The sequence below is a fragment of the Sciurus vulgaris genome (assembly GCF_902686455.1).
Source record: "Sciurus vulgaris genome assembly, chromosome: 13".
NCBI classification, from domain to species: Eukaryota; Metazoa; Chordata; class Mammalia; order Rodentia; family Sciuridae; genus Sciurus; species Sciurus vulgaris.
The window spans coordinates 61,291,442-61,363,530 of record NC_136474.1 but is presented as its reverse complement, the minus strand read 5'-3'; the positions used below and the strand labels follow the sequence as shown (position 1 = coordinate 61,363,530).

Genomic DNA, 72,089 nt, shown 5'->3' with positions numbered 1-72,089 from the left:
ACACTGCTGGTGGGGCTGCAAATTAGTGCAAACGCTATGGAAAGCAGTGTGGAGATTCCTTAGAAAACTTGGAATGGAACCACCATTTGACCCAGCTATCCCACTCCTTGGCCTATACCCAAAGGACTTAAAATCTGCATACTACAGAAATACAGCCACATCAATGTTCATAGCTGCTCAATTCACAATAGCCAGACTGTGGAACCAACCTAGATGCCCTTCAATTGATGAGTGGATAAAGAAACTGTGGTATATATATACTATGGAATATTACTCAGCCATAAAGAATGATAAAATTATGACATTTGCAGGCAAATGGATGAAATTGGAGAATATCATGCTAAGTGAGATAAGCCAATCTCAAAAAGCCAAAGGACGAATGATATCGCTAATAAGTGGAGGTTGACACATAATGGGGGGGAGGGAAGGGTTAGAGTTAGGGTTAGGGAGGGGGGCAAGTATGGAGGAAGGAACTACTGTATAGAGGGTAAAGAGGGGTGGGAGGGGTGGGGGGAAGGGAAAAAAATAACAGAATGAATCAAACAACATTGCTCTATGTAAATTTATGATTACACAAATGGTATGCCTTTACGCCATGTACAAACAGAGAAACAACATGTATCCCATTTGTTTACAATAAAAAAAAATAAATAAATAAATAAATAAAAAAAAAAAATTAAAACCTTAAAGGACCTCAGGTTACAATGTAATCTAGTGAACAAGTTATATTCCATGAAGTATAAAATACAAGTTTAATTCTCATTCATGGGATTTATTAAGGAACATGTCCTATAGCTAATAGCCTAAAACTAGCCTCGTGTTGAACAGGTCACCCACCCAAGCAAGAAGGAAATTCAAAGTGATTCTCAGTTCGGTGGGGCCTGGGCTCCAATCACTTAGATTGGCAGGCATTGCAGAATGCTATGCCAGACAATAACCCTTTAATTGCTGGACTGTGGAAAGGACTGAAGACTTTATGGGACGATGAGGATCCAAAGTGGACAGAATAGCAGGGGGCACTTGAAGAGCTCAGGGAAAGGATCTTTCCCAACCAATGAGGAAGTGTTTTAATATTTTGACAGTCTGAATGTTCACACTGATGCATTTCACTTAAGCCCGGCAACCATCCATCCATTTGTCTCTCCATCCACTCTTCCATCTATCCATCCCTCCTTCCACACGCACAACCATTTTTCCATCCATTCACCCATCCAGTCAATATTCCACCTTGTATCGGTTCAACAAACATGTTCTGGATGCCTATCCTTGATGGGTATGTATCACAGTGGATACACAAATTAGCTAGAAATGGCTCTAATCCTCAAGGACCCTATTAGTTATTCTCGTTACTCATGGGAAGGATGTGTTTTAAGTTGCTGCCATTTATCCTACTGTGATAGAATTATGGTGAGATTTCAACAAGTAAAAAGCCAGATAAATTTATAAATTTTCACAAAGAAAGTTTTTAAATTTTATTCTTTTAAAGACAGTTTTGCATTTTCTCACTTGTTCCTCAAAGCAATCCTGTTGAGATGGGTACAAACACATTCTACTAACAAGAGAACTGAGGCATAAAACCTTTTTCATGACAGAGGGGGACAGAGCTAGGAATCTGGCTGATGGGCTTTTTTTTTTTATCAGGGATAGAAACATTTTGCTGAGTGACTCTGTGGCTTTGAAGTACAGCCCTCAATTCAATTTTAAGATTGACCTTGACCAATGAACTTTATAGCCAGGAGCAGATGATCCAGGTTATTGTGACTGTGTTGATACATCTGATTTAGCAAACAGTCAATGTTTAACTCTGCTGGCTTGACAGAACAAGAAGAAAGGGTCTGTTGAAATTCAAGAGTTTCCTGTGATTGGCAATACTACTGTTTTCATATGAAATATAATTCAACACCCTCAAAGAAAGCAAGTTCTTCTCAGTTTCTTTGAAGAAATTTTGAGCCAAGACAAATGTTCCCACTGGGATTTACTTTCTTTTCACAAAGTTAACGTAAGTGTTGGCTTTCCTGTCATCTGGATCTTTCGGTACCTGACTTTTGGCAGATTGGGATAATGACTGCCTTTGGCCTTGAGAGTAGAGAGACATTCCTGTGGTTGAGTAAGGTAGTACCTCCCCAAAGTTGGTCAGATTTGAGTCTATTTTTAAACCATCAATAGGGAACAGCCTACAGCATGTTCATAAGAAGAAAATAAGATTTACTGACTGCCCTTTTTTCTTCTCTGAGCTTCACTGAAAATTTTGGCTTGAGAAGAAGTAACTGCAAGAGCATGACCTATCAGGAGATTAAGACCTGGGGCTGAACGACAGGTGATTTAAACTAAAATCACCTGGTAGAAAGTAGAAGCACCCACTTTGGGGTTGTTGGCCATTCAAGGAGTGAAATGCTAACCAAGAGTTATAACTCCCTGATTCTGCCTCCTTGAAATGGGTCAGCACCCTCTGCATCCAGATCAATGGCAGGTATGTCCTTCTACCAAAACGAATAGACTTCAGCATGGTTTAGATGGTTGAACACACAGAAGGGTCTCTGAACTGAGTAGATTGTTCATGCACACATCATCATAGGATTTTCTGTGTGCCTGTCAGAGATATTAACCAAGAAGAGGCCTCAGGGTCTGCTCTGGGTCCTGCTGCCCCTCAAGCCAGGAGAGGAGCCTTGATAGGGAGGGGCTGGAAAGGGAGACAGAGCAGATTGAAGAAACAGTATCTGAGAGAGACAGAGCCAGGCTCAAACGGGAAGTGGTTAAACAGGTCCATCTGCTGCCAACTATGCAGCCACTTCATGTTTCCAAGACCCATTCCTGTCCTTTGTCTTTCATGGAGTTGAAACCTTCTCTCCATATAACCACTGAAGGAATTAAAAAGTTTGCACAGGCATTGCGAGGTACTTGTATCAGTTATCTATTACTGAATTACAAACCACTCCAAAACTAAGAGGCTATGGCAGCCATTTTATTTGTTTATGATTCTGTAAGAAAGTAAAAAGTGTCTTAAACAGCCAGCATCTCTAGGGTTCCTAAGTGTTATAAACAATTTTCACAGCATATGAACAATACTCAGACAAGGCTATGACCATAGACAAAGGCTATGACCTTTGACCATGGTGGAATAAAGATAAGACTATTTTGTGATCATGCCTATGTTAGTCAGTTTTCCATTACTGTAACAAAATACCTGAGATGGTGAAATTATAAAGAGAAAAATGTTTGTTTTGGTTCACAGTTTTGGAATTTTCAGTCCACAACTAAGTGAACATGCTGCTATAGGCCTGTGGTGAAGCAATACATCATGGTGGGAGCTCATGGCAGAGAAAGCCTGTTTACCTCATGACTGGAATGCAAAAGAGAAAGAAGATACCAGAATCCTATAATCCCCTTCAAAGGTATACCCCCGAGATCTACAAACTCCCATTAGATCCTACCTCTTCACACCCAAAATCCAAATCTGAACAATGACTGAAAGTATATGGATACTAAAGCATTTAACCACAGCCTTTTCTCAGCTCATAGTCCCACTTTACTCATCTTGCCTCATGGATAGAACTTCCAGAAGATCCATTCACCAAGTTTCCCCTACTTCCTGACAGCATTCAAGCAAAAATTGGCCTCTGCTCCCCATACACTTTCCAGAACCACCCAGAAGACACCAAGTCCTATAATAAGCCCCTCCTGACTCCTTCCTGCCTCCTGTGGTGTGACTCTCCCGTGCTGCAGCAAGTTGAATAAGGCTAACTTTGACTATGGGCACGTTCCTGTGACATGGGGGTTGGCAATTTGGGCTGAGCTTAGCTGGCTGGTTCTTTTGCACCCAGAGTCACTTATGTATCTGTAGTCTTCTGGCAGTTCAACTAGGAGAAAATGGTGTCCTCTAATTCAATTAAACTCTGGCACCATCTCTCTGAAGGTAGTGACAGATCCCACAGGTTGAAGCCTCAGTTACCAAGTCTGCCCGGGCCCACATTTCTGATGCCAGTGGCAAGTTCCAGCTTATTTGACCTGTGCTTCTGAACCACAGCCCCCTCCTTTGACTTGATTAATTTGCTAAACCAGCTCACAGAACTCACTTTTACTGGTTTATTATAAAAGATATTACAAAAGTAATATAAAGAGATAAAGAGATGCATAGGGCAAGGCTTGTGGGAAAAGGGCACAGGATTTCCATGTCGTCTCTGGGGTACCACCCTCCGGGATCCTCAGCACATTGAGTTATCTGAAGGACTCTGGACCCGATCTTTTGGGGCTTTTTATGGAGGCTTCATTGTGTAGACATGATTGATTAAATCAACCTTTAGTCCCTCTGATCCTGTCTTGGTCTTTCCAGTGACCAACCCGGTCCTGAAGCTTCCTAGGAACTGTCAACCCTCAGACAACTCATAGCACATAAAAAGATGCTACTTTGGAGATTCTAAGGATTTTAGCAATTGTATGTTCAGAAATAGGGAAGAAGACTATATATTTTACAACATCACAGACCCTTATGTCGAGAAATCGTTAAAAAGATACATCAATACATCCCTTTCTCTCATGTTGGCTCTCTTCCACCAACTACCCTGAATTGTAACTTTGTGACTTCTACACATGTATGCCTGCACCATCAGAGTGTGGGTTCCTAAAACGAGGAACATGGCCTATGTCATTTACCCAGGACTTCCAGTCTAGGATAATGTTCCCTGTGCAGATGTGCTCAATAAACAATTTTTTAAAAATTGATTTGATATTTGACCCATGATACTGGTATGTTGAGTTGCTTCCCCACTCTCAACCAAACTCTAGCAAAACAAGTTTACATCATTGTATAAGTTTGTTTTGAGAAATTTATATAAAATACCAAGTGAAATTATTGATATTTTATGATAAAGAAAGCACTAGAATGTAATGAGACTATAAAATAAAATTGTGGCAAATGACTAAAAAAGATGGGGCTCAAGTTAATAAACAATCTTTCTATATTTTTTTTTCCTGGTGAATTGCAATAGCAGCTGCTGATTTACAACAGGCAGCTTCTGACCAAATCTAGCTCTGCTTGTGATAAAAAAAATATAAATCAACATGAGATATAAAATACAGTTCATTTTTGTGCACCAAATGTCATCAAGGCATTTAGAAAAATGCTAAAATACCACTCAGGGATGATTTTTTTCCTCCAGTAAATTTTAATCACTCCAAATAGGTGATAAACCAAATGAAGTTATTTCCTCTATAATTAAATTGACTAAATCCGCAAGTTCACCACATTAATTAAAAAAGCACTCACCCAGTTGTAAAATTACAAATGCACGTCATTCTTCTGGCTTTGGAAGGTGGCTTTTATTAGTTCATACATTTAAACTTACACAGGCTATGGCTTGCTATGAACTCTCTCAGATGCTAATTTTGCAACAAATCATTTGTTAGAAAAAAACAAAAACTTAAGTGAAATCTGACCTTTAACTGAAGACTACACTTATACCTGGTTGAGTATTTTTTTTTTCAGTCAAATGACAGTTATAGCCCTATAAATAAAACTAGTTACCAACTTCAAAATAATAGATATACTTGAGCTTTCAGAGAAAAAAAAAAGTATACTTTCTTTAATCCATTTCCGTCTGGGTATAAATGATTTCAGAACATAATGACTTGAAAACCCAGTAATCCTAGAGACTGATTATATTTGACGCTGAAGACAACATCATTAAACATGGGTGCGTGCTGTGTCTTTGAAATATATTATCTGTAGGGTGGATAAAGAGAAAAGAAATGGGGTTTCTTTTGTTTTTTAATGGGATTTTTAAAATGTAAATCTAGATTTAAAATGTTTGACTACATCATTCCCTTATCTCTCTCTGAAATCCCACATGAAGTTAGTTTTCAGACTCAGATTTGGAAGCTCTGAGTCTAATTCCCAACTCGGCGCTAGAATCCCCTTTTCATTACTCTAAGCTCACGCAGCTTTTCAGAACGGCTCTTCCTCTGTTTGAAGGGCTGATTGTTAGAAGCAGCTTCCTTATGCTGCTAGAGGCTTAACCCCTGTCCCTGCAGTGTCCCTTAATCATTAGTCCTTGTTCTGGGCCTCTCATCCCTAATGACCCAAATCCTGCAACTATTGCTCATGTTGTTACAGAACCCAGGTTCAGAGGCTTGTCCCACAGAAAAACTGATGTGTGAGAGAGAAGTGTTGAGGAGAAAGGCTTTATTCAATGCCAAAGAATGGAGAAGAGGCAACTTTGCTCCCAAATCAGCTTCTCTGCTCTAGGGGAATTGGGGGGTTCTGGATATAGGACAGGAATAATGAGGGAGAGGGAGGGGCTAATAAAGGGGAGGAAGAGTCATGTCTTTTCTGGAAATAGGAACTCGGGTGCCACCTCTTCACTACTTTCATGGTCTGATGTTTCCAGTCATGGTGGCTGGTAGTGTCTTTAGCCTTAAATGAGGGTAAACAAAACGTACCTCAGGTGATCAACATGTGTACATACTGTGCTGAGTAGATCTGACCCAAAGGTTAAGACAACAAGGGAGACAGACCCAGTATGAAGGCAGAGGGGCCAAGCCTCTGCATCCCATTCCTGCCACCCATCAATCAATCATCTGCAGGTCCAAGGGCAGTAAGTGTTTTCAGCAAAAGCAGAGTGACATAGGTAACTATCGTCATAACACACACACTGTGTGTGTGTGTGTGTGTGTGTGTGTGTGTGTGCGTGGGCCGTTATCTAATGCAAAGCCAATGGGGGACTAACGATGTATTGCCTAACCTGTGACCTCCCAAATTAGTGATTTTTAGATACCACAAGTAGAGCACCAAGCTGATCATTATCGTTGATCAGTGATTGGAAAGCTGGAAAATAGGCAAATCACATCATGAATTTATACTGATACTTGCCATTCAAATTTAGGATCCAATGATCCTTTAGTCAGTTGTCTATGATATGCATATAATGGCTGGCTTATTTTATCGCATATTAAACAAATGAGAATTCCAGAATATATCCGTACTACCACCAATGATGTGATTATGAAAAAGTTTTGTAATTAAAAAAATGAAAATCAAAGCATTATCAGTTTTTGTTTTTGTTTTTTTAAAGAACAAGTGAAGTAGAGGGCTTATTTAGTTTTTCCTTGATAACAATATTATATGTTTTCAGGCTTCTCTATATTCTAGATAACATATCCCCAGCTGGCTCAAACTTATCAGTCAGTCTTAAATGTAAATCAAAAATTCAGCTGGGCTCGGTGGTGCATGCCTGTAATCCCAGGGGCTTGGGAACCTCAGGCAGGAGGATCATGAGTTCAAAACCAGCCTCAGCAAAAGCGAGGCACTAAGCAACTCAGCGAGACCCTGTCTCTAAATAAAATAAAAAATAGGGCTGGGGATGTGGCTCAGTGTTTGAGTGCCCCTGAGTTCAATCCCCAGTACCCACCCCACCCCACCCCACAAATTTAGTTCTGTAATCATAAGTACCATGTACTAGGTACATGCTAGAATTGGGCACTATAAATAGATAATTTATAAATGCATAAAATAATATCCCTGTCCTCTAGAGTTTCTAGATGGGAATAGAATATTTCTATGCCCTCTGTCCACACTTCTTTTTCTGCCTTGCACAGTCTCCCTAAGGGGGAAGTTTTGTTCCAGTGGTTGTACTGATCCCAGAACGGTAATCGAGTATTGTTTTATGAGTGGACCAGGTAGTCATGATTTAAAAGATCACCACTCATTTGTGGTCCTTTCTCCCATCCTCCTGTCTTAACATCAAGACAAGGCTTGGCCGCTGGTAGCAGGTCAGCCATCTGCCATTCTGCTTCAAGTGTCTACTCTGGTAAACGGACCCTTCATTTCTGTTCATCTGTTTCTCTCTACTGGAGGTGGAGTGGGAAGAGTAAGAGCCTTACTTTGACATCAGGCCAAAGCTGTCCTTTCCAATTTAATTTCCCTGGTGGGTTCTGCCTTGTGAATCAAGAGCATTGGTTCAAATTTAATGTTACTTTATTTTATTCTGCTATTGTTCTTTACAAATAGATTCCTGAGTTGGCATCCCCAGTGAGGAGGCAGGGGAGGAGAAGCATGATACAAGCATTCCTGGGACTCTAAGCCTAATTTCATCTCTGCACCAGAACTCCACCCATAAATTCCCACACTCACAAATTAGACATAATCAAAGAATCCAGAAGAGAAGAACAAAAACAGTTATGGAGCATCACAGGTAGAAAGTACAGGTTTGTAAGGTGCAGAAGGGAGGAGAGCCTTCAGGAGCAGCTGGAAGACTGAGGGGATAGATGGTTTCCTGCGAGGGGTTGGAGAACTTTAAAATATATTCAGGGAATTGTGAGTCTTCAAATTTAGCTATAATACAAAAAGGGTGAGGATAGAAGAATACTGAAAAGACGAGCTATCCAGACATGGAGGGATTTGACTATCAAACCAGGGTTTGACACTTGACTTGGTAAAGAAGGGGTCACCACTGAGGGTTGAGGCCTAAGGATGTGAAAGTGGTCCTGTTACTGAAAGCTCAGTCATTGTCCCCAGTGCCAATCTAAAAATGAGGAAGAGTTTTGAGAAAAAGGAAAAAGAAGTTTCATTGCTTTGCTAGCTAAGGAGAAACACAGGGGACTCCTGTCCCAGAGGCTGTAATTCCAACTGTCAGGGGGGAACAGAGGTTTTTGTTTTTATTTCTATTTTTTTTTTTTTTTTTTTATTGTACCAGAGATTGAACGCAGGGGTGCTTTACTACCGAGCCATGTCCCAAGCTCCTCTTTAAAAAATTTTAAATTTTGAGACAGGGTCTCATTAAGTTGCTTATAGCCTCACTAAGTTGCTGAGGTTGGCTTTGAACTTGGGATCTTCCTGCCTTGGCTTCCTGAGCTGCTGGGATTACAGGTGTGTGCCACCGTTCCCAGCAACAGAGGACTTTTAGAGGTGATTCGAAAGCTACATTCTAGTTTTGCCTTGTCAAGGGTTATAATTCACTTGTAACCTGGAGAGATAGCCATTTCTTAGGTCTTCTGGCACAAGTCCTGAAGTCTGAATTACTTCATCTCTGTGGTGACAGATAACTCAGCCTAGGATGGGAAGAAGGGTGATCTTGTTTCCCCCAGGGTTAGGGAGGGGGAGAGGGAGAAGAGAAAGAAAGGGGGAAAATATATCAGTTTAAAATGAACCATAGCCGGGCATGGTGGCACACGCCTGAAATTCCAGCAGCCCAGGAGGCTGAGGCAGGAAGGTCACAAGTTCAAAGCCAGCCTCGGCAATTCAGCAAGGCCCTAAGCAACTCAGCAAGACCCTGTATTTAAATTATATGTATATGGGCTGAGGGGATGTGGCTCAGTGGTTAAGTGCCCCTGGGTTCAATCATTGGTACCAAAATAAAATAAAATAAAATGAGCCACAGTGACAGAGTAGCAAGCATGAAGTGGAGCCCTGTTACCACTCCACCAAGTGAGATGATAGCGATGGCCATAAGATGAGGAAGACTGAACAGTGAGGAGGCTGTTGAGCACGACACAGACATGGCGGTCCATGGGAGGGTGGTGCCACCCAGCTTCCTGACTCTGGAAAGGACTTAAGCAGACACAGGCTGGACTCATCTATTTAGCTGACACATCATACCCTTGGTTAGCTCTGGGCCTGGCACTCTCTGAGATCACTGAATCTTTTATTTTTCACAAAAATATTTCAAGTCTCAACCACATCCACAATTGACAAGTGACTTGGGGGATGTCTGTATAAGTCCCAACCTTCATCCTGTGCATATTAATCTCTTTTTAGTGTAACTGGACATTCCTGACTCCCAAAATAATTCTAAGTCTTAACTCCGCTATCTCTTTATCTCTTCTTCCTAGCCGTGTATTGTCAGAAAACAGACAATCCATCAAAGGTATTGCTAAAAATGTTGACAAGATATGGTCAAAGTCAGGGCCCAGGGGCTCTAATTGAGAACCCTATTAATAACATTAAACCATCAACCAACAGATGACAGGAACATTGCTTCCCTGGAGGCAAATCTACCCACCAGCCTCATCATGCCCCTCAGCATTAATCATTTCATCCCTTAAGGACCTCTTAGTGACATCTGAGGCTCTGCGTCCTTTGATCCAGGCCCTTCAGCGCCCACATGATGATAAGGAGGTTCAGGTAACACTGTTGTTCTGCTACTTCTGCAAAGATTTCTTTCTTCTTTTTATTGTAACAATGTTTTTCACTTTTTTTTATACAAATAATCAGCTACCACAATTCTATCTTAAAGAGTGTTAATGAAAACTGACACCATAGAAATAGACATTGATTTAATTACTCTTATGACATCCTGGTGACGTTTTTATTTTTTGCAAGATTCAACAACCTAACTGGTTTAAAATGATTAGAACTGGGTATAAAGGGAGAACAGGAAGCTCCATCCCTAGGAACATATGCTGACAATGCCTTTCCATGGGTAAGGTGTTGAGCTGCTCTTAGGTGGCAAGGTGCATGGATAGAGCCTTTGGAATATCTGACTTATATAATAGTCAACCTGTTTGAGGTCACAATCTCCTTTGAAAATATGATAAAGCATGATCATGCATGATTCAAATTCCTCAAGCCTGGTGTCCCTCAGCAGACTCAGGTCAACCTTCAAGCCTTGATCCAGACCCTTCCTGAGCCAATTTGGTGCCTGCTTCTAATGGGGCAACTTGGCCTAAGGGCAAGAGTCAGTGGATGAGCCCCACAGGGCAGGCAAGACCAGTAATCTCAGAGGGGTCAAGGAAGTGACTAACAAAGCATATTTTAGTATATGAACATAGGACCCTGCTTAAATTAATTGAAAACAAGGTGAAAAGCCTCAGGCTCTAAAGTTACCAAGAACATAGCAAATTGGATATTATAGTAGATTGTTAGAAACCTTCCTGTGTAAAGATGGATGTTTGTGGCTCTTGAATTTGGAGATGACTGGTTTCAGATAGTCTCTGGCTCAGACATTTGCTCAGTCCTGAGATCCATTGAAGGTTTGAAGACTCATAAAAGTATAGAATTGAATCATGACTTACTTAAACATAAAAAATAAAAAATGGCAAAGGTAGCAGTAAAAATTCATCCAGAGCAGAACATCAAGCACTCTTTATTTCAGCAGCATCAAGCATAATTAGATCTTCATTAGTCTAATAATGAAATTTCCAGAAAATTATTCATTTTCAAAAGTCCTGCTTGCAACCTAAAAACCTCTGGGGTGATGGAAAGAGGTCATAGTGGCCATCATTTGGGCCTGCTGTGTGTTCACCCTCTCAGGATGTCAGAGTTGTGAAGTATGTATGATAGGTGATATGTTTAGCCCTGCTGGGCTGCTCTGGGCAAAGACAGCAATGAGTTACTGTCTCTTAGCCAGTGCTATCCCCTTTAGGGAAGCCTAGCAATGCTGGACTTCAGCTGCTGAGGATCTAGAACTTCAGCAGAACTAAACCAGAATAGTCCAGGTGACCACTCCATTATACACAATAACTCTCTGGGCCAAGGCTATGGAGGGTGGGGTAAGGGTCTTCCCTTCTCCCCAACTTTAAAAAAATTTTATGTGCAGGAATTTGTTATGATCTAAAATCCATTCTTAGTTTACATACTATGACCAAGTGGAATTCATCCCAGGAATGCAAGGTTGGTTGAACATCTGCTATGGACTGAATTGTATCCTTACAAAATTCATATGTTGAAGTTATAAACCCTAATGTGATGGTATTTGGAAATATGACTTTTAGGATGTAATGAAGTTTAAATGAAGCATAAAGGTCAGGTCCTAATCTGAGAGGATTGTGGTCTTATAAAAAGAGGAAGAGGGAAGGGCATAGAAGATGTTTGCCTACAAGCCAGGAGAAGAACTCACACCAGAACCCGCCCAACTTGGCACACTAATCTCAGGTTTCCAGCCTCCAGAAATGTGAGAAAATAAATTTCTGTTGTTTAAGACTCTCAGTCTACGGTAATTTAATATAGCAACCTGAGCTAATACAACATCTAAAACTTAACTCATATAACACACCATATCAGTAGAATAAAGGATGAAAACCACATATCTACAGATAGAAAAATGCACTTTACAAACTTCAACAAACTTTCATGAGAAAAACACTCAACAAACTAGTAATAGAAGGGAACTACTCAATGTTATAAAGAGAATCTATGAAAATGACCATAGCTAGCATCATACTCAATGGTGAGACTGAAGTTTCCCACCTGAGATCAGCAACAAGACAAGGGTGTGCACTTTCAACCCCCCTGCTCAGCTTCTAGCCAGGGTATTTAAGCAACAACATGAAATAAAAGCATCTGGATTAGAAAGAAATAAATAATACTCTATTTTCTCATCATATTGTCTTGTATACAGAAAATCCTGAGGAATCTGCTAAAAACTATTAGAACTAATGAATCAATTCAGAAAAGTTGGAGAATACAAGATGGATTAAAAAAAATCAATTGTATCTCTGTAAAATTTAAGTTTACCTCATGTGAATACCAGGTCTATGGCAGTGATGAAGTCTACCGTGTTCTCCGTAACCTCTCCAAGATGAGCAGCAGTGGCTTCAGGTCTTCTTCTCTTCCTCAGTACCACCCTTCTGAGCCCTAGGTTCTCATTTTGATGCTCTACACCAGCATCAGAATCAACTGGGGTGAAATTTTATGCAGATTCTTGGGATGTATTCCAGGTCTACAGGCTAGACCCTTCTCTAACAGGCCCTGGAGGCCTACATTGTGGCTCGTATCTGAAGGGGCCTGTGGTCATGCAGATTTTTGGTAGCTTATTAGCCCAACATCTCTAAGTCATGCAACTGGACACTGACAGAGTGACCATTCTGTCATCTATCTGCTTGCTTCCTCTGATTTCTGTTTTGCAAGAGGCTTCATTAGTGAAAGGGCCCCAGAAATGACATGGCCAGTGAAAGTCATTCATCACCGGAGACAGGATTCTGTCCCCCTTACATGCATAAGTGTTTGAGGAAGCTAAACCCTATCTTGGTTACTATTTAATGAACCCCTGGTCTCACTGACATGGTGCTGGATACTTTCTAGACATTATCTTGGCCATTTATTCTTTAAGTCCCATTTGATCTATGGGATTTCTATGAGTAGGCAATGTTTATACAACCAACAAAGATGAGCTCTGGACACTTATTTGTCCAATAAGAATGATCAGATCCCATACATGGTAGAAATCATATAGAGTGATGAGAATTTCTGGACCTCAGTGTTTGACCAAGTTTAACAAGGCCAGGTTCTCCTTCATCATCTGCTTACATATCTTGGGTTTTGCTTTCCTTCCTACTTGGAAACTAGTTGAACAAAGTCTCACCTTCTTGAGGTATCCACATAAAGTGATCATATCTTTGCAAGAACTGCTAGAATTTTTGCTCTTTCAAACTTCCCCCTTTTTCTCCTGCCTCCACCCAAGATGAGTGACTTCTTCCTCAATTCCTAAACTTTTCAGAAATGTGAACATTCTCTTTCCTTAACTAAGGGCTTCAGTTGCTGATTCTGGGGGAAACTGCTAATTCTGGAAGTCTCTGGGCTTTGTTCATACCTGTTTTTCAGGGTTTGGCCTCCTTCCTCTAAGTTTGAAACTTTTGGGGGGAGTACCAGGAATTGAACTGGTTGCACTTGACTACTGAGCCACATCCTCGGCCCTATTTATTTATTTATTTATTGAGTCAGGATCTCGTTGAGTTGCTTAGGACCTCACTATGTTACTGAACCTGGCTTTTAACTCATGATCCTCCTGTCTCAGCCTCCTGAGCCACTGGGGTTACAAGTATGTGCCACCATGCCTGGTTTTAAGTTTGAAATGTTGAGGAATATAAAAAATACCTGTGCTGCAACCTTAGGCTAGAGGATTGGCACTTTGCTGTGGCCTTTTATATTTTCATATATTTCAGAACTTGGTCCTCAGATTCTAGGACTTTGAAACTCTCTTCTAAGAATTCACCACCACACCTGCTCTCAGGTTTGACCCAGGTTTGGGAAACATGAGGGGTGTTGGTGTATTTACTATGGGCCAAATTTGCTTCCAGGTTAATTTCTAGTAAACTGCACAAATTTGAACAGACCAAGCAAAAAATATCAGATATTCAGTGAGTGAGGTACCAAATGTATACAATGGGGACTGTATCCAGCAAATTTTGGAAGTTTGGTGAGGCGCCTTTTGCTCCTTGAGGATGTTTCATGTAAATATCCTTGGCGGGTCCACTAGAATAAAAGCGTCTGCCCCAGAGGTCACTGCTAAAGTCCAGGTGAGCTCAAGTTCCACTTTCGTTCTGTTCCCTGCTCTGATTTTTCTTTCTCAGGACAGATCAGGATATTGGGCAAAAAATTCCACATATTCCTAGCCTCTTCCCACCCCTGCCTGAGTGAAGGTTCATTACTCAAATTCAGACTCTGCAGAGGGTGTGCAGGGCATAGGTTTTACCTAAGGGAATGAGGATGCGGCATTGTGGTGTGGTCTTTCTCCTTTATTCTGTCCACAGATTCGGGAAGCAGTTTTATAAGGGGTAGGCCACTCTCTCAGGGCAGGAAAGGCAAGGCCCTCGCTCTTTCTTCCCTTTGGAAGGCTTGCTCTGCCCTCACGGGGTATGCCTGTTGCTGAGGAGCCTGAATCACAGGCCTTTCTGGCCTGGTCACAGGATGGAATTCTTTCCTGTTCTTCTGGTGCTGGGCAGTGATGAGGTTGACTGGGACCTGGGTCTAAAAGAATGACAAAGAAGGTTGAGGCTACTTTGGCTCCACTCTTTTCAGGCCTAACTTACTTTTATTAGCTTCATTAAAAGTTACAAATCCCTCCAGGCACCATGGCCCACGCCTGGAATCCTAGCAACTGGGGAGGCTGAGGCAGGAGGATTGCAAGTTCAAAGCCAGACTCAAAGAGGGCAACTTATTGAGGCCCTCAACAATTTAGTGAGACCCTGTCTCAAAGTAAAAGAATAAAATGGGCTGGGGATGTGGCTCAGTGGTTAAGGGCCCCTGGGTTCAATCCCTGGTACCAACAAATAAAATAAAAAAAACAAGTTACAAACCCAAACTGTGATAGGCGACCTTCTAAGACAGTGGTACAATCTCCCCCACTTGATGTTATATTCATGTTTAGAAGCCATTACATGGCAAAGATGAAGGTATTTTTCAGATGTAGTTAAGGCTTCTAATCAATCAACTTTAAGTTAGTCAAAACAGTGACCTACCTGGTGGGCATGACCTAAGTGGTGAGCCCTTGAAAAGAGACTCCAGTGGCAGAGATTTTAGCTCTTCTACTGACCTGATGTTGCATATAGTTTAGGGAGAGCAGCTGCCAATAGGAGCTGGACCTCAGTCTTACAACTGCAAGGATCTGAATTTTCCAGCAAGCCGAGTGAGCTTGGAAGCACATACTTCTCAAGTGAGAAGTCACCTCAGCTGACACACTTTACGGTGGCCTTGTGAACCCCAGGGTAGAGGACCCAGCAAAGTTTGCCTGGACTCCCAACCCATGAGAACTGTGGGATAATAAATGTGTGGTGTTTTAAGCTGCTAATTTTGTGGTGACTTGTGATGCTGTAATAGGAAATTGATATACACAGAAAAGTAGAGAGAATGGTGTAATGCATTGCTACTCAAACTATAATCCCTGGACACATATTGTCTACAGTCTGTTTCTGATCCATGGGGAAATACATCCAGAAACTGAGAGTAAACACTGAGAAACTTTCACGGCAATTTGACATTGCCATAACATTCAAGGGCATGGTCATTGGGTTTATCTCAAGGAGCAGGATATAGGCCAGTTCAGATTTGTTGAACTCACATGATGGATTGTATTTGATGTAAGCTGTGTATGAGGTATGTGTTACAATGTGAATGGCTTTAAGTTTAATTTAATGACTGAAATCCAAAAGGATATAAAAATCTGAAAAATGTAAACATTTATTTGTTTTATGACATTTTACATTTTTATTAAATCTTGTTTTTTTAATTTAGCAAATTACTAGTTAAGGAGGTAATAGTCCAATTTATTTATATTTTTTCTCCTGTGCTATTTTTTTTTAGATTCAAGGTATTTTATTAACGGCTACTACAAACAGTAAGATAGCTCAATTAGATTACCAAGTACAAAATCAACATACAAAAATCAGTCGTTTACATATATTCAAACAATCTTTTTTTTAAATTTATTTTTATTGTAAACAAATGGGATACATGTTGTTTCTGTTTGTACATGGAATAATGGCATACCATTTGCATAATCATACATTTACATAGGGTAATGGTGTTTGATTCATTCTGTTATTTTTTCCTCCCCCCCACCCTTCCCACTCCTCTTTTCCCTCTATACAGTCCCTCCTTCCTCCGTTCTTGCCCCCTCCCACCCCCCATTATGTGTCATCATCCGCTTATCAGCGAAATCATTCGTCCTTTAGTTTTTTGAGATTGGCTTATCTCACTTAGCATGATATTCTCCAATTTCATCCATTTGCCTGAAAATGCCATAATTTTATTAGTCTTTATAGCTGAGTAATATTCCATTGTATATATATACCACAGTTTCTTTATCCATTCATCAATTGAAGGACATCTAGGTTGGTTCCACAATCTGGCTATTGTGAATTAAGCAGCTATGAACATTGATTGATGTGGCTGTATCTCTGTAGTATGCTGATTTTAAGTCCTTTGGGTATAGGCTGAGAAGTGGGATAGCTGGGTCAATGGTGTGTCCATTCCAAGTTTTCTAAGGAATCTCTACACTGCTTTCCAGAATGGCTGCACTAATTTTCAGCCCCACCAGCAATGTATGAGTGTACCTTTTTCCCCACATCCTCTCCAACACCTATTGTTGCTTTTTTCTTCATAATTGCCATTCTAATTGGGGTGAGATGGAATCTTAGTGTAGTTTTGATTTGCATTTCTCTTATTACTAAAGATGGTGAACATTTTTTCATATGTTTGTTGATTGCTTGTAGAACTTCTTCTGAGAAGTGTCTGTTCACATCCTTAGCCCATTTGTTGATTGGGTTATTTGTATTCTTGGTGTAGAGTTTTTTGAGTTCTTTATATATTCTGGAAATTAGTGCTCTATCTGAAGTATGAGTGGCAAAGATATTCTCCCACTCTGTAGGCTCTGTCTTTGCGATGCTGATAGTTTCCTTGCTGAGAGAAAGCTATTTAGTTTGAATCTGTCCCAGTTATTGATTCTTGCTTTTATTTCTTGTGCTATGGGAGTCCTGTTAAGGAAGTCTGATCCTATGCCAACATGGTGAAGATTTGGACCTACTTTTTCTTCTGTAAGATGCAAGGTCTCTGGTCTGATTTCGAGATCCTTGATCCATTGTGAGTTGAGTTTTGTGCAGGGTGAGAGATAGGGGTTTAGTTTCATTCTGTTGCATATGGATTTCCAGTTTTCCCCGCACCATTTGTTGAAGAGGCTATCTTTTCTCCATTGCATATTTTTGGCACCTTTGTCCAGTATGAGAAAATTGTATTTATTTGGGTTTGTGTCCATGTCCTCTATTCTGTACCATTGATCTACCTGTCTATTTTGTTGCCAATACCATGCCGTTTTTGTTACCATTGCTTTGTAGTATAGTTGAAGTTCTGGTATTGTGATGCCCCCTGTTTCATTCTTCCTGCTAAGGATTGCTTTAGCTCTTCTGGGTTTCTTATTCTTCTAGATGAATTTCATGATTGCTTGCTCTATTTCTGTAAGGTACATCATTGGGATTTTAAGTGGAATTGCATTGAATCTGTATAACACTTTTGGTAGTGTGGCCATTTTGACAATATTAATTCTGCCTATCCAAGAACATGGGAGATCTTTCCATCTTCTAAGCTCTTCCTCAATTTCTTTCTTCAATGTTTTGTAGTTTTCATTGTAGGCATCTTTTACCTCTTTGGTTAGATTGATTCAAAAGTATTTTATTTTTTTTGAGGCTATTGCAAATGGAGTTGTTTTCCTCATTTCCCTTTCAGATGTTTCATCACTTATGTATAAAAATGCTTTAGATTTATGCGTGTTGATTTTATAGCCTGCTATTTTGCTGAATTCATTGATGAGGTTGAGAAGTTTTCTGGAGGAGTTTTTTGGCTCCTCTAAATATAGAATCATGTCATCAGCAAATAGTGACAGCTTAAATTCCTCTTTTCCTATTCGTATCCCTTTAATTTCTTTAGTCTGTCTAATTGCTCTGGCTAGAGTTTCGAGGACAATGTTGAATAGAAGTGGTGAAAGAGGACATCCCTGTCTTGTTCCCGTTTTTAAAGGGAATGATTTCAGCTTTTCTCCATTAAGAATGATGTTGGCCATGGGCTTAGCATAAATAGCCTTTACAATGTTCAGGTATGTTCCTATTATCCTTTTTTTTCTAGTGTTTTGAGCAAGAAGGGGTGTTGTATTTTGTTGAATGCTTTTTCTGCGTCAATTGAAATAACCATATGATTCTTATCCTTAAGTCTATTGACATGATGGATTACATTTATTGATTTACGGATGTTAAACCATCCTTGCATTCCAGGGATGAACCTTACTTGATCGTGGTGCACAATTTTCTTAATATGTTTTTGGATATGGTTTGCCAATATTTTGTTAAGGATCTTTGCATCTATATTCATCAAGGATATTGGTCTAGAATTTTCTTTCCTTGATGTGTCTTTGCCTGGTTTGGGTATGAGGGTGATATTAGCTTCATAAAATGAGTTCGGTAGGGTACCCTCCTTTTCTATCCTGGAATACTTTAAGAAGTATTGGAATGAGTTCTTCTTTGAAGGTCTTGTAGAACTCGTCTGAGAATCCATCTGGTCCTGGGCTTTTCTTGGATGGTAGGTTTTTAATGGCTTCTTCTATTTCATTGCCTGATATTGGTCTGTTTAAATCGTGTATGTCCTCCTGGTTCAGTTTGGTAGGAGCATATGTCTCTAGAAATCTCTCAATGTCTTCAGTAGTTTCTATTTTGTTGGAATACAGATTTTCAAAGTAGCTTCTCATTATGTTATGTATCTCAGTGGTGTCTGTTGTGATATTTCCTTTTTCATCACGAATTTTAGTAATTTGACTTTTCTCTCTCCTTTTCTTTGTTAGTGTGGCTAAGGATTTGTCTATTTTGTTTACTCTTTCAAATAACCAACTTTTTGTTCTGTCAATTTTTTGAATTGTTTATTTGTTTCAATTTCATTGATTTCAGCTCTGATTTTAATTATTTTCTGTCTTCTACTACTTTTGCTGTTATTCTGTTCTTCTTTTTCTAGGGCTTTGAGCTATAATGTTAGGTCATTTAGTTGTTGACTTTTCATTCTTTTCTGGAATATGTTCCATGCAATGAATTTTCCTCTTAGTACCACTTTCATAGTGTCCCAGAGATTTTGATATGTTGTATCGTCGTTCTCATTGACCTCTAAGAATTTTTTAATCTCCTCCCTGATGTTTTCTGTTATCTATGTTTCATTCAATAGCATATTATTTAGTCTCCAAGTGTTGGAGTAATTTCTGTTTTTTATTTTGTCATTGATTTCTACTCTCAGCCCATTATGGTCTGATAGAACACAAGGCAGTATCTCTACTTTTTTGCATTTCCTAAGGCTGCTTTGTGGCATAACATATGGTCTATTTTAGAGAAGGTTCCATGTGCTGCTGAGAAGAAAGTGAATCCTCTTTTGATGGATGGAATATTCTATATATGTCTATTAAGTCTAAGTTATTGGTTGTGTTATTGAGTTCTATGGTTTCTTGTTTGGTTTTTGTTTGGAAGATCTATCTAGTGGTGACAGTGGTGTGTTAAAGTCACCCAGAATTATTGTGTTGTGGTCTATTTGATTCCTGAAATTGAGAAGGATCTGTTTGATGTACAGGGATGCACCATTGTTTGGGGCATATTTACTATTGTTATGTCTTCCTGATTTATGGTTCCCTTAAGCAGTATGAAATGTCTTTCTTTATCCCTTCTGACTAACTTTGTCTTGAAGTCCACTTTATCTGATATAAGGATGGAAACTCCCGTTTTTTTACTGAGTCCATGTGCATGGTAGGTTTTTTCCCATCCTTTCACCTTTACTCTGTGGATGTCTTTTTTCTATGAGATGAGTCTCTTGCAGCAGCATATTGTTGGGTCTTTCTTTTTAATCCATTCTGCCAGTCTATGTCTTTTGATTGAGGAGTTTAGGTCATTAACATTCAAGGTTATTATTGAGATATAATTTGTATTCCCAGTCATTTGGGCTTATTTTTGGTTTTTAACTTGGCTTGGTTTCTCCTTTGAGTGGGTTTTTCTCTAAGGTAGTTCCTCCCTTTGCTGACCTCCATTGTTGTTTTTCATTTCCTCCTCATGGAATATTTTGTTGAGAACATTCTGTAGCGCAGGCTTTCTATTTGTAAATTCTTTTATCTTTTGTTTATCATGGAAGGATTTTATTTCATCTTCAAAATATGAAGGTTAGTCTTGCTGGGTATAGGATTCTTGGTTGGCAACCATGTTCTTTCAGAGCTTGAAATATGTTGTTCTAGGCCCTTCTAACTTTTAGAGTCTGGGTTGAGACATCTGCTGCTATCTGTATTGGGTTCCCCCATATGTAATCTAATGCTTTTCTCTTATGGCCTTCAAAATCCTATCTTTATTTTGAAAGTTAGGCATTTTCATTATAATGTGCCTTGGTGTGGACCTGTTGTGATTTTGTGCATTTGGTGTTCTGTAAGCCTCTTGTATTTGATTTTCCATTTCATTCTTCAGGTTTGGGAAATTTTCTGATATTATTTCATTGAATAGGTTGGTCATTCCTTTGGTTTGCATCTCTGTGCCTTCCTCAATCCCAATAATTCTTAAATTTGGTCTTTTCATGATGTCCCATAGTTCTTGGAGATTCTGTTCATGATTTCTTACCATTTTCTCTGTTTGGGCAACTTTATTTTCAAGATTAAATATTTTGTATTCATTGTCTGAGGTTGTCTTCCAAGTGGTCTTGTCTTTTGGTGATGCTTTCCATTGAGTTTTTTATTTGGTTTATTGTTTCCTTCATTTCAAGGATTTCCATTTGTTTTTGTTTTTTTGTTTTGAGAATCTCTATCTCTTTGTTGAAATGATCTTTTGCTTCCTGCAGTTGCTCTTTCAACTGCTTATTGGTATTATCATTCATTGCCTGCATTTGCTCTCTTATCTCATCTTTGCTTTGCGAATCTTTTTTTTTTTTTTTTTTTTGGCGGTGCTGGGGGTTGAACCCAGGGCCTTGTGCTTGCAAGGCAAGCACTCTACCAACTGAGCTATATCCACAGCCCACAAAGAAGAAGGTTGAGAGGATAGGAGGTTTGCACTCTCCGGAGTGTTTTTTCTTAATTTCTTCCATTCCCTTGGTGCTAGGGATTTGAACCCTTGCCTTTCTGCTTCCAAAGCTAGCGCCCTATGGGATGGGCTATATCGTCAACATGTGAATCATCTAACCATATATAATCTGAAGTCCTTTTCTGACATTTCTTCTACCATACCGTCATTGGATTCTATTAATATAGAATCTAGATATGTTTGGATCATTTTCTTCCTTGTTTTTTCATGTTGTTCATGTATCTTCTCCTCTAGCAGTGCAGATCTGGGGTATTGCAGATTTCCCCCTATAGGCTTATAGTGGCCCTATAGGTTTCCAAAACCTTTTCTTTAAGGGGAGATCAATATTAGCAGTGCCCAATTCAGACACTATGCAATCCTAGACCAAATAGCCCCTATGAGGACAATAACAAAATTGTCATAATAAACAGAATGAGTTCAAATATTATCTTCAGTATAACAAACAGATTTGCAATAAGGTCTGCAGTTTCTAATGGGGGACAAAGAGGATGCAGAGGGATACAGGATGTAGCTGTTAATGGAATAAGAAAAGAATATACAGAAGTTCTAGATAATAGAAAGGGTGAGAGTGTAATCAAAAGAAATTGATTTCTTTTGTTAGCATGCAAAAAGGGGAAAGATACTCTGAAGGAACAAGTAAACAAAAGGAAAAGAGAGCCAAAAAAAGTAAAGAAATAAAAACTTAAAATTGTTCAATAAGGAGAAGAAAGAAAATCTACAGTATAACAGTCAAATAGTAATGAAACCTCCCAGTCTTCAGTAGCCTGATGCATGAGAGGTACCTGACAATGAGCTTCAAGCCTCCAGCAGGCATCTCAGAATGGGATTTGCCCCACCTAAAGATTGGAGTTACGGCTTCCAGGATTATCCAAGATGACCGCTCTGTCTTGGCAAATGGGGAGCTGCAGCTCGGGGTGTGGATGTGGTCAGCTGGGGGTCCTGGAGGTGGGGTGTGGTTGGTCAGGCAGGAGTCCTGGAGGTCGGGTGTGTTTGGTGTGGTTGCGGGATCCTGGAGGCCGGGTGCAATCAGTCGGTCTGGGGTCCTGGTGATAGGATGCAGTCAGTTGGTGCTCCACTGGCAGTCTGCGGTCAGTCTGCTGGCAGCTGTCGGACGATTGGGAGGTGAACATCGGGTGGTGGGCGATGGGTAGGTGAAAGGCAGGCGATGGACAGGCAAGAGGCAGGCAAATGGCAGATGATAGGCGCCTGACAGTGAGCAATCTGCACTCAAAAAAGGCACCGATATGCTGGCAGACTGCAGGTGATCACAGCAAACAAATGGGGTAAACAGCAGGGGATTGATAAGCAGCAAAAACTGCCTCACCAAGAAACAGATATCCTCTGCTTGAAACTGGAGTTACAGAGCGACAAGGAACGCAGCCTCCCTTTAGTCCGCCATCTTGTCAAACAATCTTTTGGAAGATTTAATGGAAGAAAAGTTTTCATATATAACAGTAACAAAAATATATTAATATGTTTGTCAATAAAAATGTGAGACCTATTAAAAATTAAAATTAAAATAACACTGAAATAAAAAAATAGCCTTTCTACAAATAGAAGGACCATATTATTGTGTAAATTAATTTGTAAATTTAACAAAATCTCAATGAAAACTAAATAGTTTTAAGCTAGATCTCCTGATGCTAAATTTAGTGAAAAAATAAACATAGCAGTAAAACACATTAAGGCATTTTTAAAAAGCCTAAATAATTTAAGAGTATCATACTGATCTATTAGCAAAACAGAATTCCCAGATGTAAGTATACTTAGGTACATATAGATATTGAATGTATAAAGAGGACATCATCTCAAATCACGGGGAAAAAGAAATAGTCAATAACTGTTATAGGGATAAGTAAAGTAATATCCCTGCCTTACTTCACATACCATGAGGTAAATTCCATATGTACCAAAGATAGTTTTTAAATAACATGACCATTAAATAATAAGAAGAAAACTTGACAATTTTTTCTCTACAAATCTGAAGTTAGCAAGAACTATCTAATCTTTCATGACTCAAAATCCCTAAGTCATAAATTATTTCACTGGTACTTTTCATTACATAAAAATCAAATTTTTATGGAAAGAAGCATCATAAACAAACTTTTAAACAAAGACAACTGAGGGAGATATTTACAGCTCATATCACAAAGAACTATCCTTCCTAACATGTAAACTGACAAAATCATAACCCTTTTGAAACATAGAAAAAGGAAATAAAATTTGTCATTAATAAACAAGTTAACTTCACTCATTAAAAAAGAGAAATATCAATTCAAACTGCAGATTTGAGATCATTTTCTCTCTCTCCATTGACAAAAATCCAAAGTTAGCTAACATACTCTATTGATAGGACTCTGGAGGGGAAAGCATTTTCTCATGCATTCTGACAGCGGTGTGTTAAAGTCACCGAGAACTGTTGTGTTGTGGTCTATTTGACTCCTGGAATTGAGAAGGATTTGTGTGATGTACACAAATGTGCTGTTGTTTGGGGCATAAATATTTATGATCATTATGTCTGCCTGATTTATGGTTCCCTTAAGCAGTATGAAATGTCCTTCTTTATCCCTTCTGACTAATTTTGGCTTGAAGTCCACTTTATCTGATATAAGGATGGTAACTCCTGCTTTTTTACTGAGTCCATGTGCATGGTATGTCTTTTTCTCATCCTTTCACTGTGGATGTCTTTTTCTATAAGATAAGTGTGTTGTTGGGTCTTTCTTCTTAAAACAATCTGCCAGTCTATGTCTTTTGGTTGATGAGTTTAGGCCATAAACATTCAGGATTATTATTGAGATATAATTTGTATTCCTCATTATTTTGGCTTATTTTTGGCTTTTAACTTGACTTGGTTTCTCCTTTGATTGGTTTTTCCTTTAGGGTAGTTCCTTCCTTTGCTGACCTACATTGTTGTTTTTCATTTCCTCCTCAAGGAATATTTTCCTGAGAATGTTCTGTAATGCAGACTTTCTATTTGTAAATTCTTTTATCTTTTGTTTATCATGGAAGGATTTTATTTCATCCTCAAATCTGAAGGTTAGTTTTGCTGGGTATAAGATTCTTGGTTGGCAACCATGTTCTTTCAGAGCTTGAAATATGTTGTTCCAGGCCCTCCTAGCATTTAGGGTCTGGGCTGAGAAAACTACTGATATCTGTATTGGTTTCCCCCTAATACGGAATCTGATGCTTTTCTCTCACAGCCTTTAAAATTCTATCTTTATTTTGAATATTAGGCATTTTTATTATAATGTGCCTCGGTGTGGATCTGTTGTAATTTTGTGCATTCGGTGTTCTGTAAGCCTCTTGTATTTGATTTTCCATTTCATTCTTCAGGTTTGGGAAATTTTCTGATATTATTTCATTGAATAAGCTGTTCATTCCTTTGGTTTGCATCTCTGTGCCTTCCTCAATCCCAATAATTCTTAAATTTGGTCTTTTCATGATATCACATAATTCTTGGAGATTCTGTTCATTATTACTTACCATCTTCTCTGTTTGGGCAACTTTATTTTCAAGATTAAATATTTTGTCTTCATTGTCTGTCTTCATTCTTCTGTCTTCCAAGTGATCTAGTCTGTTGGTCAGTTTTTTAATTTGGTTTATTGTTGCTTTCATTTCAAGGATTTCTGTTTGTTTGTTTCCAGAATCTCTATCTCTTTGCTATGATCATCTTTTGCTTCCTGCAGTTGCTCTTTTAAATTTTATTGGAGCAATCATTCATTGCCTGCATTTCCTCTCTTATCTCATCCTTTGTGAATACTTTTAATTAAGTATGTTCTGAACTCCTCCTTTTCTCACATTTCTTCTATCATGCTGTCATTGGATTCTATTAATATAGAATCTTGGTGTTTTTGGAACCCTTTCTTCCCTTGTTTTTTCATGTTGTTCACCTATGTTTCCCTCTAGCAGTGCTGATCTGGGGTATTGCAGTTTTCCCCCATAGGCTTATAGTGAACCTGCAAGTTTCCAAAACCTCTTGTTTAAGGGGGTTATCAATATTAGCAGCACACAGTACAATTTGCAGCCCTAAACCAAATAGCCCTTATGAAGACATTAACAATATTGTCACAATAAATGGAGAGGATGAGTTCAATTATTATCTACAGTATAACAAACAGATTTGCAATGAGGTCTACAGTTTCTAATGGTGGACAAAGAGGATGGGGAGGGGTGTAGGATGTAACTGTTAATGTGATAAGAAAAGAGTATATAGAAGTACTAGATCTTAGGAAGAGTGAAAGCAGAATCAAAAGAGGTTGGTTGTTAGCATGAGAAAAGGGAGAAAGAGATTCTTAGGAAACAGGTTAAAAAAAAAGGAAAATAGAGGGAGAAAAATAAAGAAATAAAAACTTAAAAAATGTTCAAAAAGGAGAAAAAAAATCTACACTATAATAGTCATATACTATTCAAACCTCCCAGTCATCAGTATCCTGATACATGAGAGGTATCTGACAATGAGCCTCCAGTCTCCAGCAGGTGTCTCAGAATGGGATCGTCCCTACCAAAAGATGGCAGCTTCCACTTCCAGGATAATCCAAGATGGCTGCACTGGCTTCCCAGTGTGTTGGCAAATGGGGAGCTGCAGTGCAGGGTGTGGTTGCCAAGTCTGTGTGGGGTGTGGTTGGTCGGGTAGGGGGTTCTGGAGGTGGGGTGAGGTCGGTCAGGCCAGGGGTCCTGCAGGTCCTGGCTGTTGTCCAAAATGGCAGCAGCCACATGTAACCAAACCTGTGGGTACTGTGACAGTAAACTTCCAGACAACAGCAAGCAGCTGGTGATCCACTGGTAGTCTGTGGGTGGTCTGTAGGCTACCAGCAGATGATCGGTAGGTGAACCTCAGGCGGTGGGGGATGGGTAGGTAAAAGGCAGGCGATGGGCAGGCAAGAGGCAGGCAAATGGGCAAATGGTTTATAATAGGTGGCAGTCAGTGAGCAATCTGCACTCAAAAAGTAGTCGCCGGCAGACTGTAGGTGATAAGGTGGACAAATGGGGTAACAAGCAGGAAATAGATGAGCAGCAAAGACTGCCTCACAGAGAAACAGTTTTTCCTCTGCTTGAAACTCGAGTAATGGAGCGACAAGGAATGTAGTCTCCCTCTAGTCTGCCATCTTGTATCCTCCCTCTAGTCTGCCATCTTGTATCAGGTCTCTTCTGTGCTATTTTAACCCCATTTTGTTTTTGTTCTTTTTAGATCTATGACAGTAGAGTATATTTTGACTTATTATACACACATAGAGTATAACTTACATAGAGTATAACTTTCCCATTCTTGTGGTTGTACATGATGTGGAGTTACACTGGTCATGTAACAGGAAAGTTATGTTCGATTCATTCTACTGTCTTTTCTATTTACATTCTCCCTCTGTCCTTTTCATTCTCCTTTGTCTAATTCAATGGACTTCTATTTCCCCTCCCACACATTATTGTATGTTAGCATCCACATATCAGAGAGAACATTCAGTCTTTGGTTTTTTGGGATTGTCTTATTTCACTCAGCATGATAGTCTTCAGTTCCATCCACTTATCAGCAAATGCCATAATTTCGTTCTTCTTTATTGCTGAGGACTATTCCATTGTGTATATAAACCATATGCTCTTTATCCATTCAGCTATTGAAAGGCACCTAGGTTGGTTCCACAGCTTCACCATTGTGAATTGAGCTACTATAAACATTGATGTGGCCAAGTCACTATAGCATGCTGATTTTAAGTCCTTTGGTTTTATGCTGAGGAGTGGGATAATTGGGTTAAATGGTGGTTCCATTCCAAGTTTTCTGAGGAATCTTCATACCATTTCCAAAGTGGTTGCACCAATTTGCAGTCCCACCAGCAATGTATGAGTTTACTCTACCCCCCACATCCTTGCCAACATTTATTATTACTTGTATTCTTAAAAATTGCCATTCTGACTTTAGTGAGATAGAATCTCAGCATAGATTTAATTTATATTTCTCTAATTGCTAAAGATATTCAACATTTTTTCATGTTTGTTGGCCATCGTATTTCTTCTGTGAAATGCCTGTTTAGTTCTTTTCCCATTTATTGATTGGGTTATATGTTTTTTTGGTATTAAGTTTGGGTTCTTTATATATCCTGGAGATTAATGCTCTATCTAAGGTGCAGGGGCAAAGATTTTCTTCCATTTTGTAGGCTCCCTTGTTACATTCTTGATTGTTTCCTTTGCCATGAAGAAGCTTTTTAGTTAGATACCATCCCATTTGTTGATTCTCGATTTTACTTCTTATGCTTTAGGTTTCTTGTTGAGGACTCAGTTCTTAAGCCAACATGATGGAAAGCTGGGTCTACATTTTCTTCTAGTAGGCACAGGGTCGCTGGTCTAATTCTTAGGTTCTTGATCCACTTTGAGGTGATTTTTGGGCAGGGTGAGAGTTAGGAGTTTACTCTCATTTTGCTACATATAGATATATGGATTTCTAGTTTTTCCAGCACCATTTGTTGAAGATTGACTCCATGTTTCAATGGCATATCTTAATGGATTCAGGAATTACCTAGTGATTTTCTGTAAAATTAGTCAAAAGAACAAATAAAGCAATTTTTTTTTTTTTTTTTTTTTTTTTTGATGCTGGGGCTTGAACCCATGGATGCTTTACTACTGAGCCATATCCCCAGCCCATTTTTTGCTTTGAGAGAGGGTCTTTCTAATGTTTAAGGGTGGCTTTGAACTTGTGGTCCTCCTGCCTCAGCCTCTCAAGTTGCTGGAATTCCAGGTGTGCAACACTGTGCCAATAAAATTTTCTCAGTGTAACTCAAAGATTTACTAATGTGGTGATTCTAGGGTGTGCAATTTGAACATGATGGCAAAATGAAGAATCCTTTTCAAGGCTGGGGAGATAGCTCAGTTGGTTGAGTGCTTACCTTACAAGTACAAGGCCCTGTGTTCAAGTCCCCAGCACTGCAAAAAAAAAAAAAAAAGAAAAGAATTCTTTTCAGTGTTACCACCAACTAACATAATCAACTTAGAACTATATAAAACTATTAAAGAATACATTGAAATGGTATGCCTTTACTCCATGTACAGAGAAACAACATGTATCCCATTTGTTTACAATTAAAAAAAAAAGAATACATTGGCAACAAATGTGAATTGGAGCTTAAGTTTTGTGCAGGAGAGTGTTGTGAGTGATCTGTTATTAGCATAGACCAAACACCCTGTGTCTTTCCACAGTGTCAGAATTTATTGAATAACAACAAATTTACAAGCTACATCACTTTTATCCACTGTAGTTATTGAGTGCTCTTGGGTCACTTGGTAGTCATTGCTGGGCAATCACAGGTTCTTTTATTCCAATCTTAATCATTAATACCTAAAACATTTGAGTCAAATGCTAGGCTTTATACAACGATATGTATAGGTTATGGAAAGGCTAAGAAAGAGATCAGGTGGCCAGAGGGGTTCAGTAGGCTGCACTGACAGCAAACAGAGAGAGACTAATGCAAAAGAGTTACTGCAGGTGTTAGGTAAGATTACTAACTGCTGCAAAACTTGTTGCGGCTGTCAGAGTGCGGAACTTATTCTACAAAAGGGGGTATAGATGGCAGGCAGTTTCCAAAGGCCACATCAAGCAGGGAGATGGAGTTGAGCTGAAGGCTGGGGACAGAGAATAGGAGGTTCATCGCCTGCTGACTTCATGCTGTATTCACCAGATAGTCTGTGCCACAGAAACCAGTCTTAGTGTACTTCCCCTTTTAGGGGCTTCAGGTAAGGGGGGTTATATCTGGTGAGATTGACAAACTCATGGGCCTGGTTTTTCTGATGTGGGTTGACATGCCCATGCATCCATGTGCTTCTGATTTAATTCACTAAGTTAACAGATGGTCATTTTTATCAGCAAAACCCATGTATCCGTTTGTGCCTTATGGTCGTGTTGTGCAGATGGCGGCTGTTCACTTGTGCAAACAAGGCCTGCAGTCATTCTGCCTTGGCATTTGTACTCAAAATGCAGTAGCCTGTGGCACTACTGCTTTCCAAAGTGGAGTAACTCAGGGTTGGGCACAGCCGGAAACTGCCGTTCTATTCTCCATACAATAACTCAGAGCAGGGCACGGCCTGCTGTGCACAGAGAGTGTGTTATGATAACAGTCTAGATGATGGGGGAATATTCTGGAGCAGTCACCCAGGTTAGGGAGTTTGTGACAAAATATCAATCAATGCCCTCTTCTCCACTTAGACAGTCCTGCTACCAAAAGAAAAGAATCAGGTGAGTAAATGTGCTTTCAGGAATGAATTAAGAACTTGTGAATCACACAAAGGCAAATGCATAAAAGATTATTTTCCTTTTATGTGATAATGTGGAGATGGAGCATAGTAATATCACTGCACACGAAGGTACAAGATTGCTGGGAAGAGAGTTCTGTCAGCAGGAAAATAGGAATCAGTTTGATTGGATGTTTAGAGATTTAAATTGGGCATCCAGACTTGCTGGTTTGTCTGATATCTCAGGAAGTTTTAATGATCTTAAAACTTCTGTAAGAGGAAGGAATACAACACACCTGAAAGTTTGAATTTCAACAGATTTTTTTGACATGTCTCAACAACAATCAAGAACGTGGATGAAGCTGGCGTGGTGGCACACAGCTGTACTCTCCGATACTCAGGAGGCTGAGGCAGGAGGACCGCAAGCTCAAGGCCAGCCTGGGCAACTTAGTGAGACCCTGTCTTAAAATAAAAAAATAAAAAATAAAAGGGTTGAGTATATAGCTCAGTGGTAGAAAGCTTGCTCAGTCTGTGTAAGGACCTGGGTTCAATTCCCAATACCAGACATAAAAAAAACAAAGAAAGTAAGAAAAGAATGAAGGTGATAGCCCGTTACCATACACCCGTGAACCCTGTGAATTTGGATTTTATTTTCTATCAAAAGATCATGCACAGGGCTGGGGATATGGCTCAGTTGGTAGAGTGCTTGCCTCACAAGCACAAGGCCCTGGGTTCAAGTCCCAGCACTGCAAAAAAAAAAAAAAAAAAAAAAAAAAAAAAAAAAAAAAAAGATCATGTACACACATAAGAAATCTATGACTCTGGAATCTATTTCTTCAACCAAAAGATATGGATAATTTAAATTGAACTCTAATTTTACAGGATAAATTGTAGAACTGGCTACCGATTGAGGACTGAAGATGAATTTTGCAATAAAAGCATAATTTACTTCATTTTGGATAAATGTTAAAAATGAATATTCTGAGCTTTCTGTAATTACTTTAAAATCTCTTCCACTCCTCTCAACACGTCTCTGTGAGGCTGACTCCTCTATTAGGAGTGTTGTGACATAGAAATAGAAAATTTAGATGCGCATTATCCTCTGACTAGTGTTACCATCAGTCCCAACTAGATTAGTTAAATTGACAAGCTGCAAGCACATTTGTCACATTAAAATCTTAAAAATATTGATAGACACGGTTTTTTACTCAAACTGTGTGCATGTAATATGGGAAATGACTATCTTACTCACAACTGCCTGCTGGACTGTGATTGTGGAACGACAGGAGTTACGAATGGAAAACAGCTCTGGTATTCATCACCGTATGTACATATTCGGTGGAAAACATGGGGTTTAAAAATTCTTTTTGCCTTTCCCTATGACATGTTTGTTCTGATTTTCTTATTGAAATACAATTTTGTGTCTGTTGAAATCAATGAACAATTTGGATTTGCATCTTACATGTTTGGTTTTTATCATTTCATTTCTTGGTAATTCATTTTTATTGTATTTTATAAAAGTATTGGGCTATGACAAGCTGGAAATTAAAACAACAACAACAAAAGAAAGAAAGAAAGAAAAAACAAAACAAAAAGCAAACCTTTCTTTTAGGGAGTGAAAAGTTACCTGGGTATAAAACCACAGGACCTTGGGGCTGGAGTTGTGGCTTGGTGGTAGAGAGCTTGCCTGGCACATGTGAGGCACTGGGTTTAATTCTCAGCACCACATAAAAATGAAATAGAGATATCATGTCCATCTACAACTAAAAGTATTTAAAAAAAAATAGAACCACAGTATCCACACCAGCCTCCCGAAATCCCCAGTTTCCAGCATTCTTGTGTGAGCTACGCCCCATTTATATTTTTTTTGTATAGGTATTTTAAAGCAAATCCTAGACCTATAACCTTACACGTGAAGTCTTCAATATGAAGACTCTAAAAGCAGTGAACTCTAACCCCAATTTCATCTCACTTAACAAAATACATTTTTTTCCTCTATCCACATTTTTTACTGGTACATCCTAGTTGTGCATAATGATGAGATTTGTTGTTAAAAATAAATAATTCTTAATAGTATCTGATGCTTAGTTTATATTCACTTTTCTCTGGTTATCTTAAACATTTACTTTTGTAGCTGACTTGTTCAAGTTGGGACATCCCAGATTTTGTTGATCCCTCTCAAGTCTCTTTTGATCTATAGTTCCCTCTCCTCTTTTATTTATAATTTTTCTATTTATTTATTTTTCCTCTTTTTAAAAACCACATGTTTGGTGATGAAATGAATTCACTTGTCCTGTAGAAATTTCCACACTTGCAGATTTGGACAATTATTTCCTGAAACTGTTAACCTGGATAGATTACAAGGATGGATGCCTAGTAATTCCTATTGCCTGGGAGTGAGTCAAAAGCTTTACTACCCAGCAGTTCAGGAGGCTGAGGCAGGAGGATCACAAGTTCAACGGCAGCCTCAGCAACTTAGTGAGGCCCTAAGCAACTTGAGACCTTGTCTCTAAATAAAATATATAAAGGGCTGGGGATGTGGCTCAGTGGTTAAGGGCCCCTGGGTTCAATCCCTTGTACCAAAAAAAAAATCCCCAAAACTTGATTAGATTGACTCGTTTTATTGCCCCAGCCTGAGACACACATGAGCCTGAGCCTGACTGTCCAATTGCAGTGACAGTAACTGACATTGATCAGTAGGTTTCGTTTCTCATTTTTACCCATCCATTATAATATCTTCTGCTGACATTTGCTTAACAGATAACAAGGCATTAATTATTGCTACCTAGATCCATTTTTTCCCACTGGATGTGTAAAACAGTTTTTAAAAAAATTATCTCATTGCTTCTTCATTTATTAATGTGAGTGGCTTTCTATAGAGAAAAACAGTCCCTCTTCGGTCAGTTATTTTGAAATTCAGTCTATAAAGGAAAGCAGGATAAATGCTTGATTCTTTCCCTTTTTTCAACTTTCAGAATGGTAAATTTGTGCCTTAGCAATCTCCCAAGGTGACCAATTAATTTTGTTTTGGATTTTTTTTTTGAGTATCAATATGAACTCATAGATTTTAATATGTTTGATGTGTTTCAAAACATTGCCATAATTATTCAAATGGTCCTTTCTGTGGCATTGGGAGCTGCTTCTAGTTGGTTCCTGGGTCTTTTCTGTCATCACCCAGGTAGTCTGGGAACTCCTTGTTTTCAGGCATGACAGGGTGTCCCACGCTCCTGAAATCAGTCATTTCTCCAAGGAACACAGGTTCCTTTCTGTGGGAGTTGACATCTATGAGCCACACGTGTTGTTCTACAGGCCTAACTTCTCTACACCCTTTTCTCCTGGATGGGAAGAGCATGCCAGGAACCGAATATGCAGGTCAGGGCTTTGCTTAGAGAATCCAGTGCGCTCATCATTCTCATCATCCTTGGGGATCTCATGAGGACAGACCTGGGTCTCCTGACCCAACACCAGAAAATAACTCTTGTACCAGAAAATGAGTACCTTAAGGAGGTCATTCTTTGTTTTTTTTGTTTTTTTTTTTTTTTTTTGTTCATTCAACAAATGCTTAATGGGCCCCTTTTCAGGCCCCAGAGTATAGCAACAAACAAGAGACCCGCTCCCTGCTGTCATGGAGAAGGTGTTCTGGTGAGGGGCTGCTTTTCTACACAAGTGGTCTGATAAGCATCACAGCAGAGGCCTGAAGGAAGTGAGGAAGGGTGACAGGCAGACGTCTTGGGGGAAAAGTGTGGGACAGAGGAGGCAGCCATGCAAAGCCCTAAGCCACCCTATGCTCACTGTGATTTCTAACACTGGGGATGCTGATAAATTCTTTACTCTCTACGTTTTCAACATGTCTTATAAATTGAAAAATGCTTTCTCACAGCAAAATTTTACAAGTTCACAGCTTGGCTTTCCATAGTGATCTCCTCTGTGGCGACTTCAATGCTGCAACTTCCTGATGTCTTCCATGATAACACCACCTTCCCCACACCCCCCAACATTTGTATTTGTGAAGATAACTTTTCTAATTCCAGACATTCTAGGTGTTTCTTACAGCACACCTGGAAAATACAAAAAGGAACACAGAACACAATAGATTAAGACGAAACCCAGAATCAGCCTCTGCTAACATGGCACATTGTGTCTCTCCATTCTTTTTATGCAACTGTGAATTCTGGGCCTTCCCTTCCCAACTTTCAGATTTTTTATTTTTTCTGTTTCTGTAGAGATTTCTAGATTATATCTGCTCAATAGTTTTTCGTCAGAGCTGGAGTTTCTTGCTGAGCTGGGATTTATACCCTGAGTTGTCCCTTCAGACCTGGGGCCACTCTCGTTCCCCTTCCTTCCCTCTCTCTGGGGCATGTGCCACGGGGCCCTGCTGTTTCTACATCTCCAACCAGTTCTTGCTTCTTGGTCAGAGAGAAGTGACCATTTCCTTTTCCTGCTGAGGAGATCCTAGGGGATTGACGGGGTAGTGAAGTAAACAATATTTCAAAGGTAGGAGTGGAGACAGGATTTAATGAATACTTAAAAGGAAAGAATTTCTTTTAGTGTAAAATGGAATTTTCATTTACCGAGTTTGCTTTCATGACCTGAGGCCATGCATGGAATCACCACAGAGAACCTGTTCATTTAAGAAGTTTCAACTCCAGTTATCTGAACGCTTGTATATGTGAAATAGTCTTAACAAATTTAGACGCATGGAAATAAAGACTTCCAGAATGAGAACAGGCAAAGGCCAAGTGTTCAGAGCTCTAGGCAGGGAGTCTTCCAGAGCCCCCCTCCCTTGCGCTGGCAGAGACTTATGGGCAGTCAGGGGAGTACAGATACCTTGTAGTGAAAAAGAGCAGGTGCGCCCTTCCTGGAGGCCGCTGGCGTGGGGACGCTGGAGTGGGCTGCCTGGAAGGGGAGAACATTTTGTATGACTGGTTTGGGGTGCACATTTGGCTTTCTCTGGTTGACTCTGAATTGAGGAGGCAGGGATAAAAAAAAAAAAATAGGAAGCTGCAGCCACTGCCAAGCACTGACCCTCTGGCTGGTTGTTGCAGAGGGCTTGGTTTGGTTTCCTGGGCTGGTTGCTACAGAGATTGTGGGTCAGAATTTCATTGTCATCTGTGGTTCTGGACATCATCCATTTGTATATTCAGCCTCTCATATGTTTTTCGAAACATCATGTTGATGACTTGAATGCAGTAATGGAGAGGGACTGTCCTTCAGAACTGAGTTTTGAGGGATAAGAGGTCCAAGGTAAGTTCAGAGGCCCAAGGTTTGAATTCCAGCAGGTGACTTTAGGCAGACAGTTTCCTTATCGGAAAATAAAAAGTATTATACTTGTCTCACAAGTTGTTGAGAGAATAAGAATACAAGTGTCTTCATTCAGGGCTCTGGGTAAGTAAATGCTTGGTTACAGTTGTGCATTAGAGAGAGGCAGCCTCTGAGGGTCACTCAAGGTTCAGGGACCTTGTCAGAGCAGAGACTTTAGACACCAGCTTTGCCTCTGGTTCAAAAAAGATCCAGTAGAGAAAACTTGTCTCCTGCCACTTGTTTGTGGGGATGGAGTCTCCATTCTGTGGAAGGCTTTGAGCTGTGCGTCCCTTTTGCTCTCTCTCCAGTGGCACTTTCTGTTATTCTGCAGGTTTGCAAGGCCATCCCTGATAGGCTCTTTGTTGCTCTGCATATATGATGGAATCTATAGGGTAGAAGAAAGAGATGTAGGTGAAACCAGGATGATCCATGTCTCCATCATCCACTCAGACAGCATGGCCAGGTCTGCAGCAAGTGTGATCTAGAACTATATGTTAAGCATTGTCACCACATGCCACCCCACCCAGATGGGGTCCACTGACTTCCTTTAAGTTGCCTGGCATTGCGTTTTCTACACAAGGTCTTCCAGAGTCAAAGGCATTTAGCAAGTGTCTGCTCCAGTTAACACTTCTACCCTCTCCACCCCAATACCATGTACAGTGTGTGCTCTGTGAAGGTTTCATGAGTGATCAACAGAGACTGGGACTAGGGACCTTCAAATATTTAACCCAGGACCTGAGTATCAATAGGAAGTACTCATTCTTCCCCATCTTTGTCTACCTGACTGGTTAACCTGAATTCCATCAACCCACAAAGAACCTTAGTCCTTAAAGGTTTTTATTCAAACCCGCCTCATCTATAGTCATTAATGAAACATGTTACCCAACAGCTCAGCTTTAGCTGGGAACTGTACATAAGCCTACTTAACTAAACCACAAACCTCATTATAGAGAAGCTTATACTCTGCTAAGAGCTGATTCCTACTGAAATACACATCTAGATACACTTAGATATGCTAGTAGTTTCCCAGACCTGCTATAACAAAGCACCACAAATTTAGTGGCTTAAAACAAGAGAAATTTATTCTGTCACACTTCTGTAGGCTATAATCTGAAATTTAGTTTTGCGCAGGGCCATGGCTCTCTCTGAAGACAAGGGGTATCCTGCTTCTTCCTAGCTCGGGAGGTTGCTGGCAATCTCTGTGTCCTGTGGCCTACAGATGCTCACTCTGATCTCTGCCTCCATCCTCACAGGGAGTTCTTCCTCTGTGTCTCTGTCCAAATTTCTCCTTTCTGAAAAGGATATCAGTCATTGGATTAGGCCCCCTCCTAAACCAGCATGACCTTATCTTTTTCTTGATTACATCAGCAAAGGTCTTTTTTCCAAATAAGATCGCAGTCACAGGATTTCAATAATCTAAATAGGGAGAGGGGCACCACTCAACTCAAAATAGTTTTCTTAATATTAATAAAGAGAGTATTTTTGAGAAGCGGCACTACGGAGTCATTAAGAGAGGGACTCTGGGACCAGGTGCAACCTCTGGCTTTACCACTCCTTAACTATGTGATCTTGGGGAAAATACCCAAGCAGTCTGTGTCTGAGCTGCCACATCTGCAAAATGAACAAGATGCTTAAAAAAGTACCAGCCTCTTCGGGGTGAGAAGGAGCTCATGTGAGTTATCACGTACAGAAAGCTAGTTCCTCAAGCACCTGGACACACACAGCAGGTGCTCAGTCCACAGTGGCTGTGTTGAGTGGTCAGGTACTGTTCTGAGTTATTCAAAGGTATTAAGATTTCTAATCTTAAACCAGTCACATCAGCATATGCAAGTGATACTAGCAACTTGGGAGGCTGAGGCAGAAGGATCACAAGTTAAAGGCCAGCCTTGGCAACTTAGCAAGAACCTGTCTAAAAATGTTAAGTGAATGAATGAATGAATGAATGAATAAGTAAATAAGGCTGAGGATGTAGCTCAGTGGTAAAGTGTCCCTAGGTTTTATCCTCAGTATTGAAAAAGTTATAATCTTCAAAGCAACCCAATGAAATCAGTTCCATCCTCATTTTAAAGAGGTTGTATGTAGGTTTTTTTTTTTTTTTTTTCCCCTGCTTTTGCTTTTTCATGTCGTACTGGGAATAAAAGCCAGGGCCTTGGGCATGCTAGGCAAGCACTCTAGCATTGAGCCGCATCCGCAGCCCTTAAAGAGAGTTTAACTGAGGCACAGAGCTTAACATCTAAAATCACACTCTAAAAAATGGCTCTTTTAGTTAGCTTTGCATTGCTTTGATCAAAAGATCCAACAAGAACAGCCTAGAGGAGGAAAAGTTTATTTTGGCTCAGAGTTTATTTTGGTTTCAGGAGTTCAGTCCCTGGTTGACCAACTCCATAGCCCTGGGCCTAAGGTAAAGCAGAACATCACGGCAGAAGGGTGTGGGGGAGGAAAGCAGTTTAGGACGTGGCAACCAAGGAGCAGAGAGAAAGAGAGAGAGGGAGAGAGAGAGAGAGCGCACTTTGCTCATCATGGATAAAATATTGCCCCAGTGACCCACTTCCTCCAGCCACACCCTACGTGCCTACCATTACTGCCCAGTTAATCCTTATCAGTGGATTAATCCTCTGATTAGTGGGTTATACCTCTCATAATCTAATCATTTCACCTCTGGACATGTTTTTTTTGATAGACCTTTCTTTAATTCATTTATTTTTATGTGGTGTTGTGAATCAAACCCAGTGCCTCACACATACTAGGCAAGTGCTCCACCACTGAGCCCCAGCCCCAGCCATGTTTTTTATTTTAATTATTTTATCTGTGAACATTCTTGCATTGTCTCACACATGAGCTCTGGGGAAACACTTCACATCTAAACCATAACAGTGGCACAGCTGGGATCCAAGCCCAGGTGTACAGTTCACTCCACTATAACATCTGGTATCGTTATCACTGCATTATCCACCTGGCATTTGCTGATGGACTGTGCAGACTTTTCTTTTGAGTGCTTCCTCTTTCTTATGTCTTAGACTCAAATAGGATATGGCTCAACGTTTAAAATGAGGCATTCTCTGCCTTCTCAGTCCTCTGGAGCTTCAACCCTCCAACTGCACAGAATTTTGGCCCTCAGAACAGACTCCTCCCCTTTGCAGCTAGAGCTTAACTTGCAGGGAGCTGCCAGCAAGAGTTCAGTTACTAAATGCATCTCTAAGTAGAGGCTGTCATTATGGTCAGGTTGGTCATCTCTCAACCTCTACCCCTTATCCTTGTTTGTTCTGTGCCATTAGAAGAAAAAAATGATCAGGTTTGGTGGTGCATGCCTATAAGACCAGCCACTGCGAGGCTGAGGCAGGAGGATTGCAGGTTTGAGGCCAGCCTCAGCAACTTAGCAAGACTCTCAGCAACTGAGTGAAACACTCTCTCAAAATAAAAAATAAAAAAAATTGGGGATGCAGTTCGATGGTAAAAAATATCTAAGCATTCAATCAAGAAGGAGCAGGAGGAAGAGAAGGAGGAGAAGAAGAAACTCAACCTCAATGTTGTTGACCAAGTGCTTTGTCCATATTGGTAAGAGATGTTCCTTTCACAGAGTTCTTATCAGGTCCTCATAAGCATGAGTCAGACACAGAGAGGTGGCAGCACCCAACCACAAAGGAGAGAAGGACAGGGCTGGGCAATGGGTGATTTTGGGAGGAATTTACTCCGTGGCTACTTTGGGCCAGGACTGGGAATAATGAGGAAGAAGTTTCCAGCGTGTTTTGTGATCTAGCAAGGGGGGCAGACACAGCACTGGGAAGGACACAAGAGCCACCAGGGAGGACCTGTGGAGGTCAGGGAAGGCTTCCTGGAGGAGGAGACCCTCTGAAACAGGCGTCAGGCTCCCTAACTGTGCAGCACGTCCTCAGCCTCTCTGACCTTTCCTCACCGGCTACATTGGCTGCCGTGAAATGAAACCTGCTCGGTCGTGGCTCACGAGTTGCCCCGTAGACCTGGGGTCGGTGTAGCGCACGGTGAGCGCCCAGCCTACTGTGAATAGCAGGCTGGCTTCCCGTGGCAAGCCCTCCTTCTCCCGGGGTTATGCTCACTTCCAGTAACAAACCCCAGCCTTACATGCAAACACAGTTCCTCAAAAACATGCTTGTCTGCACAGGGACAGGGTTTTAAAAAAGGTGTCATAAATGGATCTCGTCCCAGCCGGCTTCCTGCCACTCTCGCGCCCGCTGCCTCCATCTCCTCCTGACCCGTCTTCTGTGATGCTCATTAAAAGCCGGGCATGCGCAGAGCCCGGAGCAAACTTTCCGGCCCGAGTGCCACCTTCCTCCTCGAGGGCTCCCAGCAGTGGCGCCTGCTCCACCTTTCTGCATTACCAGGGACGTGTGATCGTAATGGTGCTAGAGCGGCCCAGCTGCCTGGGACGGCATCCTAATGATGATTCTTTTGTAACATTGCCATTATTTCTCCACAGAGTACTGAGTGAAGCGAGTTGCTGAGGCAGACGGTGGAGGCATGTCATGGCATTAAATGGACGTTTCCTCTCTGTGGCCATTAATAGTGTATACCTAGAGGGGGAGGCAAGGAGCTGCCCAGCAGGCCAATTAAAAATACCGAACCTCGCAGATGAGAAGAGTGGTCTGATTTAAGTGTCCATTTGCTACCTGGACAGTTTGTAGGAAGCAAATACGTCTGCTGTTGCAGACATAAAGGAACAAAATCACTCAGCCACGGAAAATCCACTTTGGAAAACAAATGAATCCGTGAAACTCCACCAGGATGCCATAGCCTCTGTGCAGAGACAGGTGATAAAGTAGAATGGTTTCAGAAAAATACAGTTCTCATTAAATAAGGGAACTGGAACTTTCTTCATGCCATATCAGCCTGTGGTTCACGGAGTCCTCCCCCCTTATCAAGGAAGGAATTTGTGGAACACAAGTATCAGGTGTCACCTCACAAAAGACAGAAGGACCTCACTGAGGAGCAATTTTCTGAGAAGCTGGCAAAGCTGAAAGCTAGATGAGATTTCCAGTAAAATACAACCAGTTTCCTCTGTTCCCTCCCCAGTATCCTCTGAAATGGCAGTGAGGGACCAAAAAAAAAAAAAAAAAAAAAAAAAAAAAAAAAGCAAGAGAGAGTCATGAGTCTAAAAAGTTTAAGAGATGAGACAAAAAGACTGCAGCAGACAGGAAGGGTAACAACAATTTGGAAACCAGACCTCTGAGTGGCCACTGACCCAGCAAGCAGAGGAAAGGGTAGGCCAAAAGCTGGCAAGTAGAGTCAATTGGCAGCCCCTAGAGAGCCAACAGCCTGGAGTGCCTGGCACCAGAGGCCAGAGGCCATCAGGGCTGGAAGCAAGGGGCAATTATGACTTGAGAGAGAAAAGTCCAGCCCCATGAGCAAGAGTGCCAGGCACTCACAGCTAGGCCTGGCCAGGCTCCTGTTGAACAAAAACAATTTCACAGAACAGCGACACCAGACAAGGCCCCTCTGTGACCTCAATAGATGAAGACCAAAACAGAAATGCTCTATATCAGTGCCTGAGCATCACACAAACAAGAGCACCATCCAAGCCTGGAAAACAACCCTCTTTTCTGGTTGATACAAGTGACTGTGGCTTCTTCACTGATGGCAGCTGTCGCCCTACTTGCTCCTTCCCAACTCCTGAATTTGTGAAATCATTGCAACCACTCCTCATTTCCCAGCTCCCAATTCTGAGAACTCAAATGCAGTTCTAGGTCCTTCCTGATATTCTGGCTGAGACACCATGGATCTCCATGAGGCTGGTCTCCTGCACTGCAAAAAGCTCATAAATCCTACTGTTTTTGGCTACAGGTGGCTCTTGAGGGTCTTTGACTAGTAAATAATCAACAGATCCTAGGACACCCCCATCCCTCCCTGACCAGTTCAGGTATCTAGGGGTGGGAGGAGACTGCCGTGATTTGAAAATGTCTTCCAAAAGTTCATATGCTGGGAACTGAATCCCCCAATTCATATATTGATAGTGTTTGCATGTAGGACCTTTGGGCAGTAATTAGGGTTAGATGAGATCATGAGGGTTAGGTCCATGATGCAATAGTGACTTTATAAGAAGAGGAAGACAGACCTGAGTTTGCAGGTTCCTATTTCTCTGCCACATCATGACACAGCAAGAGGCCCTCGCCAGATGCCAGCACCTTGATGTTGGTCTTCCTGGCCTCCAGAACTGTGGGAAATAAATGTACTTTCTTTATAAATTACCCAAGCTCATGTATTCTGTTGTAACAGTACAAAACAGCCTCAGACAAGGTCTATGGAGAGATTAGACCTGAGACAGGGGACGGATGCCTTGTTTCTCCTAAACAAAAGAATGAATTGAACGATGACATAACAGCCAGACCCCAAGTCCTGTCTCCATTTGGCTTGGGGAAAACCTGATAACCAGACACACATTCCCTTGGCAGGGAATGAAGAGGCCCTACTGGGGAAACAACCAGCTCCCCAGAAAGATCTTCCACGCTCCTTACCATGCTTCTTGCTATCCTCCCTCCAGTGCTTCTCCCATACTCCACCCTTGGTATTCTCTGACCGCCTCCCTACTCCTTCCCGTCCTCCCTGCTTGACCTGCTATAGGGAAGCCCATCACCCCTGGAGCCCTCTAGCAAACATGAATCCTTCAAAATACTTCTCCTTCTGTGTTTCTCAATGGGAGGGCATCCAGGCCCCAGCAGACAATTGAAAAAAGACAGAGGTAAGACAAGAAAAAACAAGGCTCTCAGAGGAGACTGAGGCAACCCCAAGAAAGGAAGAAAATGTCTAAAGGTAAAGCGTATTCTCCAACAAACAAATTACAAGGGAAAAACAAGAGTTGGAAGGATTGCTGTGTGTTGAAAGAGACTTAGGAGCTTTAACCACTAGAAGAGTGTAGACCTTCCTTGGATCCAGACTTAAACAAAAACCAAAAATCCTATTTATGTAATAATCTGGGAAAGTTAAATATTGACTGCATATTTGATGATATGAGAGAATCACTGTCAAAATTTTGGATATGATAATTGTATTGTGGTTGTTTACATTAAAAATCTTTTATCTTGGCAGGACATGGTGCTGTGTGTCTATAATCCCAGCAGCTCGGGAGGCTGAGGCAGGAGGATCGAAAGTTCAAAGCCAGCCTCAGCAACTTAGTGAGGCAGTAGGCAACCTAGTAAGACCCGGTCTCTAAATTAAAAAATAATTTTTTTTTAAAGGGATGGGGATGTGGCTCAGTGGTTAAGCACCCTTGGGTTCAATCCCTGGTACAAAAAAAATCCATACCTTTCAGAGATACATACAGTCATATTTATAAATGAAAAGGTTTGAATTGTGGAATTTGCTTCAAAATAATCGTTGGAGGTGGTAGTGGTAAAAATGAACCAGGATTGGCACAGTAGAATTGTCAAAGCTGGCTGAATAACACATAGAGGTTTATCTTTCTTAGCCTTTCTTTTGCATATGTTTGAAATTTCCCATAATAGAATATGGACAAAAACCAAAAAAACACTCCTGGAGTATAACCTTAAGCTTTGAGGGCAACACAAAGCAAAAATGCCCAGGCTTATTCAGACCCGCCCTAGACCCCCAAGCCAGGAAGACGTCAAAGTGATCCACCATAAAGTTTGCAGACAGAAAAGAAAGCTTGAGAAATTCTTTGAAAATATCATGAACCTTATCAGGATCATAAAGCAGGATAGTAAGAGAATATCCTCAAGCACCATTGGAAATGGTTCTCTTGCCTCCTTCCTGCTTCTCTTTCCCCACCCCTCGGGAATCCCAGGATTTCTGCAGATGAGGCTCTTGTATCCCAGAATCATCTCCCTGGACAGGTTGGCAGGCAAGTTCTGGGGGTCTGTGGGGTTAGATTTGCTGAGTCGGGCAGGGAGGTGGCTTAGACCCAGCATAGGTTCCAGGCTGGCTCCTTCCTTCTCTTCTTCCTGTGTCTTCTGTTGGGTGGACAGAAGGGGTGGACGAGTCCACAGAGGAAGGGCACACAAGGACCAACACTGAGAAGGGGAAGTGACAGACACTTACACTGGGTTAAGTTCACTGTGAGACTCAGTGGCAGTTTGAAGCCAAGAGTTCTTTTTTCTTAAACAGGATATTTCCAAGGGTTCTCCTGCTTTTGAACAACACATCTAGTTTTTAATACTTTTATAAGACTTGCTGCTTTCAGCCCCTTGGAAGTGTAGTCAGAAAGTGCTTTTCCATCTTGTCTTGGAAAGTACTTCTAGACGATGGATAGAGTCCTAGGGTTAGCAAACTGATGCCGCTGGATGCAAGGCGATGACCAGGCCAGTCTTTGACTGGAGTGGACAAAAATGAAGGATGACATCAACTGGGGCATCGGATAGTTGGCAGAATGGGGGATGGGAAGTGTGTGGGGTTCTACTCCCAGATGTAAGGAGCTGGAGCCCTGGTTGTTTTTTTGTTTTTGTTTTTGTTTTTAAACCAACAGGATGCTGTTTAAGGGGGCTGTGACTTGTAAAGACTCCTTTGCAATGTTAAACTTGGGGGAAGAAATCTTCATCTTAGACTCATAAGTTTCACTGTGAGACCCAGCAGCAGCTCGAAGCTTAGAGTTCTTTTTTTCTTAAATGGGAAATTTCCAAGGGTTCTCCTGCTTTTGAGCAACACATCTAGCTTTTCATATTTTCATAAGATTTATTGCTTTCAGCCTCTTTGAAGTATAGTCAGAAAATATTTTTTCCATCTTCGTCTTAGAAAGTACTTTTTGGCTTTATATGAGAGGATTTCACTGAGTGCATGGACCTGGTGATTCATTTAATGATGGTTAAGATGCAAGTTTGTGGCTAATAAAGAGCAGTCTTCTAAAAATAGGCAATTATCAGTATATTTGACTCACCAGCCAAGGGTCCCATCAAAACAGTACTGGGAAAAAAAAAAAAAAAAAAGCAGAGGACAGAGTTGTGTCTCCTGATCTTTTTGAGTAATGGACCCCTTTAAGAGTCTAATGGAAGCTAGGAATAGCTCAAAAAAATGTATCAAATGTGTGCACACACATTTTGCATATAATTTTAGAGGGTTCATGAACTCAAGGAAAAAGCTTCTGAGCAAGAACACCAAAGAGCTGAAGGAAGCTGCGGATCATTTCCATTACAAAAGGAATCTGCTCTAAATAGGATTTGCTGTGGGGTGCAAAATATCTTCCGATATATTCCAGTTGGTGTATTTTATTTGCAAATATGCCATTTCTATGAGACTTTATAGCTAAGAGAGTTTTAATCAGTTCAAATCTATTCCCTATACACACCTCTCAATGAAATGGCAAAATCTTTTAATATTTATTGTACCCCTTCTCTGTGTCGGGCTTGAAGGCTGCAGAATTGATGAGATTCTGTCTGGTGGAGCTGTTTGTGGGTCTGTGTGGTCTCTTGTTATGTATCCAGCACCCAGGACAGTTCTCAGTACTCTCTATGGGATCCATCTATGATAGAACAAGAAGAAAGCAAAGTACAAAGTGCCAGCAGAAAACCAAATGTTATCATGGTAACTGTAAGGTGGGCAGAAGGGAAAATCTCCAGGACAGGCAGGAGGAGCTCAGGGAGGCTGTCCTCTCAAGGATGAGACCTGGGGAAAGAGCATTTCAGATGGGAAGACCAGTGTGTGCACTGGTGTCCCCAGATGAGGACAGCCAGGTCCTAGAGTCCAGCTGGGGCCTGGAGCTGGGGAGGGATAAGCCTGAAGCAGGGGAAGAAACCAGATGACACAGGGCCTTCTAGACTAGAAGCTGCTCTTTAATTCTGGGTTCCATAGGAAGTAATCGGAGGGTTTTAAGCCATGGAGTGCTATCTTTCGATCTGCATTTTCAGAACAATTGCCCAGGATGCTATGTAGAAAATAAGCCATTGGGAGTAGAAGACAAAGAGGGCATCTGGAAGCCAGTCATCTGAACAAGGGATGATGGTGCTGCTTGTGGAACTGGATATATGTGACCAGCCACAGTTGACTCAAGGAAGGCTCCAGGCTTCTGCCTGGAGGATGATGAGGAAAACAGGAAAGCAAGTTCCGAGGGAGAATCATAAACTCAGAGTTGGGCATGTTGAATGTGAGAGACTGATTGGACATCCCAGTGAAGGCGAAGGGGACTGAGCTGTAGGTGGAGGAGTCCAGGACAGGAGGATGAGCCCAGAGCTGTCACTGCCTGTGTGGCCCTAAAACCTAGAGCAGCAATGGGATGCAGAGAGAGGGAAATGGCCCTGCGGATCTCACCAGGCATTAGAATCAGAGGAGTCTGGAGCAGGAGCCCCAGCAGAAGGGAGAGTGGTCAGGGAGGTGGGACTCTGGCCAGGCCCCTCGTGCCTTCCCCAGAGCCTCCTCCATTGCTCAGTGGACCTCTCTGTGCTTCAGTCTGGCTGCTGGAGCCCCTTGGGCCCGGCTGCACCATCTCTACTACGGCCTCTGTACTGTGAGCTGCTCCTCCAGCCTAAAATGCCCATCCTGGTTTTCTAAACTCTTCTTAATCCCTCTACCCTTCCCTTTTCCCTGAAAGACCCTGGAAACAAATGCCCCATCACCCACCCACCCTGCCCTTCCCTGGCTATGGACCAGTCTCTCATCCTGCTCACCTTCCAGGCAGACATCAAACATTGTCCATGGTGACCCCAAGCCCTACAGAACACGAATCCAGCTCTTCAAGTATCCTGCTGCAGCCTGTCTTTCTGCCTGAGGTGGAGGGGAAACCCTTTTGTGCCCTGGATGAGGGCGAGGGGTGGGAAAGTTCCAAGACTTTTGGATAAGTCTTGCCTCAAGGGCTTGTACCTCCCCACAGTTCCCCAGAACATGGCAGCTTGGGCAACTTGGTGGCTCTGCCCAAAGTGCCCTCAAGTATCCCATTATACTTAGGACCCTGTGTTCCTGGAGGGTGAAAAGATTGAGGGAATGATGATCTTCATGAGGATCTTGAAGCAGGAACAGGCCTTGCCTTGGAAAGGCAGTGAGGAGGAGGCCCAAGCAATAGCAGAACTGAACAGGGGAGCAGAGTCTGTGGAACACAGTGAGGACCAGAGGCTGTAGGGCAGAGAGCTCTAGTACTTGGCACCTAGGCCATTTTGATGGTTTTCTTTCTTTCTTTGATACCAGAGATTGAACCCAGGGGCGCTTAACAACTGAGCCACATCCCCAGCCCTATTTATTTATTTATTTAGACAGGGCTTTGCTAAATTGTCGAGGCTGGCTTTGAACTTGCAATCCTCCTGCCTCACCCTCCAGAGCCACTGAGATTATAGGCGTGCACCACCATGTCCAGCTTGATGGTTCTCAGTACCTTTGCCGAGTCAGACTGAGGGGAAAAAAAAAAAAAAAGAAATACAAACCAACAAGCATGAACAAAGATGTTCTTTATCTAGGAACCTCATTCTAAGGAGTGACTGAACTGTGGGGTACAGGTGAGACCCTGAGAGACAGAGGTGGAGTTGGTGATAATTGTGGCAGGCATTAGGGAGCCATGTAGGTCCTAGAGGAAGGGAGAGGCAACCTGAGAGTCCCAGGAGAGAAGTCCTAGCAAGTTGGGAGGACCCTAGAGACTGAGATACCACTGAGAGTCTGCTCTCTCATCCAGGTGCAAGACAGGAGCCCTAGAACATGGGATAAGAGGACTTGGTGGCCCTAAGGCCCTGGAACTCTCTCTCCCCGAAGAGGAGGGTGCAGGGCTCAAGGAGAGGATGGGTGGACATCTGTGTTAGTCATCTTTCTTTCACTATAATGAAATTAACTAACAGAGAAAAGATTTATTTTTGCTTCACAGTTTTGAAGGATTCAATCCAAGATCAAGTGGACTCACACTTTGGGCCTCTGGTGAGGACAGTTCACCATGGCGGGAGCATGTGGAAAAGCAGCCAGGAAACCGAGAGAGAGACTACTTCCCCCAGTCCCCTTCAAGCGCACACTTCCAGTGGCTTGTGGACCTTCCACTGGCCCACCTTCTAAAAGTTCCCCCAATCAAAAGCAGTTAACAGTCAGCTCTTTTAGCAAAAAAGGGAGGCCACTGCTTTGCAGATACTCGACCACAGCTGATTTTGAGCCACATCAACACCCCACTGAATCATCACACGGTCCTTCCGACCCAGAGGCCCAATCCATGTGAATGACCTCAAGGGCATACACAGTAGCAAGATAATGACAAAGCAATGAGTTTTGAATATTTTTTGCCTTCATTTTAAATATAATTTGTTTACTTGTAGGCTCACGTCATTTCATTTTTAATAACGACTGGAGAACTGACTTGCAAAATACTTGAACATTTTGGAATCAGTCCTTCAGAGAAGGACAGCCAGTCCCAGCCCACCACTGGCTGGCCTCCGGACAGATTCTGACTTGGTCCAGGGAGCTCTGACCCACAGAGCAATCCTTCAGGATGCTGTTCCCACTTACAGAAGCTGACTTCTAAGAAGAGCCCAGAGCCAGAATAGCAAGACCAGCCTTTGAAAGGAACACCTTCCTTGCCTGCAAACATAAGAGCAATCTGATTTTTAACCAAAAAGAATGACAAAAACAACAAAATGTCTAATTTAAATCTTGCATTCGCAAGTGCCACTTGAACTAGAATAGCTACTCTAAGAATGTATCAACGTTAAGATTAAAGTAAAAATTAAGCAATGCCACCCTATTAGTCAGCACTTTTAAGGCTATATTATTGTGAAGTTCAGAAAAAGAGATCAAGAGGCTATTTAAATGCAAATGTGCCATAAAACCGCCTAAGAGTAATGCATCTTCAAAATGTTACCAGCCCACCTTACAGGAGGCTCTGCTCATAATAGCTTTGTTATTTTTTCAATCTCCAAGATGTCTTGTGCTACTAGAGTGAGGTTCCTGTGATTACCTGGGGTGGGGGCAGATCTGTGGAAAGATGCAGAGGTTATTTGGAGTAGAATTGTGCCTTGTGCCCTCTGGAACTGGCTTGGGCTTGACATCCAGCAGACAGTCTTTGGGCTGAGGGAGGTTCTTCTGCTTAGAGGTTTCTTGACACTCATGTCCCTTGGGTTATGAGGAGCCCAAACTTACCTATGAGCTACAGTGAGCAGGAGGGTGTAGCTCCCCGACTCAAGATCTGAATGAGACACTCTTCAGATGGCACAGCACTTGACTCCGAGGACAGGACCTGCCAGTGCTAACACCTGCGGTGCCTGCCCCTGCTCCTCAGAGGCAGCAGGGTCTCTGATGTCCTTAAGGCCTGGGGCCACAATGGGAGTGCCTAGCAATTCTCTTGGGCCTGTGCGCTGGACTAAGAGCAGACCGTGCGATTCAAAATCCCCAAACGTACACAACAAGAATCATGGATTCAAGGTGGACTCTGTCATGGAATGAGTAAAAACCACCCAGCAAAGCTCTGTCCCATGCCCATCACTGAACATAGAGTAGACCCAGCCATGGGGACGAGCAATAACAATGGGTTGAGTTTTCAGAAATTGCTGTACAGGTGCTATAGTTTGGTTGCAGACTGTTCCCCATAGACCTCTGTGTCAGAGGCTTAGTCACCAGCTTGGCATTATTGGGAGGTGGTGGTGAATCCAAGCCTTTTTTGTGGAGTAGCAGGATAACAGAAGTGGGGCAGAACTTCTGTTTGAATGGAGGTTTCAGGAAAGTTCAGACTCAAGGGCTAACCAGCATTGGTAATTTCCAAGACCTGATTAGCATAAATTTGGACCAATAGTGTTGGCTCAAGAGCTCTACAAACCCCTTGACTAGGACACTCAAGCAGCAACCTGCTATCGGGTCCTCTCTCACCCTGCAAGAGTTCCGTCTCTTTCCATCCCACTTGAATAAATCCTACTCCTTTCACTATTGCTGTCCATTATTGTCTGAGGATTTCATACTTTGAATTTGTGAGTCAAGAACCTGGAGAGAAATTGATGAGCTGCTGAGGTCTGCTGCAATACTGGAGGGCGCAGCCTGCCATTAAAAGTTGCAGCACGCCATGCAATTGTAGTGCAGAAGAATCTGGCTTTGCTGGCTGTGACCCTCAGAGCTGATGGGGGCAGACATCCCCTCCTATGATTACCTATTACCACTAAAGTGGGCTTTCTCAGCTGCAGAGGACTGTGACTTACATAGACCCTACCCACCAGCAGAAGTGGAGAATCCAGTTCATCTCAAACTCGTGTCAGTGGAATCTTTTTGAGATGGGGCTGAGTAAGAGATTTTAGGTCTTTGAAGATACGCCTTCAAAGGGGATAATGGAACCTCAGTCTGTTCCTCTTCCTCTCTTTTTTGCAACTGGTCACGAGGCAAGCTGCTTGCTCCACCAGGCACTCCCTACCATGATACACTGCCTCACCTTGGGACCAAAAGCAAAGGGCCAACTGACCAGGGACAGGCCTCCAGAACTGCAAGCCAAGATAACCCCTTTCTCTTTCTAAGTTGATCACTCAGTTGTTTCAGTAACAGCGCTGACTAGTATCACACATATGCATTAAGTAGAGGTGTAGAATTGCTAGATATTAAAACTTTAAATTTACAATCAGAACTTATGTAGCTCCTTTTACTTCTTTTTATGTGGAGTTATCCAGAATTTATTTTGACAGCTGCTAGGCTAGGATGGGTTGCTCCAGTGGTGGCTTAACCTGTCCTGCTGCCCTCGGGATTTACAAGTAGAGGCTCTGTCTTGGGCATAAGGAAAGCAGGATTGTGAAAACCCCACTTGCATTCTTCTTTCTCTGTTTTAAGAAACACCATGTCGGGTGAGCACATTTCAGGTCTAGGATTGCTTCCTGCTGGGAGAAGGAGCTGGAGACGGGGTCCAGGGATGAGGTGGAGGGAGGTGTTCAGGGCTCCGAGTAAACTGGCTCAGGCAGAGGCAGCATTCATGCAGCTCATCTCTGGGGAACCCAGTCAAGTATGGAAGGCAGACAGAGGCCAGGTTCTGCGGAGGAGAGGGGCCTCCTCCTCTGGGAGGTGAGAGGAGGTAGTGTCCAACTGGACCAGCTGTCATCTACTGAGAGTTCACAATGTGCAAAGCATATGCACTAAGTGACCTCTCCTTCACCTATCTCTCTGTTTGCAGACAACATGAACTTGAATATAGGAAATCATCAGGAATGCCCTAAAAAAACCATTTTAGTCTCAGAATACAAGATTGATATACAAAAATCAATTGTACTTCTATATGCTTGCAATCAACAATCCAAAAATAAAATTTAAAAAAAATTTCAGTTATAATAGTGCAAGGAAGGAGAAAGTGTTCTCTTCACCCTTTCAAAGGTCAATAAGTGATTCTATGAAATAAGTTGATAGTAGACAGATTAACAGGAACAAAAGGCACAAATTTGTTACATGCACAGGTACTCATGTGAAAGAAAAGTGAATAATCCTCCAAATCCCATGAGATTGAGAAGCATATATCCCCTCTTCGTATGGGAGGATGGAGGAGGCTGTAGCAACTTAGGGGAGAGTAAATGGTTTGTGGGGGAAGATGAATGGACCCTCAGAAGAGCAATGATACCCTGTGGTAAAGTCTGTCTGGGTATGGTGTTGACATAGAGTCTCCTTTCTGTGACAATTAATCATATTGATGTGTTTCTGGGGAGGAGAATCCTAACAGTTGTGTTCTTTTCTGAAGGATCTGTCTTTGGGCAGCTAAGGGAACTTCAGAAGAAAGTCCCTCATAATGCTTTAGGGGAGAAGAAGGGTAAGGAGAAAGTCAGAGACACCTTGGTGGTGAGGTTTCTTCTGAGGCCCTAGGATCTTCTTTGGCTCAAAGTACTAAGCATGCCAAAGTGAGACCCTTTAGGGTATTGTTTTATAAGGCCCCAAAATATCATCCAAAAAAAAAAAACCACAAATAGATTTGACTGAAGAAGTGTAAGACTTGAACACTGAAAATTACAAAACGTTGAAATAAATAATTTGAAATAAATTAAAGAAGACCTAAATAAATGAACATAACCCAAGTTCATGGATTGGAAGACAACATTGTTAATTGGACACAATCCCTATAAAGTTCCAGGTGACTTTTTGGCTGAAATTGACAGGTTAATAGACAGGTTAATAATCTCAAAATTCACATGGAAATGCGAGGGGCCCAGAATAGCCAAAATGATCTTGGAAAAAAAAAAACAAAACAAAGTTGGAGGACTCATATGTGTCCATTTCAGAGGTTCAGTATCAAGAAAGTGCAGGATCAGCCAGGTGTGGTGCTGCACACCTGTTAATCCTAGGGGCTTGGGAGGCTGAGGCAGGAGGATGGCAAGTTCAAAGCCAGCCTCAGCAGTGAGGCCCTAAACAGTGAGGCCCTAAACAACTTAGAGTGACCCTGACTCAAAATTTAAAATAAAAAAGGACTAGGGATGTGCTCAGTGGTTAAGTGCTCCTAGGTTCAATCTCTCGTACCCACCCCCCCAAAAAAGGATGAGAGGGGACAGGGAAGCAGACAGACAGGATGGTAGCAATGGGGCTGGGGGTGGCACCTGTAGATGGGCCTGCTGTGCTGACATCTTTCTTTTAAAAAGCAATTAACCTGACTTAAGTCAATAGGGTATGTTGCATCCCTCAGCAAACAACCTATTGTCTGAGGGGGAAGGAATGACGGCCAGAGACTCCTCCCTCCTGAGGTGCATGGGAGGACTTCTGTGACCTTTATACAGACCAGAGATCCTAGGACTCAGGAAGACAGGTCAATTAGAAATTAAGCCCACTGACCATAAAATCTGTAATAAAACGCAGGGACCAAGGTGGCCCAGAGTTGCCTTTGGATCTTTAGCATGTCATTATAATCGTAAAGTCCCCTCCCCCATGGGTTTTTCTTGGGTACCGTGGGTGACACTATGTGCAATGGGGACTTGGAACTCGGATACAATCCTGCTGTCAGTCAGAAGTCCAGAGGTGGACCTGGGGGGGATTCTTTGGAAACTTCTCTGGGACCCCTCACAAAACTGGAGGGTGTGTGTTCCTCCGAGAGGAACCACTCTTTCTCTTTCTCCCTGGAGAGGGGCCCTCCTTTTTCCTTTCCATTCTGATGAACTCCTGCTGCTATATGCATCTTATCTGAAGTCTTTCCTGTGGGGTCGCGAAGAACAGGAGGCTTGCAGATTCCTGTGGTCTCCCTGGCTCCACTGATCTCTTCCTCTCCATCAGGGAAAGACATATAGACCCATGAAATGGAATTGAGAGTCCAGAAATAGAATTCTGAACTCCTCGAGATTCCAGAAATAAACCCTCATCTTCACGGTCAATTGATTTCCGACAAGGGTGACAAGATAATTCAGTAAGGGAAAGAAGTCTTTCCAATAAACAGCCCTAGGACAACTGGATGTTCACACGCAAAAGGCCCCTTCCTCACACTGACATAAAAATGAACTCAAAAGAATCCTCAAAATAAGAACTAACACTATAAAACTCTTAGGGGGAAAAAAAAATAGAAGTAAATCTTCAAGACCTGACATTAAAACAAATAGTCTTAGCTATGACACTAAAAATGCAAGTAATTATAGAGAACATACAAATTGGACTTCAAAATTAAACCTTTTGTGCTTCTATAGATATCAGCAAGAGAGTGAGAAGACAATTTACAGAACAGGAGAAAAATATTTGCAAATTATATATCTGATAAGGAACTTCTATCTAGAATATGTGAATGATACTTATAATGTAATAGTGAAAAGGCAAATAACCTAATAGTATAAACTGCAAAGGATCTGAATAGTCATTTATCCAGAGAAGATATGCAGATGGCTAATAAGCTGATGAAAAGAGGCTCAACATCATTAGGCCACAGGAAATCTCGAATCAAAACCACGGTGAAGTGCTACTTCACAGCTCACTGGGGTGGCTGGATTGAAAGACAAAATAAGAGATCGTGACAAGAGCTGGGAGGATGTGAAGGAATTGGAGTCCTCAAGCACCGGGAACGTAAATGGTGCAGCCACTTTGGGAAAATATGGCATTTCCTCAAAAACCGTGACGATATGTCTCAGCAATTCTGCCTCTAGGTATATGTCCAACAGAAACAGCAACAACAGAAATGACCACATAAAAACTTGCACAAAAATGTTTATAGTCCTATTATTAATAGGAGCCCCAAAGTGGAAATGACCCAAATGATGTGACATATATCTGAACATGTGAAGTCACGCACCACCACGGTCATGACTAGGACAGTCCTCAGTTCTCTCCCACTTCTTGTAGTCTCCTCTGATCCACCTCCAACCCCAGTTTGCTTTCTATCCCTATAGTTTTCTCTTTTCCAGAATCATAGACTATTATGAAATAAGCTCTTCTTAATATTTTATTACGACATTAATAATATTTGAAGCCCTTTTAAGTGATTATAAATTTTGCTTTTGATAGTCACAATACATATTTTAAGAACTCAAGGGCTCACAACCCCCACAAAAAGAAAGAAAAGTAGAATCCCAGACCATACCCTAACCTGCTGATTCAAAATTTGAATATTTTGGGCATGATGGCACAGGTAGTGATTCCAACCACTGGGGAGACTGAGGCAGGAGGATCACAAGTTCAAGGCCAGGCTGGGCAACTTAGGAAAATCCTGCCTCCAAATAAAAATAAAAAGGACTAGGGATGTGCTCAGTGGTACAGCACCCTGGGTTAAATCCCCAGTACCAAAAAAAAAAAAACAAAAAAAAAAAAAAAAAAAAAAAAAAAAAAAAAAAAACCACACACACACACAAAAAACAAACAAAAACCCCCCTCAAGAATAATCTATAATAATAATCTATTATATTTATTATAACAGATATTTACTATTCTGTTCTTCTTCATTCCTAATATTCCACATTTCCTCTTCCTTCTTACCTGGCTAATTAACCCCTAGTGGTCCAGCAGAGACAATGAACAATCACAACCAGAGAAAGAGAAATCAATTTAAAACATTTAATGGCTGCCTGACTGCTCAGACTATTTTCTAGTATAACTGTGCCACCTGCTGGAAAATACACTCAGCACACTTTTTTGTTTTTATATTGATTTGGTACTGGGGATTGAACCCAGGGGCTTTTCACCACTAAGCCACATCCCCAGGCCTTTTATTTTTTATTTTTATTTTACTACGGGGTCTTGCTAAATTGCTTAGGGCCTCACTCAGTTGCCCGAGCTGACCTTGAGGCACTGGGATTACAAGCGTGCACACTGCACCCAGCTGTTCTATTGTTTTAAAAAGAACCCATCGCCACCAATTTCTTGCTGGAATTGAATGCCTGACCCAAGGACGCCTTGTAGTTCTTTGGCTAGACACCCCCATTTGGGGATGGAACAACTCCCCCAGTGACTAACAAGGCAACAAGCACACAGCAGATCTAACAGGAAATGGCAATATTCAAGGGCCACTTGAATATTTGCCTTTTACAGTTGAAAATGGGCAGCAGTGCCTTAAACATTATCTCCCTTCCTGTCCCCTAAAGCAAAACTATTGACTCAGCAGGGTCCTCAATTCACAAAGATCCCTCTAAAAACCTGTGCCTGGCTCCCAAGGGTTGCTGTGTTGAAACCTGGAGTGTCTACGGCACTGTTCAGTCTCAGTAGCCCTCAACCTGGGTACCGCCTGCATACAAACTGGGGGGTGTGATTGTCTACTCAGTGGATGGAACCCTGCAGTCCTCACACCACACAGGGCCAGCGTTCATTACTTCTTAACTGTCACCAAAGGCCTGGCCATCTGGCCTGCTACTGGGAAGACTCTAAGCTGACGGATTACAGACACCCCTCTTTTGGGCAGTTGATATCACTGGTATAATGCACTTTTTAAGGGTTTTCTTTTTTTCATGTTTTTAATATATTTTTATTTGTTCTAATTAGTTATACATGACAGTAGAATGCCTTTTGACACATCATACATAAATGGAGCATAACTTCTCATTCATCTGGTTGTTCATGATGTACAGTTATACAGGTCATGTAATCGTATATGCACGTAGGGTAATAATGTCGTAAGGATTTTCTATGAGACTTACAGGAACCAAGCTTCTGATCATGTCTTCACTGCCCAGGTCACTACCATCCCTGCCTGGATCCACTTCCAGGTTGAGGGATGCCTTGAGCCCAGGCAGGGAATTCTGGAGGAACAAAAGTGGTAAACTCACTGCTGGTGTTGGGGTACTTCAAATTCCAACTTTCTTCCCATGCACCTGCTACTATTTGCTCCTCAGAATCCTCATGTAGCTGCTCCACACATGGTGGATGTTAGGGAATAGACAGGGAGGTGTGTGCTCACTCCATCTCACCCCAGACTGGAACACGGGGAAGAATTTTAGCAGGTGGAGAGGCCATCAGGGCATTTCTGGGACAGCCACAGCACCAGGCTAAGGCACAGAGCAGGGAACACAGGACAGGTTCTGGGGACAAGAATAGCCCATTTGGTTGGGTCCTTAGTGCTGAAGGAGAGCAGCAGGAGAGAGAGCTACAGAAGGGCTTGGCCTGAGCACAGGGGGACCACAGCTGGGCGGCATTCACAGGGAGCGCCTGAGGGGATCCCTGGAGGAGAGCTGCGAAGGAGCTGTGCTTCAGGACCCTGTGCATGCTGTTCCTGCCACCTGGAACATTTGTTCTGCCGCTCACCACCCAGACAACTCTTTCTCAACCTTCAAGTCTCAACTTAGATGTCAATTTCTCAGGGAAGCCTAACTGGCACCCTCCCCTGCCCAGCTCAAACGGTGGCTCCTACAGAATGCTGCAATTTCCCCTCCTGGTCCTCAGCATGCTGTCAGTTGTTAATCATTTGCAATGGTTCATTTCATGTCTGGTTTCCCTGTCACACTGTGAGCATATGAGGACAGCAGCCACACGTGTGTTCTTCACTGCTAAGGGTATTTGGTCTCAGCTGTTTGGTCGGCCAACTTGTAGGGACAATGTGTTCTGTGCCCAACCCTGCACAGGGCCCCAACATTCCTAGGAGGATGTGGCCCCCAGGCACTGTTTTTTGCCACAAGCTCTGGAACCCAGTGTCAATCAACTGCCTGCCTAGGGTCTGGCTATCCAGGGTGCATGTGTATGTATGGAGGGAGGAAGAAGGGGCAAGTGGCAGAAGCTGTGCCAGAATCCACTAAAACAGCCCTAAAGAGGTTCCACCAGCCTGCAGCAGGACCTGGGGGTGGGGTTGGACTCCAGTAGAAGCAGACTCTTCCTGGACCCTTCAGAAACACTGGGGATGGCAGAGTCCAACACAGGACCTTCTGACACACTCTGCCCAATATTCTTCAAGCAACCCAGGAACACCATCAGGGCTGGTGGGAGGAAGGGCGATGATCACCCCGTGGACAGGCCCAGAGCCAGGGCTTTGTATCACCATTCCCAGTAACACAGGAGGCCAGGCCCATAGGGCTTGAGACTCACATTGGAACAACTGACTGGGGGAAGTGGCAGGACAAGGACAGGGACCCCAGCCCTGTCTGCTTTGAAGCACTACTGAGCTTCAGGGGTCACTTCTGCTCTCCTCAAATGGGATCTGGATCGGCATGGTGGCACATGCCGGTGATGTAAGCAATTCCAGAATCTAAGACAGGAAAATTCCAAGTTCGAGACCAACCTCAGCAACTTAGCAGACCCTGTCTCCAAGTACAAACAAAAAAGCTGGGGAATGTAGCTCAGTGGAAGAACACCCCTGGGTTCAATCTCCATGCTGCAAAAGGCAGTGGTCTCCATGGGGAAGCCCCCTCAGTGACCTCCCCCTCCATCCTTAATCTTCTAAACTCTGAACTTACTCAGGCTATGGTCTTGGGAAAAAAAGATCCATGGTGAAATCATGGTCTGCAAGCCATGTGCTGTCCCCAGGGAGCAGACTCCTCCTGCTGCACTTGTCTCCCCAGGACAGGTTCCTCTGAGGGAGATGCCCTGTAGCAAGGGCCCCGGGTCCCAGGCAGGGAAGGCATATATCCTGTTTCTCTCAGGATCAGGAGCATATACCTTTTAACCTCTACCCTCAGAGTCCTTATCTTGAAAGGAGGATATTGGCTTAGACAAGCCAGCTGTATGCCATCCACAAGCACTGCTCCCAGAGGGCGCTCTGCTCATAGAAGTCTGGCCTCGTCTTGCATCCTGGGCTGTACTCTTATCTGGTGGGAAAGACCAGGAAAAACTGAAGAGACTTGTCTGTATCTCACCTGGAGTTTCCAGACCTATCTCTCTGAGGAATCTATCTTCCACAAAACACCTTTCAAGAGTCCACACAAGCCAGCTGGGTGTGGAGGCTCATACCTGTAATCCCAGCAACTCAGGAGGTTGAGGCAGGAGAATTGCAAGTTTAAGGTCAACTTCAGTAATTTAGCCAGGCCCTAAGCAACTTAGTGAGACCCTGTCTCAAAATACAAAAGACTGAGGATGTAGCTTAGTTGTAAAGCACCCTTAGGGAAAAGAAAAGAGAAAAGAAGAAGGAGAAAAAAAAAAGAATAGTCCACAGAACCCACATTGGAGGACTCCTGAATGTTTTGTTTGTTTCATGTAGGTGCTCAAAATACATTTACTAAGCAAATGAAGCTTGGAGTTATGCCCCTTCATAGTCCACTATCTTAACTCAGCTGTACCCATGTCACCTTGGAGCCCCTCCTCTGTTATCCCTCTGGGACCTATATCCACCAACTACTCTGGGATCCTGTGCATGACGGTTGAACCTGATTCATCTTGGCCTTCTGGGCCTTAGCACAGCCTCCCTAGATGTTAGTAGTAAGAGAGCATAGGAAATACTCCAAAATACTCCAAATTGGTATATGAATTACTTCAAACTGAAGGGAACAGTAGCTGCATAAGAGACGCTTTCCCTGATTTCTTCCCCGTCTGATTAAAGGTGATGGTCAGGAAACCCTCCCTGGAATTCCTATCAGATACCACCAACACGCCACAGGAAGGGACCTGGATTTTACAACTGGTTCAGACAAGCTACTGCCTCTTCATCTGAGGGTCCCCTCTTTCCATAATCGCCTCTCTCCTCAGGTTGCCCACATTTTTCCTGGGGGAGGGCATATAAACTTTAGGTTATACTGGGGTTTCTGCTGTTCTTCTTTTGGGGGGTGGGGTACCAGGGATTGAACTCAGGGGCACTCAATCACTGAGCCACATCCCCAGCCCTATTTTGTATTTTATTTAGAGACTGAGTCTCACTAAGTTGCTTAGTACCTCACTTTTGCTGAGGCTGACTTTGAACTCAAGATCCTCCTGCCTCAGCCTCCCAAGCCCCTGGGATTACAGGTGTGCGCCACTGCACCCGGCTTCTTCTGTTCATTTTTCCTTCAATGTGATACTCCTGTGCACAATAATAGGTGATAAATTTATGTCATTGTCTTCTGATAACTGCCAACTTTTCAGAGACTCGATTATCAAATCTGCTGGCTGGTTGCGGGGGGTCTCTTTACCTCTACAGTGCAATAAATATCTGCTGATGCCAAGATTAGCCACTGAATCAAGTCTGCCCCTCCTCCTGCAGGATGAAAGGCAAGGGGAGTGGGGAGTCCAGTCTTCACCAGAGCCTCAAAGCATGGTGAATTTCATGATTGTCTGAACACATCGATTGCAGAGCTACTGTGTGCCAGGCACTGAGCATCTGTGCTCAGGCAGATTTTCTGTTCCAAGTTCTTCACCACTTTGCAGAGGAGCAGGTGAGTTATGTGATGGACTCCTGGCTCTGCTGGGGCTCACATGTTACCATTCCTGTAAATCAGCTACACCTGGGACCTCATTCCCCAGCCTCCTTCCTCCCTAGTCGGTGCAGAGCAGGGATCTGGTCCAGGCTTGAGAAAGGGCATTGGCTGAGGTATACACAGTGACACAAAGTAGGGTGGGGGAGTGGGGCTGAGCTGAACCCCATGGTCCCCCCAACTTGCCATCCCCCTGGACCACACCATGCCCAAGTCCCTGACCACTCAAGTCCTGCTGAGTTGACAGCGTCTTGCATAAAAGCTGGATTCTATAGCAGCTCTGACTCCTTGCTTCCTGCTGCTAAAAATAGGTGGGCCCTCATTAAAATCTCCACACTTCGAGGTTTTAGAGGCAATTCTAGTCATTTTGGTTGATTTTTGCTCTAGAGACTAGAAATGTCCATCAGTAGTTAGAGCCTGCTGCTCTTTGGTAAATTTGTTCCTTTCAAAAACAAATTATCTCAGACTCCAGGAAAAGTAAATCACTTATTTTTAGTGGGTTCTGAAACATTTAGAGGTATGTTACTATAAAGCCAAGATGGTCCTTGCCATGGGAACCTGAGGTCCTCATCAGGGCTACCCAATGAAAGGGCGATAGGGATGGGCTCTCCAGAGTTAACAAAGAGCTGTGGACCTTTCTGTACCCCCAGGTGGCCAGGCCATGGAGTGACCAAATCCTGTTGGGTTCTTTCAGCTGGGGATTCATGTAGGGAAAATGTGTTCTTTAATGGAAAACTGTAGCCAAATGCAATTGGTTTGACCCATGGTGGGAAGCACAACCAGGAGATAAAAGGGGGAAGAAAGGTTCATTTCTTGGCAGCAAGTAAGCAGAATTTTTCAGAACAAAGAAAGCCAGGGGCTTTCATTGGGAAATGTATCCCTATACACAAAGAAGAAACTCCAGCACGTGGGCAGGTTGGCTCATTTCTGAGCATGCTCAGTTTGAGGTCATACATCACGTGTTCAAAAAAATGGTGGACAGAAATGCCTCTAGATGAAGAATTTAGTACTATAATGAACAAAGTTTACTCTAGGTCACCTAAAAAAAGCAAGTAAGAATGACTCCACAAATTGGCTGGTTCCTTGTAAGTTGCTCTGTCTGGCTTTTCCAAAACAAACAAACAAAAACCTTAAAGGAGACTTAGCAGTCATTTAAAGGGGCAGCACTTCCCAAGTACCTGCCTAGCAGCTGATAAAACTGAACTATTTAGATTACACCTTGTGGGGTTATCTGTGTGTGTTTTACGACTCTATAAATTGTGGTGATAGCAATGCAGAAAACGTCTTGCCTTTGAGCATGCACTGGAATTCTCTCTTGTGGAGTGGCAACCCTGCCCCCATGTGGAAAGTTTTGGATCCATTTCGATATTACTTCAATATTCCTGATGTGTCTGTTCTTTGGATTCTGATCCTACAGTTTCCATTAATAATGAGTTAAATAAAATCCTTAACAATGTTCATCTTATATGTGCATTAGAATCATAATTTTATTTTTTGTTGCAAAAGAATCTTTAACATAAACTTCAGCAACCCCAGAGTTTCTGATACAGGAAGTCTAGGGTAGGATCCTGAGTATGGGATGGCTAACAAGTTGAACTCTCTGTGGTATCCTTGACTATCAGGACCATGTTGTGAGGGAAATTCTCTTGGATTAGTAGGAGATGAATTCCTGGAGACCCACAGGGTGCTTCCCAGATCCTCACAGAGACAAGCAGCCAGTCCATGGAGGAGCCCAGCTGTGGGGAGCAGAATCACTTAGCTGTTGGGGCTCAGGACACACTTCCCCAAAATGCGACTGCAGGAGACCAGAATGTGCGACCCCAAAATATACTTCTTTGGCATATTTTGAGCAGGTTATTCTGGGAAATTGCAGACACAGAAGTAGCTCTGAGAAGCTGCTCTTTCGTAAAGCACATTGACATCTATGAAGGATAGCTACATTAATGAAGTATCTGCAGTAGAGGGCTGAGACTTTTGTCACTTGATTTCATCTACACAAGGACAACATTACTGGCAATAAAAATTTCCCCTCTCCTTCCCATAATTTATTTCCACTCCACACCTTCCAGAAACCCTAGGCCCCTATTCCTTCTGTAGCTCAGGATGCTATATAAGCCTCAGTCATCTGGCCTTTTCTTGAGTCATATTTTTGTGGGACTCCCATACAGAGGTATATAATTCAATATAGTTCTTTTCTTGTCAATGTTTTATGTTGATTTAATTTGTAGCCCAGCCAAAGAACCTCAGAGGGTGAAGGGAAGCCATTTTTGCCTCATCAACCAAAACAATGCTCCATCTCTAACCCCTAGTGTGCAAGCTGTCCAGGACTGTGTACTTGTGACCCATGCAGCTACCGCTGGTACCCTTAGAGCTCTCATGTGGACATGAAGCCCAGTAAGTTAGGGCTGCACCCTTGCCACCTCTCCTGGATGCCCTTGCCCAAAGGGACACATCATATCACAGATCAGCCCTCATGATCCAGAACGTGGGATCTGAGGAGGGACAGGGACATGTCACTGCAGATCAGTATTTCCACCACCATCTCTCATTATCACCATTCCCAGCGCAGAACCCAGAGGACAGTGTGTTCTGAGGTCTCCACCACCCATCTTAGGTGGAGTTACACAGGCCCTCACAGGTTCCTGAAGACTGGGTTCCTCTTTTTGAGTTTTCATGGGACCTCTGAGAGCAAATCCTAGGCCTTGCTTGCCCTCTGAACTGTGCTTTAGCTTGGGGACCCCACACTCTAGTGACCAGCTGGAGCTTATGTGGTGGACTTCACATTGCCTCTTGCCTTTATTTCATCGAGTCAAGCATGTCTTGCTGATCCTTCAGTTCTGATATCTGTGGCCAGCTTGACCTTGGCAGTGCAAAATATATGGCTGTCATTGTCCTACAAGTCTTCCCAGCTCTCTACTTCCAGCTGAACCAAGGGTTGGACGGGTAAGGCCAGGCCACCCCCGAGCCTTGCCCAGGTTGGTGTGGTCCCCTATGGGAAGTGTTGAGCCTCAGGCTGGACTGGTTTTCTAAACATGTGGTCAGCGTGAGCAGTGGCTTGCTTCACCTCTATGCATGCCAGGCTCTAAGAAAGGCATAATCTTACCCACTTCATGAATCCCTGCACCTGAGTCTCCTCTGAACAAGCAATAGCCCACAGCTTGCTACTGGGACAGGTGTTATGGTTTGGATGTAGGTGACCTCCAAAAGCTCACATATGAGACAATGCAGAGGAGAAATGATTGGGTTTTAAGAGTCTTAACCCAATCAGTGAATTAATTCCTGATGGGATTAACTGAGGTGGTAGGGTGTGGCTGGAGGAGATTGGAAAGGGGGCGTGGCTATGGGGTATATATTTTGTATCTGGAGAGTAGTCTCTCTCTGCTTCCTGATGATGTGAGCTGCTTCCCTCTGACACACTCTTCTGCCATGATGTTCTACCTCACCTCGAGCCCTGAGGAATGGAGCCGGCCTTCTAGGGACTAAGACCTCTGAAACTGTGAGCCCGTAAATAAACCTTTCCTCCTCTATAAACGTGCTGGTCAGATCATTTAGTCACAGCAGTAAAATAGCTAACTAAAACAGCAGGTATTTGGTAAATGTTTGTTGAACGAGCGAGGAAGCCACCAACCTGCTGTCTGACAGAGTCAATTCAGAGCACGTAGCCCATCAGGGCAGGGGACTATGTTCAGGATATTTTATGGCCACTCCCTTCATTTACCAAAGAGGAGACTGAGGTCTGGGTTGGCAGGTGACTGACAAAAGGTAACATGGTAAGTTGAGAACAAAGTCAGGCCTCAGGTGGAGCACTGGTTCCCATTCCAAGTACAAGGGAGGCTACACACCTCTCTTTATACCAACCTTGAACTGCAGAAGAATACATTTGGGTGGTTTTAAGCCACCAACTTTTTGGTAATCTGTTATAGTAGCCACAGGAAACCAAGAGAGATGGCAAAGGTGAAGGCCCTTTGTAAGCAGAGTCAATAGTAAGGGGCACCACAGGGCTGATAAAGGAAACACTGCTTTAGTGCAATAGCAGCTATGAGATGTGTCCCAACCTCAGGAACATTAAAATGTTTAAAAATGTTAAATGAAAAGGGAGCTATTGATCTAGACAAGATGGAATAAATATAGTCTCCCTATTTTTCCTGCTAAGTATAGCTAAACGTCCTGGGCATTATATATAAAATAAAATAAGAAGATGCCCCAAGGTAGTGAGATAAAGAGACCAGTGAGGGACTCAGGACCTAAGGGGCAACATGATGGGTTTTTTTCTGGTTTGTTTTTTAATGGTCCTGGGGATTGAACCCAGGGTGTTCTACCACAGAGCTGCATCCCCAGCCCTTTTTAGTTTTTATTCTAAGACAGGGTCTCACTAAGTTTCCCAAGTTGACCTTGAACCTGGGATTCTCCTGCCTCTGCTTGTAGCATGGCTTGGATTACAGGCATGCACATCCTGATGTTTTTTGGTTTTATTTTATTTTTGCCTGTGTACTTAGATTGGGTTCTAGAGAAGCCCTCTGCCTGGGGACACTGATGAGCACAGACAAAAAAAAAAAAAAAAAAAAAAAAAAACCCAGAGAAAAGCTCACTCCCTCAGCTAAGGGATCAGGAAAGAGGCAATCTAGGGAGACAGAAAATGTTTAAAAAAAAACAAACAAAAAAAACCCCCACAAAACTGTTTTACTCCAGCTAAATAATACAAAAAAAAAAAAAAAAAAAGAAGAAAAAGAAAAAGAAAAAAAAAAAAAAAAGCTGATTACCCCATCTCTGTCAGCAAAATCCAAATGGGGAGGCTCAACTTCTGCCTGTGCTCCAGTGTAGCAGGGAGGTGTTGGAGAAGGCCACATGAGGTGTCTGAACTTCCACTGGACCCAGCAGGAATGAGGTGGCCCTCTCCTCTCCAGAGTGTCAATGGAGACTGAGTGAGGAGACTTCCATCCCCACTGGGACAAGGTCAGAGAATGCATGCTAAGCAGAAAATTTAGTAACCATCTAGAGTCTCCTAATACCCAAAATGTCCAAGATGAAAATCACTTGTCATACCAAGGAAAATTCTAACTAGGTTGAGAAAAATTAACAGACCCCCAACGCTGATGCAACCCACATTCTGGAATTATCTGAGAAGGATTTTAGAACAGCTATATAAAAATACTTCAGTGAGGCATTATGAACACGCTTGAAATAAATAAAAGAATATATATACACATATAATACATATGTTTATGTACTTTAACAAATAAAGAAAAAGTCTGAGGAATGAAGTAGGAGATTTAATAAAGAGGAACCAAACAGGAATATTTGAGCTAAAAATTTAAAATAGCTGAAATCAAAAGTTCACTGGATGTTTGGATGTGGTGGCACATGCCTGTAATCCCAGCAGCTCGGGAGGCTGAGGCAGAAGGATCTCGAGTTTAAAGCCAACCTCAGCAACAGTGAGGTGCCAAGCAACTCAGTGAGACCCTGACAAAATAGGGCTGGGGATGTGGCTCAGTGGTTAAGTGTCCCTAGGTTCAATCCCTGGTACCAAAAAAAAAAAAAAAAAAAAAAAAAAAAGAAGAAGTTGACTGGATGGGTTCAAAAGCAGAAAATAGAGACACAGGGAAAAAAATAATTAGTGAACTGGATCAAAGGAAAATAACAGGAAAAAAACATAAAAGAACAGAGCCTCAGGGACCTATAGGATTATAACAAAAAAGTCAACATTTGTGTCACTGGAGTTGCATAAAGAGATGAGAATTTGTGGGACTGAAAAAGTATTTTAAAAAATCCTAAATTTGGCAAAAGATATGATCCTACAGAATCAAGAAAATGAGCAAATCTCAAACCAGATAAACCCAAAGAAAGCTACATCAAGGCAAATCAAAATGAAAATTCTGAAAGCCAAAGACAAAGAAAGGAATTCTTATCAGTGAGAGAAAAATGACACCTGGCCTGTAAAGGAAAAACAATTCAAATGACAGCAATTTTCTCATCAGAAACCACAGAGGCCAGAGGAAATGGCACGACATTTTTCAAGTTCTAAAATAAAAGAACTGTCAACCCAGCATTCTGTACCCAGTGAAAATATGGGTTAGGAATGCAGGGTAAATCAAGACAGTCCCAGATGGAGGCAAACTAAGAGACGTCCTAGCCTACAGAACTATCCTACAAGAATGATGAAAAGAGGAAAATAATAATAATAAAAGAATGAATCTTGATTCCATACCTTATTTCAAATATAAAATCAACACTAAAAGGAGCAAATACTTTAATTTAAGAGCTAAAACTTAAACTCCTAGAAGAAAACAGGAGTAAATCTTTGCAACCTTGGATTTGGCAATGGTTTCTTAAATATGACACTAATAGCATAGCAACCCAAGGAAAAAATAGAGAAACTGTATTTCATCAAAACTTCAAATGTTTATACTTAAAAGAGTATCATCAAGAAAGTGAAAACATTAGCTCACATAATGGGAAAAACATTTTAAAATCATATATCAGATAAAGGACTTGTATTTATCATATATAAAGAACTCTCACACTGTAATCATATTTTTTCCAATGAATCTGAATACAAATGGCCAATAAACAGAGGAAAAGAAGCTCAACCTTATCAACCATCAGGAAAATTCAACTCAAAACCACAGTGAGATACCATTCCACATATACCCATAGTAGAAAAAAGACAGACAATAACAAGTGTTGTAAAGGATGTGGAGAAATTAGAATCCTCAGGGTGTGATAGTGGGAATAGAAAAGGATGCAGCTGCTTCAAAAAATAATTTGGCAGTTCCTCAAATGTCCTATGTACAGTTACCATATAACCCAGAAATTGCACTCATAAATATATACCCAAGAAAAGTGAAAGCACATGTTCACACGGAATCTGTACATGACTGTTCATGGAAGCATTATCCATAATGTTATAGAGAAACTGAGGCAATGCAAAGACCTCTCTTCAAACCTCGATTCTTGTGATCAAGTCAGAAAGATTTCACACGTCACTAAGAGTGAAAGGAATTAGAGTTTATTGAAGGACAGCAAAAGGGAAAGGGGACACTCTCAAGGGAGACACTCTCAAGGGAGAGGGTGGGTCCTCTCAGAAAGGAGAGGGACCATGTGCCTCTCCTGCATTCCAGTTTTATTGGGGATCCCAGCGAAGTCTCCAGAGAGTCCTGCCCAGGTCCACCTCTTAATTTTTCACTGACAGCAGGATGACATCAGACTTTCAAGTACCCACTGTCATGGCAATTCTAGGTCACCTTGACCCATGCTGGCTGTTCTAATTGGAATCTTAATCATACATTCTTATAGATTTTATGGTTAGGAGGAACTATCCTTATTTCCCAAAGATTCAGGATCTGATCACAAAAATCTCCCAAGTTCTTCCCAGGGACATTATCTTTGGCTTACATTTCTCTTGCAGTTAACAGGTAGTTTGCTGAGGAATGTGACCTATCCTGTTCATTAGGCCAGGAAGGGTTGCAGGTAAATTGCTTCATAGAAAAGAAAGCAAGTGGGGGTCAGCACAGCAGGCCCATTTTATAGAATCATTCTCCTAACTTCATGTTCTCACCATCCTCATCTGTCCCCTAAAAATAATAGCCAAACTACTTAATGTCCATCAATCCATGAGGGTATGGCAATCATTGCATGGCATGTTTCCACAATGGAATAAGGATGGATCTTAAAAACATTTTTCTATATGAAAGAAGTCAGTCACAAGACATCACGCATTGCAACATTCCATTTATATGAGATGTCCAGAATAGGAAACTCTGTGTACAGAGAGAAACTCAATTAGTGGTTTCCTAGGACTGAGGGGAAAGAAACAGATTAGGGGGTGACAGCTAAAGAGAAGGGGCTTCCTTTAGCAGTGATGAAAATGTTCCAGAATTGACTGTGCGAATGGTTGCACAATGGTAAATACACTAAACTCACTGAACTGAAGAAGTTAGATGGGTATGTTGTATGAGATGTGAATTATAACAAAGTTTTTAAAAAAATAAGAAATCTTGGAACATCAGACGCAGAAAAATTAAAATATGAGTAAGTATAATTTTTTTTTCTTTTTCTTAAGTTAAGATTGAGTAAAACAATTACTGTTTTCTAACATGGTGCTCCATATATGTTCAGGAAATAGTGAAGACAGGCATAAATTGGAGGGAAGAGTAAAGAAACTTAGAGTCCTGTGGGAATATTAAATCTCCCCTAGATTTTTCAGGGTTCCTGTAAAAACTTCAGGCACGAGATTCAGAAATTAGTATTCAGTAGAGAATGTTTACTTCTGCTTCCCTCAGGAACACATTCTTTTCCACATATTATTAAGATTATATCTGAAGTCATTTGTTTCCCTATGGGCAGAACCTAGTTGCCACCATCCAGTGAGCTTTCTCTTAACCTTTCCAAGAACCAAAAAAGCTTCCATCCAGGGTAGGCACCTAGGCAACTGCATTACCTTCCAAGATGGTGAGATTTCTAAAGGGATCCAACCTAGAACACAGAGACATTTGTTCTTTGTAGAAGCCAAGACACGGGGCTTATGAGGTCCTTGGAGATATTTATTCATTCCAAAGCCCTGTAAGAAAGCAAGTAGGAGACTCTTTCAGAAGCTGTGGGGAGGTACTGCCTCCTTCCCCAATATAGACTTTTCTGTGCTCCTCACTTAAAATCCAGACTGTGTGTGTGTGACACGTGTCCTGGCTCTCATCACACTGTGCTAGGGACACAGGAGAAGCACACATTTGTTATTTGTTGTAAGGTAAATAATAAAAACTCAGCTTCTGATCTAAATATCTCATATACACAGTCACAACACAGCTAAAAAAGATGAATGTTAAAAACCTAACACACACCCTGAGCTTAAAAATGTCAACAACAGATCATGATTTTAAGTATGTATGTTGTAATACTTTGAACAACTGCTTTAAAAATACCACACTTCTGTACCACATTTAAAACACACTACATGAAAATTAAAACTCTAGATTTCCATTAAAAATGGAAATCTAAAACCTATAAGAAAATGACAACCAAGACACTAAAAGCAGAGGAAACAACAAAAAACAAAAATTAAAATTGAAGAGTTAAGCCTAACATAACAATAATAATTAAATGAAATGAAAATTACCTAGATATGTCAATTAAAAGGCAAAGAGTGGCAGATTGTATTCTCAAATTATCCCAAGTATAGTCTGTGTATAAGTAAGTCACTTCTAATATGATAATATTAGACAATGTTGAAAGTAAAAGGATGGAAAAAGATATACCATTCAAAAATTATTTGAACTGGCCATGTTATCAGATAAAGCAGATTTCAGAGCAAAAAAGATTGCCAGCGACAGACGCTAATGAGAAAAGAGTCCATGTACCAAGAATATATAGCAATTTTACATTTGAATGCACCAAACAATAGAACTGCCAAATCTGAGAAGCAAAAACTGATAGAAATAAAAATAGAAATAGATACATTCACAAATTTATTTGGAGAATTCAATATCCCTCTTTTAACAAGTCACAGAACAACTAGACAGAAGGTTAACAAGAATATAGAAGAATTTAACATCATCATCAAACAATAGAATCTAATTGACATTTACAGAATATTTTACTCAACAACAGGAGAATATGCATTCTTTTTCAGGTACCCATGGAACATTTTCCAAGAAAAAAAAATCATATCCTGGGCTTTAAAACAAACCTTAAGAAATTTAAAATAATTAAAACCATACCCATTGTATTGTCCAGCTATAATGAGTTCAGATTAGAAATCAATAACAGAAAAAAAAAAAGGAAATAATCAAACACTTTGAAACTAAACAACATACCTCTAAATAACTCATGGACCAAAGAAAAAATATCCCAGGCAATTTAAAAAATACAAAACAACATTGAACCGAATGACAGTGAAAATAAAACACATCAAATGTGATAGACAACCAAGGCATAGCTCAGAAGGAAATTCATAGCATTAAATTCTTACGTGAAAAAGAAGGAACATCTCAGATCAATAACGTAAGCACTCTTCTTGAGAAACTAGACTGAAATAAGCCCAAAGCAAGCAGAAGAAAAGAAATAAGAAAAATGAAGGCAGAATCAATGGAATAAAAAAATGGAAAAACAATAAAAGAAATTTCAAAGTCCAGATGGTTTAACTGGAGAATTCTACCAAATATTTGAAGAATTCTAAACTAATTATATAAAGCTCTTGCTCAAAGTCAAAAAGAAGGGAATACTTCCCAACCCATTTTATGAAGTCATCATGATCTTGTTACCAAACTGCACAAGGATAGTACAAGAAAGTAAACTACGAGTCTAGGCATAGTGGTCCACACCTGTCCAGAGGCTTGGGAGACTGAGGCAGGAGGATTGCGAATTCAAAGTCAGCTTCGGCAATTTAGTGAGGCCTTAAGTAACTCAGCAAGACCCTGTCTCCAAATAAAATGCAAGAAAGGGTTGGGGATGTGGCTCAGTGGTTAAGTGTTCCTGGGTTCAATCTCTGGTACAAAAAAAAAAAAAAAAAAGAAAAAGAAAAAGAAAAGTATGTAAACTATGGACCAATATCCCGCATGACTATGGATGTAAAAATCCTTAACAAAATATTGGCAAACACAACTTGTAAATCTGTAAATGAATTATATACCAAGTCTTAATGGTGGGGGAGTTATTCCAGGGGTGCAAGGAAGGCTATTGGCTATTTCAATATGTGAAAATAAATCAATGTAACCTACCATTGTATTAGCTTCATACTGCTGCTGTAACAAATTACCATAGTGACTTTAAAACACAAGTTATTGTCTTACAGTTCTGGAGGTTAGAAGTCCTAAATAGGTTTTACCAGGCAACAATCAAGTGCTAGTAGGGCTGTGTTCCCTTCTGGAGGTTTTAACAAATAATTTTTCTTTTCATTTTTTCCAGCTTTTAAGGCTGCTTGCATTCCTTGACTGGTGGCCCCCTTCCATCTTCAAAGCCATCAATGGCCAGTGAAGTCTTTGTTCTAGCACATCTCTCTGATATTGACTCTACTGCCTTCTTTCACATTAAAGGATACAGTATTACACTAAGGCCACCAAGGCAATCCAGGATAATGTCCCCACCTCAAGAGAGCCATAACCTCAATTCCCCTTTGCTGACATATTAACAAATTCCAGGGATTAGGATATGACCATCTTTGGGGGTCATTATGAACTTTAAGATTCACTTGTATCTCACATGCAAGGTCCCTAACCCAAGATGCCCCAATGTCTCAATCTGTTACAGCATCAAGCCCAAAAATCTCATCAACTCCAAAAAACCCAAATTTCATCACTTAAATCAGATATGGGTGGTGATCTGTATATAATCTGTTCTGGTGAAAAGTTATCTCCCTATGTGCTGATTACTGAAAATATTTTTCCCCCTGAGCTCCAGGCTAGAACATGCACATGCCCATGTGGAGTCATAAGCAGCACAGACATCCTAACCACACAGTAGGATTGCAGTCATTGATACTTGTCTCTCAGACCAACACCTGCAGCAGTATCCTTGACTCCTTTGTCTCTCACATCCTGTCAATTCACCAGTGATGCCTCACTTTTGCTTTAAGTGCTGCTGAGGATCAAACCCAGGGTCTTGAGTATGCTAGGCAGATGCTCTATCTCTGAGCTGCATCCTCAGCCCAAGTCTGTTGATTTTATCTTCAAACTCCACAGCCCCATGCGGCACCCCATGTCCCAAACCCTCTCATTCATGGGCTCCTTAAAGCCTTCTTACTGGAACCCTGCTGTCCCTGTTAGTTCTAACAGAAGATTCTCCACCCAGAAGCCAGAGTGGCTTTTTTGAGACTTATGACAGCTCATGCCACTCCCTGGCTCAAAATCATCATTCCCATGACACTCAGATTGAAGTCCAAGTCCTCACCACGGTCTCTAGGGCCCACATACTCTAGCTTCTGTCTGCTTCTCAACACCGTCTTGTACTCTTCCTTGTCTCCTCACTATGCCTGGTCACACAGCCTTGTCAGTCTTCCAGTTTGCTGACCTGGTCCACATCCCAGGGCCTGTGCCTTCACTGTTCCCCCATGGGGAACACTCCCCAGTTGATCCTTGGCTTGCTCTTTTGTGCCTTTGGGGCTCTGATCAAAGGTTCCCTCTTCAAGTAGGCTGTCCACCTGCTCTAGAATGGCCCCTCCCCTTGGTCACCGTCATCTGCTCCCATTTTCTTCATGGCACAATCTTTATTGTTGACTTGCTTTTATTTTTGTTTCCTTCCCCTGCACCATGTCAGCACCATGATGACAGGGAGTTTGGCATTTTGAGTCTTGGTGAACAATGAATAAACAAATGACAACCATCAGCAAAGAAGAAGAACAAATTGCTGTTCTGGAAAATTTTTCCTCTCCTTTCTGTTTTGTGTCCTAACGCATTGCCTGCAACTTCCTGGACTGTTAGGCAGTAATGGTGATAGCAGATATCCTTGTTTTGTTCTGGATTTAAATAGCAAGGTCTCTAGGGTTTTATCGTTAAATAAAATTTTGACTGTTGGTTTGAAGTCAAAGTGAAGTCGAAGAATGCTTTTGAAAAAACATGTGAACACATGCTTTTGCAACAAATAATTGATGATGTCTTATCAAACATGGATAGCACTATGGCTGGCTTCAAATCCTGCACTCTTTCCAAGATGCCAAATTGCCTCCTCTCACAGTTGGCTCTCTAATTTGGCCATTCGAAGGACAAAATTATGAAAAGGGATGGTGTCACCCTCCCTCCCTGCACCAGCCCCTCCCCCAGGAAGTGCAGCAGGATGTTGCTGGTTGTCCTGAAATCTGACAAAGGCCCAAGGCTGAGGACAGAAAATGACAAGCTGTTCAGGTTTACCAGGTGGAGAGCTCAGGTTGGAGGGACAGCGGTCTGCATAGGCGACCTGCACAACCCCAGCTGTGAATGGGATGAGAAAGAGGGGCTCTTCCCCGGTTTGCAGTATGTCCCTCAGGACACCAGGAATGGGACACCTGCTGGAGAGGAGGCTGCATTGCTCGTTGGCTTGGTGTGGGCCTGCTGAGGTTCCCCCACACCACTGCCACCCAGGAGACAGCATGTATGAGCTGCCTGGCAGAGAGCATCCTAGTTCCTAACAGCCAAGAAGTAAGGTGGTAAAGGAACCCAGCCTCTGGGAGTTGGCCTGAAGGGCAGCTCCACCTGCCTCTGGAGGGGAAGCATGGTCACTGCTTCACTGACCAAGGTGAAGGTCACTGCTAGGCCCACGGAAAACAACAAGGGAGGGAGGAGCACAGAGAGAAGGCAGCTTTGAATCAAGATTAAATGTCAGAATGAAAGAGGTGGCTGAAAAGTGGTAAACAGGACCAACTATAAGGGAAGCTGCTTGGAAATGGAGGGGGCACCCAAAGACAGTGAGGTACGGTTAAAGGAACATGCAAAAATCACTCAGAAGGAAGCCTCACACAAACCAATTCCCAATTCCACTCTGTTGGTTGGCTGAGTGAGATCCCGAAGTCCTACCTCTGCACAAGTCCCTGGAACTCCTGGGCACAAAAGGCATCTGGGGAAACTGAGGCCTAGCTGCTTCTCTTGCCATACTCTTTAGTTTGATTCACCCTTGTTTTAATCATTTGCTGCAAACCTTTTAACTCAAGCACACAGCCATTCCAAACTGACCTGCAGAAGTGAGTTTAGGTCATCTGCCTGGAAGCTCTCTGGGACCCGACTTGGTTGCCAGGTCAGTGCCACCAGGTCA

At 42.0% G+C, this 72,089-nt stretch overlaps 1 long non-coding RNA gene across 1 annotated transcript; it reads right to left on the bottom strand.

Annotated features, from left to right (window-relative positions):
• Window positions 1–33,032: 33,032 nt before the first annotated feature.
• On the bottom strand, window positions 33,033–71,025 carry LOC306642783. Its single transcript, XR_013758687.1, has 3 exons — window positions 70,257–71,025; window positions 40,877–40,975; window positions 33,033–33,548 (listed from the first exon to the last, which is right to left on the bottom strand). It is a non-coding gene; the product is annotated as an uncharacterized lncRNA (long non-coding RNA).
• Between the last annotated feature and the right edge of the window lie 1,064 nt (window positions 71,026–72,089).